Below are 72089 nucleotides of genomic sequence, written 5' to 3'. Positions count from 1 at the left end.
AGGTTCTTTACCACTAGAGCCACCTGGAAAGCTCCAAGAAATGGATGGTTGTATTTTAAAAAGTATGGTTAAAAGCAGGTGCTGACTGTTTATAATAGCCAGGACATGGAAGCAACCTAGATGCCCATCAGCAGACGAATGGATAAGGAAGCTGTGGTACATATACACCATGGAATATTACTCAGCCATTCAAAAGAATTCATTTGAATCAGTTCTAATGAGATGGATGAAACTGGAGCTCATTATACAAAGTGAAGTAAGCCAGAAAGATAAAGACCAATACAGTATACTAACACATATATATGGAATTTAGAAAGATGGTAACAATAACCCTATATGCAAAACAGAAAAAGAGACACAGATGTACAGAACAGACTTTTGGACTCTGTGGGAGAAGGCGAGGGTGGGATGTTTCGAGAGAACAGCATCAAAACATGTATATTATCTAGGGTGAAACAGATCACCAGCCCAGGTTGGATGCATGAGACAGGTGCTCAGGCCTGGTGCACTGGGAAGACCCAGAGGGATCGGGTGGAGAGGGAGGTGGGAGGGGGGATCGGAAAGGGGAATACATGTAAATCCATGGCTGATTCATGTCAATGTATGACAAAAACCACTACAACATTGCAAAGTAATTAGCCTCTAACTAATAAAAATAAATGGGAAAAAAAAAGAAAAAAAAAGTAGGTGCTGAAATGGAAGAACATCAGGGAAATTATCACCCCACCTTCCCCCTCAGTCTCTGGGATGAGTAACACAGGAAGGCTGTTATTGGTTCAGCCCTCCTCACCCACCATATTTTTGGCCAATTGCTTTGGCTCATGGGCTACCAGTCCCTCACTGGATGCTACTGTGGAGACTGTGGTTACATTCACTGTTACTGGACGATCCCATCATCCATGCAACATTGCAATTCAGTCAATATTTTTGTTAAAAAAAATAAAAAAGTTCTAGGCTGCAAACAAGCAAAAAACAGAGTCAAAGAAATCTGAATTGTGTAATTTCAGGAGATATGGTGCTTGATTCTAGAAATTTTAAATTATCTAATTTTACACTGCATTTGAGTCCTGCTTTATTCATTTAACTGAAATCAGATTGAAGGAATAGAATGGGTAAGCATGATTTTAATATCTGCTACTGCTGGTGCAGTGGTAAAGAATCCTCCTGCCAATGCAGGAGATGCAAGAGGTTCGGGTTCGATCCCCTGGGTCAGGACGATCCCCTGGAGTAGGAAATGGCAACCCACTCCAGTATTCTTGCTTGGAAAATTCCATGGACAGAGGAGCCTGGTGGGCTCCAGTCCATGGGGTCACAAAGAGTAGGACACAACTGAGCACACATACACACACACTGCTCTTTGTGTACTTGAATGCGTGCTAAGTTGCTTCAGTTGTATCCAACTCTTTGTGACCCTGTGGACTGGAGCCCACCAGGCTCCTCTGTCCATGAGATTCTCCAGGCAAGAATACTGGAGTGGGCTGCCATGCCCTCCTCCAGGGCATCTTCCTGACCTAGGAACTGAACCTGCCTCTCCTGAGACTCCTGCATCGCAGGTGGATTCTTTACTGCTGAGACACCTGGGAAGTCCACACTGCTCTTTACTGGTTGCTATATACCACATAAAAATTTCTGGATGATACTCCTATATCTAGGTGGGATAATGAACATGAAAAAGGCCAATGAAACCTTTGTGGAAAGAATTGTGACCATAAAGATACCTAAAATGGCTGACTGAGAAACCACGAATATAAATGACCATTTGGGAAAATGACAAGTTGCAATATGTTAAGAAAAGTGCACAATTTTCCATCGAACAAATGACACAACCAAAACATATTGAAGACACGTTGATGAGGTTTTCAATGTTTTCTCAGGGTAGAAATGTTTTAAAAATGGAAAGAGTGGATGTGGCTCTCCATCCCTACAGTCTTTTCCCTCCAAGTGAGTGGCTCTGAAGAGTCTTTGGTTTGCAATGTTCCAGTGGTCCTGAAGCAGCTCATCTGCAGGTGTTATAGCTGATGACCGACTTTGCGTCCTCAGACTGCGTACTTGCAGATCACCCCAGGCAAGAGAAGACGCATGGCTGTCTGGATCTCCCTGCTGGTGATTTTGGAGCGGGTCAGGTGCCCAGTCTCTTCTAAGGGCCGCCGGCACTGCCACAGCCCCAACAACTTAGCGAGCTTCGCCATCTATTTCCCCAGGGTGATGAGGCAAGTCCCCAAGGGCCTGAGTCTCTCCCGCGATCCCATGAAACGTCATGGATTCATTAGTGAAGGATATGCTTGAGCGGATCGCTGAAGAGGCTCCAACACAGAACCTTATTTTTCCATTTCTGAGCCACCATGGCTAGAGCAGGAACTCTCTGACATGTCAAAATCATAGGAACATAACTGACCAGCTATTACCTACCATACTCATTAGAATCCCTAGTGAATCAGAAAAGTAGAAATAGCAAAACCAAATTCTCCAAAGATGTAACAAAAGCAGAAAAAAATAGTCATATAAAACATACATGGGCTTACCAGGTGGTGCTAGTGGTAAAGAACCTGCCTGCCAATGCAGGAGATGTAAGAGATGCAGGTTCAATCCCTGGGTCAGGAAGATCCCCTGGAGGAGGGCATGGCAACCCACTCCAGTATTCTTGCCTGAAGAATCCCATGGACAGAGGAGCCTGGCTGGCTACAGTCCATATTGTGACAGAGAGTTGGATGCAGTCACCATATGCAGTGATTTTGGAGCCCGGGAAAATAATATCTGTCACTGTTCCCTCTAGCTAATATCCAGACTTGACTGAGCGACTGAACTGAACTGAATTGAACTCATGGAAAAGAGATTACAAAAGGGAATTATATGGACCATGATGACAGTGTTACTATGAACCTGAAAGCTACAGCTCTTATGATTACAAACTCTCAAAGAGACTTTTTCCCACCCACAGTCAAGGACATGAGACTGAATTTACTTTGGCATCTTTTTTTCATTAGGAAAAATCTAGGTTTTTTAAATTAAATTTGCAGTCATCCAATCAAATATATATTTAAGGTCTCAATGAATTATTAATTTCTGTCACTTTTCATACAGAGATGAACATTTTAAATAATGTATACAAGTAATTTTATCAAGTTACTTTTCATGTTGGGAATGGAAGGGTTTTTTTTTTTTTCAATTTATGTGACTTTGGTAACATCTTTCAAAGTTTTTATGCATAAATAGACATAACTCAGCTGAGTTGAATGGATGACTGTTTGCTACATGGGCCAGAGTTCAAAGATTTTCTGGTGAAGGTCATGAAAAGTTTAAAGATGCTCGCTGAGATTGGTTGACTGGGACTTAAATGGCGGGTGGGGAAGGAAACATACAGTGATATGTGACATGGGCTGCCATAGTAACAGGAGTCCCCACATTGCAATTTATCCAATCAGATATGGACAGTATTGGTGACGTCAGGGAAAGCAGAGCTTATAAACTCTGCCAACCACCTTCAGTTCAGTTAAGTTCAGTCTCTCAGTCATGTCCTAACTCTTTGCGACCCCATGGAATGCAGCACGCCAGGCTCCTCTGTCCATGGAATTTTCCAAGCAAGAATATTGGAGTGGGTTGTCATTTCCTATTCAGGGGATCTTCCTGACCCAGGGACTGAACCCACATCTCTTACATCTCCTACACTTGGAGGTGGATTCTTAACCACTATGCCACCTGGGAAACTCCAGATCTACCCTCAGTTGTTTACAAATACTCTTTGCAACCCTATGGATTGCAGCATGCCAGGCTTCCCTGTCCATCACCAACTCCTGGAGCTTACTCAAACTCATGTCCACAGAGTTGGTGATGCCATCCAACCATCTCATTTTCTGTCATCCCCTTCTCCTCCCACCTTCAATCCTTCCCAGCATCAGGGTCTTTTCCAATGAGTCAGTTCTTCGCATCAGGTGGCCAAAGTATTGGAGTTTCAGCTTCAGCATCAGTCCTTCCAATGAATATTCAGGACTGATTTCCTTTAGGATTGACTGGCTGGATCTCCTTGCAGTCCAAGGGACTCTCAAGAGTCTTCTCTAACACCACAGTTCAAAAGCATCAGTTCTTCGGCACTCAGCTTTCTTTATAGTCCAACTCTCACATCCATACATGACTACTGGAAAAACCATAGCTTTGACTAGATGGACCTTTGTTGGCAAAGTAATGTCTCTGCTTTTTAATATGCTGTCTAGGTTGGTCATAACTTTTCTTCCAAGAAGCAAGCATCTTTTAATTTCATGGCTGCAGTCACCATCTGCAGTGATTTTGGAGACCCCCAAAATAAAATCTGTGACTGTTTCCACTGTTTCCCCATTTATTTCCCTTGAAGTGATGGGACCAGATATCATGATCTTAGTTTTCTGAATTTTGAGCTTTAAGCCAACTTTTTCACTCTCCTCTTTCACTTTCATCAAGAGGCTTTTCAGTTCCTCTTCACTTTCTGCCATAAGGGTGCTGTCATCTGCATGTCTGAGGTTATTGACGTTTCTCCTGGCGATCTTGATTCCAGCTTGTGCTTCATCCAGTCCAGCATTTCTCATGATGTACTCTGCATATAAGTTAAATAAGCAAGGTGACAATATACAGCCTTAATGTACTCCTTTCTCAATTTGGAACCAGTCTGTTGTTTTGAATTATCATAAATTATCATCATTTTACATTTACTAGTAATAAAAATTAGCCTTTTTCTCTTTATGATAATAACAGTTTTATCAGCTCATGGGCTATCTGTCCCTCATTAGCTGCTACTGTGGAGACTGTGGTTACTCTCATATCCATACATGACTACTGGAAAAACCAAAGGTTTGACTAGACAAACCTTTGTTGGCAAAGTAATATCTCTACCTGGAGGGCTACAGTCCATAGGGTCACAAAGAGTTGGATACAACTGAAGAGACTTAGTATGCATTCAAGCACACAAACAGCAGTGTATGTCCATGTGTGCTCAGTTGTGTTGGACTATTTGTGACCTCATGGGGATCTTTCTGACCAAGCGGTCAAGTCTGCATCTCTTGCATCTCCCGCATTTTCAGGAGGATTCTTTACCACAGCACCAGCAGGAGCAGATATAAAATCACACTTATCCATTGTATTTCTTCAATCTGATGTCAGTTAAATGCTGCTTCTTAAATGTCTTACAGTAAATATTAATACATTTGCTGTCACTGGGATATCCCCATCATCCATGCAAACAAACAAAAAACAGAATCAGTTCGTTGAGGAACCAACAAACTAAGATGGACTGGAATGGGTGAATTTAACTCAGATGACCATTATATCTACTACTGTGGGCAAGAATCCCTTAGAAGAAATGGAGTAACCATCATAGTCAACAAAAGAGTCTGAAATGCAGTACTTGGATGCAATCTCAAAAATGACAGAATGATCTCTGTTCATTTCCAAGGCAAACCATTCAATATCACAGTAATCCAAGTCTATGCCCCAACCAGTAATGCTGAAGAAGCTGAAGTTGAACAGTTCTATGAAGACCTACAAGACCTTCTAGAATTAACACCCAAAAAAGATGTCCTTTTCATTATAGGGGACTGGAATGCAAAAGTAGGAAGTCAAGAAACACCTGGAGTAACAGGCAAATTTGGCCTTGGGCTACAGAATGAAACAGGGAAAAGTTTAATATAATTTTGCTACAGTCACTCAGCACTGGTCATAGCAAACACCCTCTTCCAACAACACAAGAGAAGACTCTACACATGGACATCACCAGATGGTCAACACCGAAATCAGATTGATTATATTCTTTGCAGCCAAAGATGGAGAAGCTCTATACAGTCAGCAAAAACAAGACTGGGAGCTGACTGTGGCTCAGATCATGAACTCCTTATTGCCAAATTCAGACTGAAATTGAAGAAAGTGGAGAAAACCACTAGACCATTCAGGTATGATCTAAATCAAATCCCTTATGACTATACAGTGGAAGTGAGAAATAGATTTAAGGGACTAGATCTGATAGACAGAGTGCCTGATGAACTATGGATGGAAGTTCATGACATTGTACAGGAGACAGGAATCAAGAACATCCCCAAGAAAAAGAAAGGCAAAAAGCAAATGGCTGTCTGAGGAGGCCTTACAAATAGCTGTGAAAAGAAAGGAAGCGAAAAGCAAAGTAGAAAAGGAAAGATACACCCATTTGAATACAGAGTTCCAAAGAATAGCAAGGAGCGATAAGAAAGCCTTCCTCAGAGATCAGTGCAAAGAAATAGAGGAAAACAATAGAATGGGAAAGACTAGAGATCCCTTCAAGAAAATTAGAGATACCAAGGGAATATTTCATGCAAAAAATGGGCTCAACAAAGGACAGAAATGGTGGGGACCTAACAGAATCAGAAGATATTAAGAAGAGGTGGCAAGAATACACAGAAGAACTGTACAAAAAAGATCTTCATGACCCAGATAAATCACGATGGTGTGATCACTCACCTAGAGCCAGACATCCTGGAATGTGAAGTCAAATGGGCCTTAGAAAGCATCACTATGAACAAAAGCTAGTGGAGGTGATGGAATTCCAGTTGAGCTATTTCAAATCCTGAAAGATGATGCTGTGAAAGTGCTGCACTCAATATGCCAGCAAATTTGGAAAACTCAGCAGTGGCCACAAGACTGGAAAATGTCAGTTTTCATTCCAATCCCAAAGAAAGGCAATGCCAAAAAATGCTCAAACTACCACACAATTGCACTCATCTCACATGCTAGTAAAGTAATGCTTAAAATTCTCCAAGCCAGGCTTCAGCAATATGTGAACCATGAACTTCCAGATGTTCAAGCTGGTTTTAGGAAAAGCAAAGGAACCAGAGATCAAATTGCCAACATCCGATGGATTATCAAAAAAGCAAGAGAGTTCCAGAAAAACATCTATTTCTGCTTTATTGACTATGCCAAAACCTTCGACTGTGTGGATCACAATAAACTGTGGAAAATTCTGGAAGAGATGGGAATACCAGACCACCTGACTCGCCCTCGAGAACTATGACCTGCCCTGACCTGTATGCAGGTCAGGAGGCAACAGTTAGAACTGGACATGGAACAACAGACTGGTTCCAAATAAGAAAAGGAGTATGTCAAGGCTGTATACTGTCACCCTTCTTATTTAACTTATATGCAGAGTACATCATGAGAAACACTGGGCTGGAGGAAGTACAAGCTGGAATCAAGATTGCTGGGAGAAATATCAATAACCTCAGATATGCAGATGACACCACCCTTATGGCAGAAAGCGAAAAAGAACTAAAGAGCCTCTTGATGAAAGTGAAAGAGGAGAGTGAAAAAGTTGGCCTAAAGCTCAACATTCAGAAAACTAAGATCATGGCATCTGGTCCCATCACTTCATGGCAAATAGATGGGGAAACAGTGGAAACCATGGCTGACTTTATTTTGGGGAGCTCCTAAATCACTGCAGATGATGATTGCAGCAATGAAATGAAAAGACGCTTACTCCTTGGAAGGAAAGGATAGCATATTAAACCTAGACAGCATATTAACCAACTTAGACAGCATATTAAAAAGCAGAGACATTACTTTGTCAACAAAGGTCCGTCTAGTCAAGGCTATGGTTTTTCCAGTGGTCATGTATGGATGTGAGAGTTGGACTATAAAGAAAGCTGAGCACCGAAGAACTGATGCTTTTGAACTGTGGTGTTGGAGAAGACTCTTGAGAGTCCCTTGGACTGCAAGGAGATCCAACCAGTCCATCCTAAAGGAAATCAGTCCTGAATATTCATTGGAAGGACTGATGCTGAAGCTGAAACTCCAATACTTTGGCCACCTGATGGGAAGAGCTGACTCATTTGAAAAGACCCTGATGCTGGGAAAGATTGAGGGCAGGAGGAGAAGGGGACAACAGAGAATGAGATGGTTGGATGGCATCACCGACTCAATGGACATGGGTTTGGGTGGACTCCAGGAGTTGGTGATGGACAGGGAGGCCTGGCGTGCTGCGGTTCATGGGGTTGCAAAGAGTCGGACACGACTGAGTGACTGAACTGAACTGAACTGAACTGTCACTGGGAAATCCCATCATCCATACAAACAAACAAAAAACATAATCAGAAGCTATGGTGATTCATTCTAGGTTAATCCAGGAGCAAGTGATTTACCACAGAAGATAAGTTACACAAGCTGAGCCAAAGCATCTTTCTGACCTAGGGATGGAACTTGCCTCTCCTGAATTGCAGGCAGATTCTTTACTGCCTAGCCACCTGGGAAGCCCACACTGCTCTTTACTTGTTGCTATATCCCACATAAAAACCTCTGGATGATACTCCTGTATCTATGTGGGAGAATGAAAATGAGAGAGGCTGAGTGACCTCCATAACTCAAGCACTTGCTGCCATCAGTATGTTTCTACTTTAATAATATTTCCCATTTATTGATTCTTTCCCTTCACCATGGGAGCTTCTGAGGGAACTAGAGTAATAACCATTTCAATTAGAAGCTCTAATATTTGTTCACCAATTCAAGCATTTAGTGTATTTGGGGGACCAAAGGAAGTTAAGAAAATAATTTAGTCTGATAACTATTTCACATTTTTAGTAATTTTGCAAATATTTCAGAGCCATTCACTTGGAGGGAAAAGACCTGTAGCAATGAAGAGCCACATCCATTCTGAGTTCTCTACATATGGCCTACTTTCAATTTTTAAAACATTTCTATCCCAAGAAAAACATTAAAAACTTCATCAACTTGGCTTGAATATGTGTTGGTTGTGTCATTTATTCGATGGAAAATCGTGCACTTTTCTTAACACTTTTTTTTGCAACTCGTCACTTTCCTAAATGGTTATTTCTATTCATGGTTTCTCAGTCAGCCATTTTAGGGATCTTTATGGTCAAAATTCTTTCACATTTTCTATCCCATTTATTGTCCAAAATAGAATCATAAGTGACCCTTAAAATATAATCCAGGCAAGGGTCACTAAATGGTATTCAGCTGATGTCTAAGCTACTCTGCAATGTAAGTGACAACTGACATTCATACTGGTGTCATGGAGGTACCTCTCCATCAGATTGTCCAACAGCGTAGACAGAGATTTTACTTGTCAGTTCAGAATTCACAAACAGCAAGGCAAAAGCCACGTGTCCTCTTAAAGATTAGCTCTATCATGGGCATAACATCACTTCTTCCATATTCCATTGGGGGTTCTCAAGGCAAGAATACTGAAGTGGTTTGCCAATCCTTTCTCCAGTGGACACAAAGGGAGTTCAAATGCTACACAGCCATAAAAATATTGGCAAGTATTCACCATAAGACATCACTTGTGAAAATCTTGATTAAGCTGTTGAAGAAAAGGGTTCCCAGGTTGGGTGGCCTCACTGCTGAGCCATTTTGAGGTCAGTTACTATCAGTACTTTGAGATCAGTTTCTGCTTCTATGTTCTCATTTTCTTCTCGTACCTCCTGGATATATAGTTCCTCTTCTGTACTGTGTTGCTTCCCTGCCCACTCCTTGATTCTTTCACTTTCCCATATACTACCGATAGCTGTGTTTTCACAGATTTTACTGAAGGACCAAGTATTTACAGTATAATAGCAAACAACTTAAAATTAGATGTTAAATACCTTTCACATTAAAAGTTCCTTAGCCATTCTAACAGGGCTGAGTTTTCTCAATTCTCTTTCTCTCTCTTTCACTCTCCCCTACTTTCCCTCAGATGCGAAACTATGCCAATGCTAATAGTTTCTCAAGCAGAAATGTTTTGCTCAGGTTTATTCCAACCATTCCCCAAGGGTAATCTTTGAGCAATCAAAATGATCCATCAAAATGTTTGCTAAAACAAACACAAATCTCTTCCCCTAAGAGGAAATTTGTAGTTACTTAGCACTTAAACTGACACTTTTATTTTCTCCCCATTAGTTATTTCATTTGTTTTTCGTGCATGAGTTGATGAGCACCTGGTCTGATAGAGTGATAAGAGGGTTGAAAACAAAAGAACAGATGTGAGGTACATTAGATGGGAAACATAAATCAATAGACCATGATGACTAAGTAGATATGGATGAGAGCTTAAGAGAGGGAAGAGGGCCACCTTAACAACGGGGTTTGCAGTCTGGGTGACTAAGAATCTTGATGTTTTGAGATTTAGCTTTGCTGGACCTGCCAAGAGCCATGCCATCATTTTCTCCAGCAAAATAATTAATTTGGTCACCATAAAATGTTGGGTTCTCTGTGTGTGTGTATATGTGTGTGCTTGTGCATGTGTGTGTGTATGTGTAAACTCAGTGGAACTCGGTGGATTTATGGTGAAATGAGGAAATTTTGGTCAGGCAATCCTTAACAGAAAGAACTGCTGTTAAATGTCAAAGACCTTTGCCTTGCTGAAACATGTACTTTGCTCATGCTCTATTCTTGTGGGAAGGACTTTATATCAGGATGATTTCTGTTGTCTCACAAAGAGAGATGGGAGCTCTATGGCCTCATCTTTTTCATCTATTGAGAGTAAGGTAGTTTCTATTCCAGGCTAGGCCTCTCACTTTGGTCTCCTTTGCAACTTTCCCATTTTTCCTTGTTGCCACTGTTCTGTCTGCCAGTTTAATCACCTCCAGAAGCCAGAGAAGGGAGTCTTGTCCACAGCTATAGCTGCTTTAACCCACATCCCATCACCCATAAATCACTCACACTGAACTATATTCCTTCTGTGTTGAAAAATTATTTTCTTACAGTTGACCCTGAAGCACTGCAGGAGACATAACTAATGTGCCCTTTTAAACAGTAGCAATTTATTGAGACATAATTTACATACTATAAAATTCAACATTTGAAAGTATGTAATTCAGTTGTTTATAGTATATTCCTTGAGTTGTTCAATGACCACTGCTATTTAATTTCAGAATATTTTAACCACCCGAAAAAGAAAGCATGTACCCATTAGCAGTCATTCCAGACCTCCCCTCCTTACAGTCTCTGGCAACCATTAATCTACTTTACATCTCTACATATTTACCTATTCTGTACATTTCATATAAATGGGATCATTTTGTGTCTGTCTTCTTTCATTTAGCATTATTTCTCAATGTTTATCCATACTGCAATATGTGTGGTACTTCATTCCTTTTTGTAACTGATTACTATTCCACTGTATGGATATATTACATTTTGTTTATTTACTCACCAATTAATGTGCACTTGAGTGGTTCCCACATTTTGGCTATTGTTAATAACCCTGCTATGAATATTCATGTACAAGTTTCTGTGTGGATATATGTTTTCATTTCTCTTGGCCATATATCTAAGGATGGCGTTGCTAGGTCACATTTCAAGGAATACTCAAATTATTTTCCAAAGTAGCTGAACCATTTACAATTCTATCAGCAATGCCTGAGTGTTCTGATTTCTCCACATCCCTGTCAACACTTGTTATTGTCTGGGTTTTTTTAAGCCATCCTGTGGGAAGTAAGATGGTATCTCATTATGGTTTTGATTTGTATTTTCTTGATGACTAATAAGGTTGAATGTATTTTTATATGCTTGTTATCTATTTGTATATCTTCCTTAGAGAAATCTATTTAGATCCTTGACTTTTAAAAAATTAGGTCATTTGTCTTTTTATTGCTCAGTTGTAAAAGTTCTTTATATACAAGTTATTAATGAGATATATGATTTGCAAAAATTTTCTGCCATTTTGCAGGTTATCTTTTCATTTTCTTGATGGTATCCTTTGAAGCACAAAAGTTTTAAATTTTGATGACTGATGAGGTCCCATTTAACTACTTCTTTTTCTGTTTGCACTTTGGGTGTTACATCTAAGAAACCATTGCTTAATCCAAAGTAAACAAAGATTAACTCTTTTGTTTTCTTTAACAGCTTTAAAATTTTAGTTCTTACATGTATTATCTGTTTTGAGTTCATTTTTATGTATAGTGTGGGGGAGAGGTTCCCAACAAGTGACTGCAAGCCAGTTGACCCTACCTCTGAGTTTCAGGATTATTTTGCTGGTAACTAGCTATTCTCATTTATGCCTTACAAATTCTTGCTGCACACAATGGGCAAACTCTCACTAACTGAAACTAAATCCCTCTTTCACCACTTTGTCAAAATATGTTTTTGTCCAGTCCCTAAGTCACGTCCAACTCTTTGAAGCCCCATGGACTGCAGCATGGCAGGGTTCCTTGTCCTTTCACTATCTCCCAAAGTTTGCTCAAACTCTTGCCCATTGAGTTGGTGATGCCATCCACCCATCTTATCCTCTATTGCCCCCTTCTCCTTCTGCTCTCAACCTTTCCAAGCATGAGGGTCTTTTCCAATGAGTCAAAATATGGTTCACCTAAAATATATTGTGACCTTGGGAATTTTTTAAGAAGAAAAAAGAAAAGCCTCTTAAGTCATTTATTGCTACAGTTGGCACCAAATCCCTTTCTCGTCACTTTGTCAAAATTTGGTTTAGCTAAAACCTAGTGACTGCAGGTTACTTTTCATTTTGTTTTGAGGAAAAAAGAAAAGCTTCTGAAGTCGATTTTTTCTACTGTCCGGCTTTCCTATAAGAGGGGACAAGGAAGTTGCATAGTTCATTGCTGCCATCTGCTGTCAGGAACAGTTTGGAAAATAATTGGTAGCCCCAGAAATTACTGAACAGAGTTAGAAGACTTAAATGCTCCAGGGGTTGGGTAGACAATAGGAATGTGTGCAAGGTACTGGTTAGCAATGAAGTGAACTGCCAGCACCAGTCCATCAAAACTTGGCAGCAGCCCCTCACCTCCAGAGACTTATTGCCACAAGGGAATATTGGTCCAGTAAGGCCAGATTTGGGGTTTGTTTGTTTGTTTTTTAAGAGAATCTAGAAATCTAGATATGTGAACTCTCCCAATTTTTTAACTAATAATTTAAAAAAATGTAAGCACTGTAGATCAAACAAAACATGGCTCTAGGACAATGGTACACAACCTCTCTTTTTCCTGCCACAGTCCCAAGGATTGTCTTGATAACTACAGAAATCAAAATTAAAAGCAATTTTCTCTAATTGAGTTCAAGTGCTTTTAGCAGTGGCCCAGCATCTTTAGGTTCCCTGACTTTAAATTCAGAGTCTGAAGACCTGGGCTTCGTTGAGGTCAGGGACTAAGTCTTCTGCATCTTTGTATTCCCATCAGCAGTACATTGACCTGGATAAAGTAAGTGCTCAATCAACATAGAATAGATTAACAGGTTCATGCTTTGACTCTCTTACTAGACAGCTCTATGGTCTTGGGTGAATCAAATAGCTTTTCTGAGTGTCCATTTCCTGATCTGGAAAGTATGAGTTTTGAGGCTCAGTTTGTAGGAAAGTGATCTTTATACAAAGATGACTTAATCATGGTTTAAAAAAAGCTAAATAAAGGTATGTTTAAATTTTTTTCAAGAAGAAATTCCTGAGCATAAATTGGGTAAACAACAACTTAAAAGTTCTCAGATTAGGGGAAACCGATGTCATACTAAAAAAAAAAAGTGATGAAAATCAGCTACAGAACAATTTGACACAGGTTGAGAAGATGGAATATTTCAGCTTGAACATAAATTAAATTGAATGATTAAGGCTAAATTCACAAATTTTCCTTCATACACTATTCAAAATAATCTTATTTTTGTTGTTTAGTTGCTAAGTTGTGTCTGTTTTGTGACACAGTGGAGACTCCCAGGCTCCTCTGTCCGTGGGATTTCCCAGGCAAGAATACTGGAGTGGGTTGCCATTTCCTTCTCCAGGGGGTCTTCCTGACCCAGGGATTGAACCAGCATCTCCTGCATTGACAAGTACCACTGAGCTACCAGAGAAGCCTGTGTATGTATGTAGAGATAGTCTTTTCCTCAAAAATAGAAAACATTCTGCACTTTGATTTTTTTGCTTAACGATATATTTTACCCTCTGTTTCTTACAGTCCCATTTATTTTACCAGCTACCTAGCATCCATTGTGTATGGACCTACTGTGGTTTCTGTACATTGTTATTTTAAAAGTCCAGGCTGCTTTAATTGAGCACCAAATGTAAAATTAGACTCATGAATGATAATCACAATATTTTATCTGTTTTGTGTCCAGTTAGTTTCTGTTGTCTGTTGGAGTGGAACAGTGTTAAGCACATCCTGATACTAAATAACTAAGGGGGGATGTCCTGTCCTCCCTTGTGTAATTTCATGGATGTGGATATGCTCAAGCCTAACTTAAAAAAAGAAAGACCCTAAGCTATTGTTTTCTGAATTGATGACCCCATTTATACAAAGTTCAAAAGCATGGAGATTGAATTTTTGAAGTATACACCAAAATGAGTTAATTTGGAGGCAACACCTTGAGTGGGTCATCTCAAGTTCATTCAAAGTAGATGCATACCACACTGAGATGATGTATGTATTTATTATATTTTTATTTATTTATTTAGACTGGCCATTCATCTTGTAGCATCTTAGTTCCTTGACCAGGGATCAAACCGCAGTACCTTGGAAGTGAAAGCGCTGATTCCTAACCACTGGACAACCAGGGAATTCTGTACCATATTTTTAAATAATTGAAATGTACATAATTTCTAAACCATGAGCCATTTCTGTGGAAACTGGAGTTCTGGGGGCCTAGTTTGAAGACCTATGAACCAGAGGACCTAATGTTAACATTCCCAGTATATAGAGCACTTGGGGTAGCAACCTAAGGAGGAGGAGGAAGGCAGAAAGGAGAGGAGGGAAGTGTGGAGAGGGTGCAGCTCACTTCTGAGGGGGAACATGTCTCTGAACACACAGGGTGACAGAGTCTTCTTTAGTCACCTTTATTTAGGCACCTCTGAATTCTCAACTAGGCCTTGTCTTTTAGACTTTAATGGCCATCTCTGTATTGTCTAATTTAGCAAAAATCCTTCCAAGTCAGTTTAGCCTGAATTTCCCATCTTCCCTCATGTGCAATACCTATACATAATAGGGCTCCTCACTAGTACCACCCCCAGGTCATGTCTGACCATGCTGGCCTGCTTTCATCAAGAATCTCGTCAGGTTCCTTTTGCCAGAATCCCCCTCACCCCTGATGTTTCCTATTAGTAATTTTCCATCCACTGACCCCTATCCTGCTATTTGGCTATGAATTCCCACTTTCTTGTTATAAAATAATCTACCTAATTAATTTTGTTAAATACAAGCATTTCTAATCATTAAAATGTCACAAATTGTGGTTGTGAGAGTAAAGTGTTAAGATGGACTGATGAATTACAATCTAGACATAATGCTTCCCAAAATTACTTGATCATAACACTCACCCTGCAGTGGGCGTTTATTAAAATAAAGATTCCCCGGCTCCCCCACCCCCTTAAGATTGTGAGTCAGTAGGTCAGCATGGATAGAATCTGTTTTATCTGCATTTTACAAAGCCCCCAAGTGACTCATATGATCCAACAAATTGGAGAAACTCTAAAGAGGATTTGTTTTCTGATCTTGAGTTTTTGAATCAGTTTTCCCTCCACTCATACTTTATTATCTTTGTCAGTGACATGATAAGTCTGATCCATCAATCTCAGACCAGTGAAGAGTCCTGACAGAATTGAGTCAGACAAAGGGATGTGCTGATGACATCAGCATCATTGTGATACTGGCACAGGTCTGGTCAGAATCTAAGATTAGGCAGGAAACAGCCACCTGTTCAATGTGGGTCATGAGGGCAGAGCATGACCAGGTAGGATTTGAAACATATTATATAATGTCTAAAAGGAACCCCAAAGCCATGGAAGGCTCAGACAGGTCTTATCATAGCTCCAGGAAAAACTCTAAGGAAATATTGCTTCAACTATGTTTTGTAGTTACATTTTAATTAGAGCAGTTCAGAACAGTTATCCCAGAGAAAGACAATTCAGTGAGTGATTCTTAACCTTTTCTGCATCATGAACTCCTTTAAGAATCTGATCAAAGTTGTAGGATTTTTCCCTAGAAAAATACACAGGTTAACATTTCATAAAATACTATATACAAGTTCAAAGATTTCATAAACCACCTGATCCTATTCATAGACCCCAGGCTAAGAATCTCTGCACAGACCTTAAAGGACCTTGGCTAAAGAGAGCCATGCTGAATCTCTTTAGGGGTGAAGTGGATCAGGGAAGGACTACCCCTTGTTCAAAATGCTGAATTCACTATCAGAGGTTCCTGTGTCTTTCCTGTTCTTTCTCTCAATGGATTCCATTAGGTCGGACTGCTAAAATCTATGAAAGGAAGATGCTTTTTTTAAAATTTTAAATTAAATGCATGCTTGCTATTTTAAAATTTTTGATTCAACAAGTATCTATTGAGAGTTTATTTTATTCCAGGTACAAGGCTAGGACCTATGAAATCGGTACTGAACAAGATGGACAAAAATGGAGCTCCTGGGCTAGTGGGAAATATTGACATTAAACAAATTAAAATACATCAGTAAAAGTATTGCAAGTTGTAAATATTAACAAAAGAAACAAAGAGTTGAGATAGAGTAAGAGGAGGCAAAGATGGAAGGAATTATTTCTTATAAGAAGATGAGAAAAGATCTGCTGAGGAAAAGATTCATGCTGAGGTCTAGGGAATTTGCCTTGAGAAAAGTTAGTAAAGAGCATTAAATGGAAGGAATAGTACATATAGTGACTTTGAAATAGGAAAGGAGTTGTCTTATTTAAGACAGTGAAAAAAAGACCAGTGTGCCTGAAGGAGAGTACATGATGGGAAGAAAGGCAGAAGATGAAGGTGTTGAAATAGAAAGAGGTCCAATCATGCAGGGCCTTAACGGGTCATGATACCTGACTCTGAATTTTATTCAAAGTGTAGTAGAAAGTCACTGAACAGATCTAAGTAATAAAGCAACAAGATTCAATTAACATTTTTAAAAATCACTTTGCTGAGTGGGGAATGAATTAGACGAGGCAAGAATGGAACCAGAGAGACCAGTTTGGATTCTGTTGCAGTGAGTCAGGTGTGGCTTGACTAAGAAGTCAGAGGTGGATTCCAGATACATGTTGACACTACAATTGGTGTGAATAGCAACTGTTTCAGGGAGGGGTAAGGCAATAAGAAAGCAAGTCAAGATTTCAGAGCAAGGAATCATGGAATTCATAGGTTTCTGGCTAGAAAAACTGTAGATGGATACTGATGCTATTAACTGGAATGGGAAAGATTGTGGGTGGGAAGAAAGTTTAGCATAAAAAAGTCTCATTTTCAACACGTTGTTTGATACTACTGCGAGATATCAAAGTGGAGATTTCAAGAAGACATCTGGACATGAAAATCCGAAGTATAAATTTGAAAATCATCTGCATCGGATGGTATTTGAATCCACAAGAACTGATGAACATTGCTAGGGAGAGAATGTAGCAAGAGAAGAGGGTCAGCATATGGAAGAATGCCAACATTTTTAGAATCGGTTATAGGATGAGAAGCCAACAAAGGAACCAGAGGTAGAGCAATAAGCGAGGCAGGAACAAGAAACAGGAAAGACTAGTGTTACCGAAGCTACTATGGATTGAATTGTGTTCCTACAAAATTGAAGCCTTAACCCCTAATGTCATTGTATTTGAAGACAATTTCACAGACTGTATTTTGGTCTTAAGGAAATAATTAAGGTTTAATGAGGTCAAAAGGATTGGGCCCTAATATAATAGGATTAACGTCCTTATAAGATAGAGGAAGAGATACTAGGTGTCTCTCTCTCTCTATGCACAAGCACATGCTAAGTTGCTTCTGTCGTGTCCGACTATTTGTGACCCTTTGGACTGTAGCTTGCCAGGCTCCACCTGTAGCTTGCCAGCTTGCCAAGGGATTCTCCAGGCAAGAATACTGGAGTGGGTTGCCATGCCCTCCTCCAGGGTCTTTCTGACCCAGGGATCTAACTTGAGTCTCTATGCCTCCTGCATTGACAGGTGGGTTCTTTGCCACTAGCACAACCTAGGAAGACCCTCTCCCTCCATATGTGTGCACAGTGAGGACACAGTGAGGAAGTGCCCATCAGCAAGTCTGGAAGAGAGTCCTTAGTCAGTTCAGTCGCTCAGTCATGTCCTACTCTTTGCAACCTCATGGACTGCAGCATGCCAGGCCCTCCCTGTCCATCACCAACTCCCAGAGTTTACTCAAACTCATGTCCATCGAGTCAGTGATGCCATCCAACCATCTCATCCTCTGTTGTCCCCTTCTCCTCCCACCTTCAATCTTTCCCAGCATCAGGGTCTTTTCAAATGAGTCAGCTCTTTGCATTAGGTGGCCAAAGTATTGGAGTTTCAGCTTCAACATCAGTCCTTCTAATGAACATTCAGGACTGATTTCCTTTAGGATGGACTGGTTGGATCTCCTTGCAGTCCAAGGGACTCTCAAGAGTCTTCTCCAACACCACAGTTCAAAAGCATCAATTTTTCAGCATTCAGCTTTCTTCACAGTCCAATTCTCACATCCATACATGACCACTGGAAAAACCATAGCCTTGACTAGATGGACCTTTGTTGGCAAAGTAATGTCTCTGCTTTTTAATGTCTAGGTTGGTCATAACTTTTCTTCCAAGGAGTAAGCGTCTTTTTATTTCATGGCTGCAGTCACCATCTGCAGTGATTTTGGAGCCCAAAAAAATAAAGTCTGCCACTGTTTCCCCATCTATTTGCCATGAAGTGATGGGACCAGATGCCATGATCTTTGTTTTCTGAATGTTGAGCTTTAAGCCAACTTTTTCACTCTCCTCTTTCACCTTCATCAAGAGGCTCTTTAGTTCTTCTTTGCTTTCTGCCATAAGGGTGGTGTCATCTACATATCTGAGGTTATTGATATTTCTCCCAACAATCTTGATTCCAGCTTGTGCTTCATCCAGCCCAGTGTTTCTCATGATGTACTCTGCATATAAGTTAAATAAGCAGGGTGACAATATACAACCTTGACGTACTCCTTTCCCTATTTGGAACCAGTCTGTTGTTTCATGTCCAGTTCTAACTGTTGCTTCCTGACCTGCATACAGATTTCTCAAGAGGCAGGTGAGGTAGTCTGGTATTCCCATCTCTTTCAGAATTTTCCAGTTTATTGTGATCCACACAGTCAAAGGCTTTGACATAACGTCTCCTGTAGAGGCTGGCAGTGGTCTGCTGCAGGGACAGGGGCTCTGGGTGTGGGTATGCCATAAGTCCTCTTGGAGGAGGTCACCATTAACCCCACCATAGAGCTGCCAGAACCTACGGTGGACTGGGAAATAGACTCTTGGAGGGCACAAAAGAACCTTGTGCACCAGGACCCAGGAGAAAGGAACAGTGACCCCACAGGAGACTGTCCCAGACTTGCCTGTGGGTGTCTGGGAGTCTCCGGTGAAGGCGTGGGTCAGTGGTGGCCTGCTGCAGGGTTGGGGGCACAGACTGTAGCAGTACATGCATGGGATCTTTTGAGGGAGGTCACCATTATCTTCATTACCTCCACCATAGTTTGACCCCAGGTAAATAGCAGGGACGGAGAAGGCAATGGCACCCCACTCCAGTACTCTTGCCTGGAAAATCCCATGGATGGAGAAGCCTGGTAGGCTACAGTCCATGGGGTCGCTAAGAGTTGGACACGACTGAGCGACTTCACTTTCCGCTTTCACTTTTCATTTTCATGCATTGGAGAAGGAAAGGGCAACCCACTCCAGTGTTCTTGCCTGGAGAATCCCAGGGACAGGGGAGCCTGGTAGGCTTCCGCCTATGGGGTCACATAGAGTGGGACACGACTAAAGTGACTTAGCAGCAGCGGGCAAATAGCAGGGAAGGAACCCAGCTCCACCCATCAACAGAAAATTGGATTAAAGATTTACTGAGCATGGCCCCGCCCCACCCAGTTTCCCCCTCAGTCAGTCTCTCCCATCAGGAAGCTTCCATAAGCCTCTTATCCTTCTCCATCAGAGGGCAGACAGACTGAAAACCACAGTCACAGAAAACTAACCAATCTAATCACATGGACCACAGCCTTGTCTAACTCAATGAAACTATGAGCCATGCCATGTAGGGCCACCCAAGACACAGGCCATGGTGGAGAGTTCGACAAAATGTGGTCCACTGGAGAAGGCAATGGCAAACTTCAGTATTCCTGCCAGTATTCAGATGACCATTATACCTACACTGTGGGCAAGAATCCCTTAGAAGAAATGGAGTAGCCATCATAGTCAACAAAAGAGTCTGAAATGCAGTACTTGGATGCAATCTCAAAAACGACAGAATGATCTCTGTTCATTTCCAAGGCAAACCATTCAATATCACAGTAATCCAAGTCTATGCCCCGACCAGTAATGCTGAAGAAGCTGAAGTTGAACAGTTCTATGAAGACCTACAAGACCTTCTAGAATTAACACCCAAAAAAGATGTCCTTTTCATTATAGGGAACTGGAATGCAAAAGTAGGAAGTCAAGAAACACCTGGAGTAACAGGCAAATTTGGCCTTGGAGTACAGAATGAAGCAGGGCAAAGGCTAACAGAGTTCTGCCAAGAGAACACACTGGTCATAGCAAACACCCTCTTCCAACAACACAAGAGAAGACTCTACACATGGACATCATCAGATGGTCAACACCGAAATCAGATTGATTATATTCTTTGCAACCAAAGATGGAGAAGCTCTATACAGTCAGCAAGAACAAGACTGGCAGCTGACTGTGGCTCAAATGAACTCAGATGAACTCCTTATTCCCAAATTCATACTTAAATTGAAAAAAGTAGGTAAAACCACTAGACCATTCAGGTATGATCTAAATCATATCCCTAATGATTATACAGTATAAGTGAGAAATAAATTTCAGGGGCTAGATCTGATAGACAGAGTGCCTGATGAACTATGGACGGAGGTTTGTGACACTGTACAGGAGGCAGGGATCAAGACCATCCCCAAGAAAAAGAAATGCAAAAAAGCAAAATGGCTCTCTGAGGAGGCCTTACAAATAGCTGTGAAAAGAAGAGAAGCAAAAGCAAAGGAGAAAAGGAAAGATATACCCATTTGAATGCAGAGTTCCAAATAGCAAGGAGAGATAAGAAAGCCTTCCTCAGTGATCAGTGCAAAGAAATAGAGGAAAACAATAGAATGGGAAAGACTAGAGATCTCTTCAGGAAAATTAGAGATACCAAGGGAATATTTCATGCAAAGAGAGCCCTCACCAGAAATCAAACCTTGTTGGACCTCGATCTTGGACTTCCCAGCCTCCAGATCTCTGAGAAATAAATTTCTATTGTTAAAGCCACCCCATCTACTAGTTATTAGTTAGATATTAGTTATGGCAGCCTGATCTGACTAACACAGAACCCATGAGGAGAATATTTCAAGAAAAGGAGTGTTGTTGAGGAGTCAAGTAAAATGGAAACAAAACATTGACCTGAACTTGGCAATACTGAGGTGATTATTGACCTTGACAAGAATAGTATCCTCAAGAACCTGATGGAGGTGGAAGCTGAAAAAGAGTGGGCTGGGGAGAAATAAAGAGGTGAGGATATGCAGACATCAACTACAGACAACTCGGTTGGGAAATTTTATCGTAAAGGGAATCAGAGAAACAGAACAATGGGTGAAGGATGACCTAGATTCAAAACTTCTTTTCTTTAAAAGAATTGGACTTGTAGAAGATGTTTTATGCTGATGGAAATGATTGTATAGAAACAGAGAAACTGACACAAAAGAGAGAGGGACTAACCAATTCAAAGAGCAAGTGTCCTGAGAGGTAAGAAGGATAACCTTCAAAGCATATGTTGAGACACTGGTCTTTGGTAGGAGGAGGGATGTAACAGAAAGTAAAAGGAAAATATGGCTGAAGGTACAGATAGGATTTTAGACCTGATGGTGGAAAGAAGTGGGAGTTTTCTGTAATGGTTTCTATTTTCTCAATAAAATACAAATCAAATCCAGATTAAAACATGGCCCCAAAAGATACATATACTGCATGTACTGCAACACTGTTTACAATGACCAAGACATGGAAAAGATCTAAATGTCCATTGACAGAAGAATGGATAAAGAAGATGTCATGTGTGTGTGTGTGTGTGTGTGTGTGTGTAGAAGTATTATTCAGCCATTAAAAAGAATGAAATAAAGCCATTTGCAGCAACATGGATGGACCTAGAGAGTGTCATACTGAGTGAAGTAAGTCAGACAGAGAAGGAGAAATATCGTATGACATCCCTTATATGTGGAATCTAAAAAGAAATGATACAAATGAACTTACTTACAAAACAGAAAGAGACTCACAGACTTAGAAAATGAACTCATGGAAGGGATAGTTTGGAAGGGGAAGGGATAGTTAAGGGGAATGGATAGTTGAGGACTTTGGGAAGGTCATGTACACACTGCTATATTTAAAATGAATAACCAACAAAAACCTATTGTATAGCACATGGAACTCTACTCAATGTTATGTGCCAGCCTGGATGGGAGGGGAGTTTGGGGGAGAATGGATACATGTATATGTATGGCTGAGTCCCTTCACTGTTCACCTGAAACTATCACAACATTGTTAATTGACTATACCCCAATACAAAATGTTTTTGGTGTTAAAAAATAATTTAAAAATACACATCAAGGTCAACACATGGGACCGAAAATAAAGGAAGAGATATGAGAGACTCTGTGAGGGAGAAAAAGGTTTGCAATAGTGTCAATGGAAAGAGACGAATTGAAGCCTCCTAAAGAAACATTCCATGGTGACTCAGATGGTAAATAATCTGCCTGCAATGCAGAAGACCTGGGTTCAATCCCTGGGTTGGGAAGATCCCCTGGAGAAGGAAATGGCTACCCACTCCAGTATTCTTGCTTGGAGAATTCCATGGACAGAGGAGCCTGGAGGGCTACAGTCCATGGGGTCGCAAAGAGTCAGACATGACTAAGCAACTAACACTTTCACAGAGAAACATAGTGGCATCACCAGACAGAATTAGGCCTGGCCACATTCTGGTTTTTGATCTGGGGCCTGGTTACAGAATATGCTCACTTTGTGAAAATTTGTCAGTTTGTATACAGAATAGTTTTTGTATTTTTTGTATATATGTTATAGTTTAGTAAAATTTTATGAAAGATAAAACACCCTTCTACCTGAAAACTAGAAGAAAAAATAAACCCTTCTTTCCTATCCATCTCCTAGCTTCACTTGTCTCCTCTAGCTTCCATGGTCAAAAAGCATAACTAGAACTTCCCTGGTCCAGTGGTTAAGAATCTGCCTGCCAATGCAGGGGACACAGGTTTGATCCCTGGTCCAGGAAGATCCCACATGCCACGGGGCAACTAAGCCCATGCATCACAACTACTGAGCCTGCACTCTAGACCCCATGCTCTGCAACAAGAGAAGCTACCTCCATGAGAAGCCCATATACTGCAACTAGAAAGTAGCTCCAGTTCGCTGCAACTAGAGAAAGCCCTCGGGCAGCAACAAAGACCCAGTGCAACCAAAAGTAAGTAAATAAATAAAGTTTTTTTTTTAAAAAAGTAACCACTGTTTTGCATACACATAATTGTACTTGTCCTTCTCTCTCATCATCAAAACGCTGGCTAAAACCTATCATTCACCTTCTCTGTGCCTGACTTCAAGCAAGCAAAGTTTGCTAGAGAAAAATCTCACAACTGAATCAACTTTCTCAAATCCATAATCTCAAACTTTAAACGCACACCTAACTGCCTGATGATGTGTTCGTGCCACACTGTCTTGATTACTGTGGTTTCATAGTGCGTTTTGAAATCAGAATGTATGAGTTTCCAACTCTGTTTTCTTTTTTTCAGAAGTGTTTTAACTATTTTGGGTCCCTTGCATTTCCATATCCATTTTAGCATCCACTTGTCAATTTCTGTTTTAAAGAAATAGACGGCTATGATTTTGAAAGGGATTGTGTTGGTTTTTCAGGTCAATTTGGGGAGTATTGCCATCTTAACAATACTATATCTCCTAGTCCGTGAATATGGAATGTCATTCCATGTATTTAGATCTTCAATTTCCTTTAATGGTGTTTTGCTGTTTTCTATATGTATGTCTTGAACTTGGTTAAATTTATTTCTAAGTATTCATTTAGATGCTGTTGTAAAGGGAATTGTTTTATTAATTTCCTTTTTGGACTATTCTTTGCTAATGTATAGAAATGCATTTGTTTTTTATATATTGACTTTATATTCTGTAATTACTGGTGGCTCAGCAGCAAAGAATCTGCCTGCAATACAGGAGATGTGGGTTCAATCCCTGGGTTGGGAAGATCCCCTGGAGAAGGAAATGGCAATCCACTCCAGTACTCTTGCCTGGGAAATTCCCATGGACAGAGGAGGCTGGCGTGACTACAGTTCATGGGGTTGCAAAGAGTTGGACGTGAATTAGAGACTAAAAAACAACAATGAAATCTAGCTAAACTCGTTAATTAGTTCTAGTGATTTTTAATGGATTTCTTAGGATTTTATACATTCAAGATCATGTCATCTGTCAAAAGAGATAAATTTACTTCTTCCTTTCCAATCTGGATAAATTTATTTCATTTTCTGGCCTATTTGTCCTGGCTGGAACCTCAAATACAGTGTTAAGTAGAAGTGACAAGAGTGGACTCCCTTGTCTTTTTCCTGAACTTAGGTGGAAAGCTTCCAGTCTTTTACCATTAAGTATGATTCTGGTTGTGGGTTTTTTGTAAATGCTTTTTTATCACATCGAGGAATTTTCCTTCTACTCCTAGTTTAAGTGTTTTCTATCAATGAAATGTGACAATCTGCCTCTTAACTGGGGATACTTAGACCAAGGGTCAGGAAATTACGGCCTGTAGGCCAACTCCCACCCAACCCACTGCCTAATTTTGTAAATAAAATGTTATTAGAATAAAACAAGTTTTGTTCCTTTATATATTATCTATGAGTATTTCCATATTACAACAGTATAGTTGACAAATTCAGATACTCAAAAGCCCTCAAAATCTAAACTATTGGTTATCTGATCCTTTACAGAAAAAGTTCACTGACCACTGATTTAGACAATTTACATTTAATGTCATTATGGATATGGTTGGTTTTAAATCTTGCAATTTGTATTAATATTATACTTATTCTATCTGTTCTCTTTTCCTTTTTTCTTTCTTTTCTTTCCTTCTATATTAATTGGATTTTTCTCAATGGTTTATTTTATCTTCACAATTGGCCTATTAACTATATTTCTTTGTTGTATACTTTTTAGTGGTTGCTCTGACACTTATAATCTGGTTCTTATTACAATTCAACTTATCTAAATCAATTTTCAAGTAAATTTATACCACTTAATACATAGTGGAAGAACTTTACAACAGTATGTTTTCTTCTCCCTATTCCAGTCCTCTCTATTATTGTCATATATTTTACTTCTACAATATATTGGGGAGGTAGGCATTGTTTGCTTTAAACAATTTTATTTTTATGGTGTTCACATTTTAAAATTTATTTTAAATTTCACATATGGTAATATTTCTTTATTTTTTTTCTCTTTCTTTCTCTGTACAGTTTCTATGAATTCTGACTAAAAAGCATAGAGCTGTGTAACCTACACCACAGTCAAGGTTCAGAACATACCATGGATACTGCTCTGTCATACTCGATCCTTATAAAAATGATTTTTTTTACATTCAGACTTACACTAATTATTTTCTTACCAAATTAGTGGTTGGACAGTGCAATGATTCACAAGTTTCTTGAGAGCTAAAAGACAGTGCTGTAAAACTGAGAGAACAGAGTATTTCTCTTCTGAAGACCCATAGGTATCTCCTGATCACAGTTCACTAATTCATTTATCCTCAATAGCAGACCAGGGAGACATCACAGATCCTTGTCTCCAGGATAGCTCAGACTATCTGTTCTCAAACTTTAATGTACATCAGAATAAAGTGGAAGGCTTGTAAGTATGCATATTGTTGAATACCACGCCCAGAGTTCAGTAGATCTCAAGTAAAGCAGAGAATTTATATTTCTAACAAGTTTCCAGGTGAGGCTAATGTTTACATATAGTGTAACCACGTGTCAATAATCATCAATTCATATTATATATTCATATTCATATTCATATATTCTTATGAATATATTAATATTCATCACAAAAAATTCTGCATCACTTGTTCTTGCATGATTATTTCAAGCTCTTCTATTTTGTGGTAGCAATGAGGAGGGAGTGTGAGGCGTAGAAAATGATTGCACCTGAAGTAGATTTCAGACCTCTAGTACCATTGGCAGCACTCATACCATATAATGCACAAGGTGAAAAACATGCATGTGATATTTGCTGGTGTTTGATCCTGTTTGTTTCTATCATTTATTGTGCCCATCTTTGCATGAAATGCTCCCTCAGTATGTCTAATTTTCCTGAAGAGGTCTCTTGTCTTTCCCATTATACTGTTTTCCTCTTCTTTGCACTGATCACTGAGGAAGGCTTTCTTATCTCTCCTTGCTATTTTTGGAACTCTGCATTCAAATGGGTCTATCTTTCCTTGTCTCCTTTGCTTTACACTTCTCTTCTTTTCTCATCAATTTGTAAGGCCTCCTCAGACGATCATTTTGCCTTTTTGTGTTTCTTTTTCTTGGGGATGCTCTTGATCACTGCCTCCTGCACAATGTCATAAACTTCCATCCATAGTTCTTCAGTCACTCTATCAGGTCTAATACTTTGATGGGCACAATAAAGGACAGAAACAGTATGGACCTAACAGAAGCAGAAGATATTAAGAAGAGGTGGCAAGAATACACAGAAGAACTATACAAAAAAATCTTAATGACCCAGATAACCACAATGGTGTGATCACTCACCTAGAGCCAGACATCCTGGATGCCAAGTCAAGTGGGCCTTAGAAAGCATCACTACAAATAAAGCTAGTACAGTTGATGGAATTTCAGCTGAGCTATTTCAAATTCTAAAAGATGATGCTTTGAAAGTGCTACTCTCAATATGCCAGCAAATTGGGAAAACTCAGGAGTGGCCACAGGACTGGAAAAGGTCAGTTTTCATTGCAACCCAAAAAAAAAGGCAATGCCAAAGAATGCTCAAACTACTGCACAATTGCATTCATCTCACACACTAGCAAAGTAATGCTCAAAATTCTCCAAGCCAGGCTTCAACAGTACATGAACCATGAATTTCCAGATGTTCAAGCTGGATTTTAGAAAAGGCAGAGGAACCAGAGATCAAATTGCCAACATCCGCTGGATCATCAAAAAAGCAAGAGTTCCAGAAAAACATCTACTGCTTTATTGACTATGCCAAAGCCTTTGACAGTGTGGATCACAATAAACTGTGGAAAATTCTGAAGGATATGGGGATACCAGACCAGCTGACCTGCCTCTTGAGAAACCTGTATGCAGGTCAAGAAGGAACAGTTAGAACTGGACATGGAATAACAGACTGGTTCCAAATTGGGAAAGGAGTACATCAAGGCTGTATACAGTCACCCTGCTTATTTAACTTATATGCAGAGTACATCATGCAAAATGTTGGGCTGGATGAAGCACAAGCTGGAATCAAGATTGCTGGGAGAAATGTCAATAACCTCAGATATGCAGATGACACCACCCTTATGGCAGAAAGTGAGAGTCTGTCTAAACAGACTGTTGATGAAAGTGAAAGAGGAGAGTGAAAAAGTTGGCTTAAAACTCAACATCCAGAAAACTAAGATCATGGCATCTGGTCCCATCACTTCATGGTAAATAGGTGGGGAAACAGTGGAAACAGAGAGAGACTTTATTTTGGGGGGCTCCAAAATCACTGCAGGCAGTGACTGCAACCATGAAATTAAAAGATGCTTACACCTTGAAAGAAAAGCTATGACAAACACAGACAGCGTATTAAAAAGCAGATACATTACTTTACCAACAAAGGTCCGTCTAGTCAAAGCTATGGTTTTTCCAGTGATCATGTATGGATGTGAGTTGAACTATAAAGAAAACTGAGCACCAAAGAATTGATGCTTCCGAACTGTGGTGTTGAAGGAGATTCTTGAGAGTCCCTTGGACTGCAAGGATATCCAACTAGTCCCATCCTAAAGGAAATTAGTCCTGAATATTCATTGGAAGGACTGATGCTGAAGCTGAAACTCCAATACTTTGGCCACCTGATTCGAAGAACTGACTCATTGGAAAAGACCCTGATGCTGGGAAAGATTGAAGAGTGGGAGGAGAAGGGGATGACAGAGGATGAGATAGTTGGATGGCATCACTGACTCTATGGACATGAATTTGAGTAAGCTTTGGGAGTTGTTGGTGGGCAGGGAAGCCTGGCTTGCTGCCGTCCATGTGGTTGCAAAGAGTGTTTGTAAACAACTGAGGGTAGATCTGGAGTTTCACAGGTGACATAGTGGTTAAGAATCCACCTGCCAATTTAGGAAATGCAAAAAATGTGGGTTTGACCCCTTGGTCAGGAAGATCCCATGGAATATGAAATGACAACCCACTCCAATATTCTTGCTTGGAAAATTCCATGGACAGAGGAGCCTGGCGTGCTGCCAGGGGGTCGTAATGAGTTGGACACAACTGAGCGACTGAACTGAACTGATGCTGTTTGTTGTCTGATACTTTGTAAGTGAACAGGAAGAACACAGAGATCATAACTCTGAATACTAAAAATAAATAATCATGAAGATAAATGTAGTTGAGTTGTTTATTATCCCCTCTAAATATTGATACTTTGCTTTTTTTAAATGACTGAGTTGTTCCATTAACTGACTTACCTGCAGTACTTTCTGTATTACCCGGATGTCCACCCATAATTAGTGATATTGTTTCAACTTTGTTTTTAATTTAAAAAATACTTATGTGATCTTTCTCTTCATGTAGGCCCTAAAAATGCTTCAAAGAAATGCACTGAAATTCAACAGCAATGTGAAATAATAGTAAGAAGATAATGACATAAACCTTTTCTACAAATTCCTTTAGTTGCAGTTAGAGTTGTTTCTGGCTTCCCAGGTAGCGCTAGAGGTAAAGAACTTGCTTGCCAATACAGGAGACATAAGAGACTAGGGTCAGATACCTGGGTTGGGAAGATACCCTGGAGGAGGGCATGGCAACCCAATCCAGTATTCTTGCCTAGAGAATCCCATGGACAGAGGAGCCTGGCAGGCTACAGTCCATGGGGTTGCAAAGACTTTGACACATTTGATGCTACTTAGCAGCAATGAGAGCTATTTCAAGAGGTGAGGTCTTTCCTCAGTTTCCCTTGACTGAAATTCATATAAAAAAAAACAAAAACTCTATTCTTCTTCTCATCATATGGTGGCATGATTTTTTTTCAGGAGGCAAGATTTTTTTTAAAAAATAGCTTCTGAAAATTTAAAGCAATATACAAACTGTAGTTATCAATGCTCTAAAATTCTCTTATGAAAGAATTACAGAACTGTAGAGAGGATAACCTCTTCCTACCCTGTCCAGGTTAAAACTCAATAACATGTACACCCATGGCTGATTCATGTCAATGTATGGCAAAAACCACTACAATATTGTAAAGTAATTAACCTCCAATTAAAATAAATTAATTTTTTAAAACCTCAATAACTAATTAATGTATGAAATTTATATATTTGGATATTGCTCAGTCGTGTCTGACTCTTCATCACCCCATGGACTGCATGGTCTACCAGGCTCCTCCATCCATAGGATTTTTCAGGCAAGAGTACTGGAGTGGGCTGCCATTTCCTTCTCCAGGGGATCTTCCAGACCCAGGGATCGAACCCAGGTCTCCGGCATTGTAGACAGACACTTTACTGTCTGAGCCACCAGGGAAGTCCAAAATAAATAAATTAATTTTTTTAAAACCTCAATAACTAATTAATGTATGAAATTTATATATTTGGATACTGCTTTTCATTTTCCAAAATGCTTCATGGACATTATCTCATTTAGCAACTTTATGATGATGGCAGGGTAGGTAATGTCACCCTTGTTTTATAAATGGAGAAACTGAGGATTGAGAGGTTAGCAGAGGTCACCTACATCCTATAAGAGTCAGCCAGGATCAAAACCCAGGCATGCTAAAACTGGTCTCATGCTTTTTCCATGATGTCAACTGCTTCCTCCAAATAATTATAGAAACATATTTCACCCAAACTACTCTAGCTTCCGTTATATATCGACACGTACTGCACAGTGGGTGAGAAAGACCTGAAACAGGGATGAGCACATAATGAAAAGACAAGCGCATATAATTTGGCAAGCGGGGAGTCAGGGGGCCCTCCTGCTCTCCATGGCAGGAAGACAAAATGGCTCCTTTCAGCCCACACTTTTATTGGCAGAAGTCACATGAGATCATTCAGTTCAGTTTGGTTCGGTCAGTCAGTAGTGTCCGACTCTTTGTGACCCCATGAATCGCAGCACTCCAGGCCTCCCTGTCCATCACCAGCTCCCAGAGTTTACACAAACTCATGTCCATCGAGTCAATGATGCCATCCAGCCATCTAATCCCCTGTCTCCTCCTACTCTCAATCTTTCCCAGCATCAGGGTCTTTTCAAATGAGTCAGCTCTTCGAATGAGGTGGCCAAAGTACTGGAGTTTCAGCTTCAGCACCAGTCCTTCCAATGAACACCCAGGACTGATCTCCTTTAGGATGGACTGGTTGGATCTCCTTGCAGTCCAAGGGACTCTCAAGAGCCTTCTCCAACACCACAGTTCAAAAGCATCAATTTTTCGGCACTCAGCTTTCTTCACAGTCCAACTCTCACATCCATACATGACTACTGGAAAAACCATAGCCTTGACTAGACGGACCTTTGTTGGCAAAGTAATGTCTCTGCTTTTTAATATGCTATCTAGGTTGGTCATAACTTTCCTTCCAAGGAGTAAACGTCTTTTAATTTCATGGCTGCAATCACCGTCTGCAGTGATTTTGGAGCCCCCAAAAAATAAAGTCTGACACTGTTTCCACTGTTTCCCCATCTATTTCCCATGAAGTGATGGGACCAGATGCCATGATCTTAGTTTTCTGAATGTTGAGCTTTAAGCTAACTTTTTCACTCTCCTCTTTCACTTTCATCAAGAGGCTTTTTAGTTCCTCTTCACTTTCTGCCATAAGGGTGGTGTCATCTGCATATCTGAGGTTATTGATATTTCTCCTGGTGATCTTAATTCCAGCTTGTGTTTCTTCCAGCCCAGCGTTTCTCATGATGTACTCTGCATATAAGTTAAATAATCAGGGTGACAATATACAACCTTGACATACTCCTTTCCCTATTTGGAGCCAGTCTGTTGTTCCATGTCCAGTTCTAACTGTTGCTTCCTGACCTGCATACAGGTTTCTCAAGAGGCAGGTCAGCTGGTCTGGTATTCCCATACCCTTCAGAATTTTCCACAGTTTGCTGTGATCCACACAGTTGAAGGCTTTGGCATAGTCAATAAAGCAGAAGTAGATGTTTTTCTGGAACTCTCTTGCTTTTTCGATGATCCAGCAGATATTGGCAATTTGATCTCTGGTTCCTCTGCCTTTTCTAAAACCAGCTTGAACATCTGGAAGTTCATGGTTCAGGTATTGCTGAAGCCTGGCTTGGAGAATTTTGAGCATTACTTTACTAGCGTGTGAGATGAGTGCAACTGTGCAGTAGTTTGAGCATTATTTGGCATTACCTTTCTTTTGGATTGGAATGAATACTGACCTTTTCAAGTCCTGTGACCACTGCTGAGTTTCCAAATTTGTTGGCATATTGAGTGCAGCACTTTCACAGCATCATCTTTCAGGATTTGAAATAGCTCAACTGGAATTCCATCACATCCACTAGCTTTGTTCATAGTGATGCTTTCTAAGGCCCATTTGACTTCACATTCCAGGATGTCTGGCTCTAGGTGAGTGATCACACCATCGTGATTATCTGGGTCATGAAGATCTTTTTTGTACAGCTCTTCTGTGTATTCTTGCCACCTCTTCTTAATATCTTCTGCTTCTGTTAGGTCCCTACCATTTCTGTCCTTTATTGTGCCCATCTTTGCATGAAACGTTCCCTTGGTATCACTAATTTTCTTGAAGAGATCTCTAGTCTTTCCCATTCTGTTGTTTTCCTCTATTTCTTTGCATTGATCGCTGAGGAAGGCTTTCTTATCTCTCCTTGCTATTCTTTGGAACTCTGCATTCAAATGGGAATATCTTTCCTTTTCTCCTTTGCTTTTCACTTCTCTTCTTTTCACAGCTCTATTTGTAAGGCCTCTTCAGACAACCATTTTGCCTTTTTGCATTTCTTTTCCATGGGGATGGTCTTGATCCCTGTCTCCTGTACAATGTCACGAACCTCCATCCATAGTTCATCAGGCACTCTGTCTATCAGATCTAGTCCCTTAAATCTATTTCTCACTTCCACTGTATAGTCATAAGGGATTTGATTTAGGTCATACCTGAATGGTCTAGTGGTTTTTTCCACTTTCTTCAATTTAAGTCTGAATTTGGCAATAAGGAGTTCATGATCTGAGCCACAGTCAGCTCCCAGTCTTGTTTTTGCTGACTGTATAGAGCTTCTCCATCTTTGGCTGAAAAGAATATAATCAATCTGATTTCGGTGTCAATCTGATGTCGGACATCTGTTGATGTCCATGTGTAGAGTCTTCTCTTGTGTTGTTGGAAGAGGGTGTTTGCTATGACCAGTGTGTTCTCTTGGCAGAACTCTATTAACCTTTGCCCTGCTTCATTCTGTATTCCAAGGCCAAATTTGCCTGTTACTCCAGGTGTTTCTTGACTTCCTACTTTGATCATTGGGGAATATCTATACTGGGGAGTTTGATTAGCTAGGCTCTGCTGTTGATCAGAAATATCTTTGTTTTGTTTCCATGGAGACGGTAGGCAGTGAAGCGAAGCAGAGAGCACATCCCGCCCCAAGAATGTCCGTTTGGCATGCTTACTAGGACAATCACGAGGGTGCAGTTTGCCGCACCCTCGAGTCATGGGGCAGGTTCTGGTCTCTGCTCTGCCAGGCTGCAACAATATGTAGCCATGAATCCCTTAACATTCTTTGCAGTCTGTGCTTTAATGTAACATACCTTTAAATTCAATTTATTGAGGTATAGTTGATTTACAATGTTGTGTTAGTTTCAGGTGTAAAGCAAAGTGAATACCTTATATATATACATATATCCACTTTTTTTTAAGATTATTTTCCCATATAGGCACTTCCCCCGATAACTCAGTTGGTAAAGAATCCACCAGCAATGCAGGAGATCCTGGTTCGATTCCTGGGTCAGGAAGATCTGCTGGAAAAGGGATAGGCTACCCACCCCAGTATTCTTGGGCTTCCCTTGTGGCTCAGCTGGTAAAGAATCCACCTGCAATGCAGGAGACCTGGATTTGATTCCTGGGTTGGGAAGATTCGGAAAGGCTACCTACTCCAGTATTCTGGCCTGGAGAATTAAACTCTTTGGCCTGGGTTGCAAACTCTCTGGCCTGACACAACTGAGTGACTTTCACTTTCTTTTCCCATATAAGCCATTACAGAGTGCCAAGTGAAGTTCCCTGTGCTACAAAGTAAGTTTTTATTGGTTATCTTATATTATAGTAGTGTGTGTGTCAATATCAGTCTTCCTTCCCCCTCTTACCCACCCCAGTAACCATAAGTTTATTTTCTACATCTGTAACTTTATTTCTGTTTTGTAGATAAGTTCATTTGTAGATTTTTTTTTTTTTTGGCCCACATATAAGTGATAGTATGCGATATTTCTCCTTCTCTGACTTACTTCACTCAGTATGACAATCTCTAGGTCCATTCATGTTGCTGCAAATGGCATTATTTCATCCTTTTATGGCTGAATAATATTTCGTTTTGTATATGTGCCATATCTTTATCCACTCCTCTCTTGATGTACTATAGATATTGATTTTATCTACAGTGAAGGATCTACACATAGTATTTTTACTGTAGGAATTGAATGTTTGAGTGTTTGGATTATTGTACTGACAGAAGATGGAAGATATTTTCCTTGATGGGGAATTAAAACTTTGCTTTTTCCAGAAAATGGCAAATTTTTATACTGAATCATATGCCAGTCCAAATACTTTCCATGTAAACAGAACCTGTTCTCCTCTAGAGCATTTCCATAACTGTCCAAGATATGACAGTCCTAGCTTTCTCTCTGTAATAATGGATGTTGTTGATGCTGTTGATATCTTATTCATATCATAGCATTTAGATATTTAAACTTTTTAATTAAGATTTTATTTTTAAGTAGTTCAGAGTTGACAAAAAAAAAAACTAGGGAAGGCACAGAGGTATACCCTCTCTCCCACATGCATAGCCTTCCCCATTATAAACATCTCACAACAGAGAAGTACATTTGTTACAATTGATTAACATACTTTGACACATCATAATCATCCAAAGTCCATAGTTTACCTTAGGGTTCACTCTTGGTGTTGTACATTCTATCAGTTAAGACAATTGTATAATGGCATTTATCCATCATTATGGTATCATACAAAGTATTTTCACTGCCCCCCCAAAATCCTGGCATCCAGTGATCCTTTTAATGTTCTCCATAGTTTTCTTTTTCCAGAATATCATATAGTTAGAACCATACAGTATTTAGCCTTTCAGATTGACTACTTTCACATAGTAATGCATATTTAAGGTTCCTCCATGTTTTTCATGGTTTGATAGCCCATTTCTTTTTATTGCTAAATAATATTACATTGTTTAAGTGTACAGTTTATTTATCCATTCATGCACTGAAGGACATCTTGGTTGCTTCTAAGTCTTAGGAATTGTAAATAAAGCTGCTATAAACATCTGTGTTTAGGTTTTTGTGTGGACATAAGTTTTCCACCCCTTTGGATAAATGTCAAGGAGCATAATTACTGGGTAAGATGGTAAAGATATGTTTAGTTTTGTAGGAAACCGCCAGCATGTCTTTCAACATGCATATAGCATTTAGATTTTTATCTACTACATTGTAATTCATGATACCAGATGTTATGACTGTTTTTGCTCACTGCCAGACTCCTACATTCTAGAGCAAGGCTAGATACAGAGTAGGCAAGTATATTTGCAGAATATATGGATGAATTAATTACCTGAATTATGGAATCAAGAACATGTTCACACAATTTGCAAATGAAACCAAATTAGATGAGGCTAGCCTCTTAAAATACATAGAAAGAATTTTCTGTGACTCTGACAAATGGGAGAAATGTCCAAAAACAAAACATAATAAACCTTGACACAACAAAAAAGATCAACCATTTTCAGAAATGATTGTTAACATTACAAATGTAGTCAAAGCATATTTGCATTGATTTCCTGTCTAGTCACCATACTTTAATAGGAATGTCTGCATCTGCATTGGTGCCTTGTAGATAGGTTCATCAGTACTATCTTTCTAGATTACATACATATGCATTAATATACAGTATTGACTTTCTCTTTCTGACTTACTTCACTCTATATAATAGGCTCTAGGTTCATCCACATTATTAGAACCTACTCAAATACATTCCTTTTAATAGGTGAGTAATAGTCCATTGTGTATATGTACCACAACTTCTTTATCCATTCATCTGACAATGGACAGCTAGGCTGCTTCCATGTCCAAGCTTTTGTAAATAGTGCTGCAATGAACAATGGGGTACATATGTCTTTTTAAATTATGGTTTCCTCAGAGTACACGCGGATAGTGGGATTGTTGGGCCATAAGGCAGTTTTGGGCCTTTTATACAGTTCATGAGGTTCTCATGGCAAGTATACTGGGGTGGTTTGCCATTCCCATACAGTTCAGTTGCTCAGTCGTGTCCGCCTCTTTGCAACCCCATGGACTGCAGCATGGCAGGCCTCCCTGTCCATCACCAACTCTTGGAGCTTGCTCAAACTCATGCCCATAGAGTCAGTGATGCCACACAACCATCTCATCCTCTGTCATCCCCTTCTCCTCCCACCTTCAATCTTTCCCAGAATCAGGGTCTTTTCAAATGAGTCAGTTCTTCCCATCAGGTGGCCAAAGTATTGGAGCTTCAGTTTCAGCATCAGTCCTTCCAACGAATATTCAAGACTGATTTCCTTTAGGATGGACTGGTTGGAAATCCTTGCAGTCCAAGGGACTCTCGAGAGTCTTCTCCAACACCACAGTTCAAAAGTATCAATTCTTCTGCACTTAGCTTTCTTTATAGTCGAAATCTCACATCCATGCGTGACAAGTGGAAAAACCATAGCTTTGACTAGATGGGCCTTTGCTGGCAAAGTAATATCTCTGCTTTTTAATATGCTGTTCAGGTTGATCATAGCTTTTCTTCCAAGGAGCAAGCATCTTATTTTCATGGCTGCAGTCACCGATCTGCAGTGATTTTGGAGACCCCAAAAATAAAGTCTCTCACTGTTTCCACTGTTTCCCCATCTATTTCCCATGAAGTAATGGGACCAGATGCCATGATCTTAGTTTTCTGAATGTTGAGCTTTAAGCCAACTTTTTCACTCTCCTCTTTCACTTTCATCAAGAGGCTTTTTAGTTCCTCTTCACTTTCTGCCATAAGGATGGTGTCATCTGCATATCTGAGGTTATTGATATTTCTCCTGGCAATCTTAATTCCAGCTTGTGCTTCTTCCAGCCCAGCGTTTCTCATGATGTACTCTGCATATAAGTTAAATAAGCAGGGTGACAATATACAGCCTTGACATACTCCTTTTCCTATTTGGAACCAGTCTGTTGCTCCATGTCCAGATTCTAACTGTTGCTTCCTGACCTGCATACAGGTTTCTCAAGAGGCAGGTCAGGTGGTCTGGTATCCCCATATCCTTCAGAATTTTCCACAGTTTATTGTGATCCACACAGTCGAAGGCTTTAGCATAGTCAATAAAGCAGAAGTAGATGTTTTTCTGAAACTCTCTTGCTTTTTCGATGATCCAGCAGATATTGGCAATTTGATCTCTGGTTCCTCTGCCTTTTCTAAAACCAGCTTGAACATCTGGAAGTTCTCGGTTCATGTATTGCTGAAGCCTGTCTTGGAGAATTTTGAGCATTACTTTACTAGCATGTGAGATGAGTGCAACTGTGCAGTAGTTTGAGCATTCTTTGGGATTGCTTTCTTAGGGATTGGAATGAAAACGGACCTTTTCCAGTCCTGTGGCCCCTGCTGAGTTTTCCAAATTTGCTGGCATATTGAGTGCAGCACTTTCACAGCATCATCTTTCAGGATTTGAAATAGCTCAACTGGAATTCCATCACATCCACTAGCTTTGTTTGTAGTGATGCTTTCTAAGGCCCACTTGACTTCACATTCCAGGATGTCTGGCTCTAGGTGAGTGATCACACCATTGTGATTATCTGGGGCATGAAGTTCTTTTACATTCAGTTCTTCTGTGTATTCTTGCCACCTCTTCTTAATATCTTATGCTTCTGTTATGTCCCAACCATTTCTGTCCTTTTTGAGCCCATTTTTGCATGAAATGTTCCCTTGGTATCTCTAATTTTCTTGAAGAGATCTCTAGTCTTTCCCATTCTGTTGTTTTCCTCTATTTCTTTGCATTGATCGCTGAGGAAGGCTTTCTTATCTCTCCTTGCTATTCTTTGGAACTCTGCATTCAAATGGGAATATCTTTCCTTTTCTCCTTTGCTTTTCACTTCCCTTCTTTTCACAGCTATTTGTAAGGCCTCTTCAGACAACCATTTTGCCTTTTTGCATTTCTTTTCCATGGGGATGGTCTTGATCCCTGTCTCCTGTACAATGTCACGAACCTCCATCCATAGTTCATCAGGCACTCTGTCTATCAGATCTAGTCCCTTAAATCTATTTCTCACTTCCACTGTATAGTCATAAGGGATTTGACTTAGGTCATACCTGAATGGTCTAGTGGTTTTCTCCACTTTCTTCAATTTAAGTCTGAATTTGGCAATAAGGAGTTCATGATCTGAGCCACAGTCAGCTCCCAGTCTTGTTTTTGCTGACTGTATAGAGCTTCTCCATCTTTGGCTGCAAAGAATATAATCAATCTGATTTCGGTGTCAATCTGATGTTGGACATCTGGTGATGTCCATGTGTAGAGTCTTCTCTTGTGTTGTTGGAAGAGGGTGTTTGCTATGACCAGTGTGTTCTCTTGGCAGAACTCTATTAACCTTTGCCCTGCTTCATTCTGTACTCCAAGGCCAAATTTGCCTGTTACTCCAGGTGTTTCTTGACTTCCTACTTTTGCATTCCAGTCCCCTATAATGAAAAGGACAACTTTCTTGGGGGTGTTAGTTCTAAAAGATCTTGTAGGTCTTCATAGAACCATTCAACTTCAGCTTCTTCAGCATTACTGGTTGGGGCATAGGCTTGGATTACCGTAATATTGAATGGTTTGCCTTGGAAACGAACAGAGATCATTCTGTCATTTTTGAGATTGCATCCAAGTACTGCATTTCAGACTTTTGTTGACCATGATGTCTACTCCATTTCTTCTAAGGGATCCCTGCCCACAGTAGTTTATATAATGGTCATCTGAGTTAAATTCACCCATTCCAGTCCATTTTAGTTTGCTGATTTCTAAAATGTTGACATTCACTCTTGCCATCTTCTGTTTGACCACTTCCAATTTGCCTTGATTCATGGACCTAACATTCCAGATTCCTATGCAATATTGCTCTTTACAGCATCGGACCTTGCTTCTATCACCAGTCACATCCACAACTGGGTATTGTTTTTGCTTTGGCTCCATCCCTTCATTCTTTCTGGAGTTATTTCTCCACTGATCTCCAGTAGCATATTGGGCACCTACTGACCTGGGGAGTTTCTCTTTCAGTATCCTATCATTTTGCCTTCTCATACTGTTCATGGGATTCTCAAGGCAAGAATACTGAAGTGGTTTGCCATTCCCTTCTCCAGTGGACCACATTCTGTCAGACCTCTCCACCATGACCCGACCATCTTGGGTGGCCCCACACAGCATGGCTTAGTTTCATTGAGTTAGACAAGACTGTGGTCCTGTGATCAAGTTGGCTAGTTTTCTGTGATTATGGTTTTAGTGTGTCTGCCCTCTGATGCCCTCTCACAACACCTACCTTCTTATGTGGGTTTCTCTTACCTTGGACGTGGGGTATCTCTTCATGGCTGCTTAAACTGTGGGATAGCGAGAGAGAGAATTAACCTGGGGAAGCCCTAAACTTAGGAACTACCCAGCCATTCACAGAACAAAGGACTGAGTGAATACCAGAGAAGAGCTAGCCAGCTGTGGACCGGCCCATCCCCCACTGGAGGCAGGAGGCAGGAGGGAGGGGAAAGGGGCAAACTCGGCCCCAGAGACGGCATCCCCTACCAAACTGCAAACAGGCCTCCAGTCTCTAACCAAAGACTTCCTGAGATTCTGGATGGTTGACATCCACCGGGAGGGTTGCAGCCAGAAATCAGCTCCCCAGAAGATACACAAGGTGCACCCAATCGGCGTGCCCAGAAACTGAGGCTGGGACCGCGGAGGGAATAAGGCGCATTGCACCTGGGGAGAGTGCGCTCATCAAGCTCCTGGTTGCCTGAGCTGCTCGGACGGGGAAGGCACAAAACGCAGGCCCAACCGAGTCTGGGCATTTGTGGAGTACCCAAAAACCTGAACCTGAGTGGCTTAGGCCTGGGAAGTGCACGCAACTCAGGACCCGCTCCCTGTAGAGCAACCTGGAGCCTGAGCAGTGTAGACGGGGAAAGCACACACTCCATGAGTGGGGGCAAACCCAGTGTGGTCCAGAACACTGCAAGTACTCCCCACACACACCAGTGATATTTGTCTGCAGTGTCCCTCCCTCCCCACAGCACAACTGAACAAGTGAGCCTAAACAAGTGACCACCTTTGCCACCTTGTGTCAGGGCAGAAATTAGACACTGAAGAGACCTGCAAACAGAAGCCAAATAAACAAAGGGAACCGCTTTAGAAGTGACAGGTGCAACAGATTAAAATCCCTGTAGTTAACACCGACTACACCAGAAGGGGCCTATAGATATTGAGAAGTGTAAGCTGGAACAAGGAGCTATCTGAAACTGAACCGAACCCACACTGCCCGCAACAGCTCCAGAGAAATTCCTAGATATATTTTTACTATTATTATTTTTTTTTAATTAAAAAAATTTTTTTTCTCTTTCTTTTTTTTAAGTCCTCTATTACTCCTCTATTACTCCTTAATTTTCATTTTTATAACCCACTATAACCTGGGGAAAAAAAGGACCCTATTTTTAAAGCAAACTTCATATATATTTCTTAAATTTTTTTTATTTTAATATTGTATTTTTAAGAGTCTAACCTCTACTCTAGATTTTTAATCTTTGTTTTTCAGTATTTGATATCAATTTTGGACATTTAAGAATCCAACCTTCAGTACCCATTTTTACTCAGGAGTGTGATTACTGGTTTGATCACTCTCTCCCCCTTTTCACTCTCCTTTTTCTCCCCCAGATCACCTCTATTTCCTCCCTCCCCCTTCTCTTCTCAATCCAATTCTGTGAATCTCTGTGGGTGTTCTGGGCTGCGGAGAACACTTAGGAACAGAGTACTGCCTAGATCTGTCTCTCTTCTCTTGAATCCCCTTTTCTCCTCCTGCTCACCAGCAAGTGGGGGCTGAACAGAGAGGAGTGGGCAGCGTTGCTTAGGGCAAGGACTGGACCTGAATGCCCTGAGGGCAATCTGAGGGAGCTAATGCAAGATAGCAACTTAAACTGTGGGATAGCAAGAGAGAGAGAGAATTAACCCTGTGAAAAGCCCTAACCAAAGGCACTGCTGGCCCATTTGCAGAACAAAGGAAGGACTGAGCAATTCCAGAGAAGAGCTAGCTGCCTGCAGATCAGCCCATCCCCCACTGGAGTCAGGAGGCAGGGGGGAGGGGAAAGGGGCAAACTCGTCCCCAGAGACGGCATCCCCTACCAAACTGCAAACAGGCTTCCAGTTTCTAGCCAATGACTTCTTGAGATTCTGGATGGTTGATATCTGCCAGGAGGGTCACAGCTAGTGATCAGCTCCCCAAGAAGAGACACAAGGTGAACTGGACCAGTGCGCCTGGAAACTGAGGCTGGGACCACGGAGGGGATAAGGCGCACTGCACCTGGGGAGAGTGCGCTCGTCAAGCTCCTGGCTGCCTGAGCTGCTCCGACAGGGGAAGGCACAAAACGCAGGCCCAACCGAGTCTGCGCCTTTGTGGAGTACCCAAAAACCTGAACCTGAGCAGCTTAGGCCTGGGAAGTGCACACAACTCAGGGCCTGCTCCCTGTAGAGCAGCCTGGAGCCTGAGCAGTGTAGACGGGGAAAGCACACATGCCATGAGCGGGGGCAAACCCAGTGTGGCTGGAACACTGCGAGTGCTCCCCACACACACCAGTGATATTTGTCTGCAGTGCCCCTCCTTCACCATAACACGACTGAACAAGCAAACCTAAACAAGAAACCACCTCCGCCCCCCTTGTGTCAGGGTGGAAATTACACACTGAAGAGACCTGCAAACAGAAGTCAAATAAACAAAGTGAGCTACTTTATAAGTGACAGGGGCAACAGATTAAAATCCCTGTAGTTAACACCGACTACATTGGAAGGGGCCTATAGATATTGAGAAGTATAAGCTGGAACAAGGAACTATCTGAAACTGAACTGAACCCACACTGCCCGCAACAGCTCCAGAGAAATTCCTAGATATATTTTTACTATTATTATTTTTTAATTAATTATTTTTTCTTTTTAAATTTTTTTCTTTTATTTTTTGAAAGTCCTCTATACTCCTCTATTACTCCTTAATTTTCATTTTCATAACCCACTATAACCTTGCAAAAAAAAGACCCTATTTTTAAAGTGAACTTCATATATATTTCTTAAATTTTTTGTGTTTTGGGTTTTTTTTAATATTGTATTTTTAAGAGTCTAACCTCTACTCTAGATTTTTAATCTTTGCTTTTCAGTACTTAATATCAATTTTGGACATTTAGGAATCCAATATTCAGTACCCATTTTTACTCAGGAGTGTGATGATTACTCTCTCCCCCTTTTGACACTCCTTTTCCTCCCCCATATCACCTCTATTTCCTCCCTCCTCCTTCTCTTCTCAATACAATTCTGTGAATATCTGTGGGTGTTCTGGACTGTGGAGAACACTTTGGGGACAGAGTACTGCCTAGATCTGTCTCTCTCCTCTTGAGTCCCCCTTTTTTTCCTCCTGCTCACCTCTATCTCTTTCCTCCCTCTCCTCTTCTTCATGTAACTCTGTGAACCTCTCTGGGTGTATCTCACTGTGGAAAATCTTTTCACCATTAACCTAGAAGCTTTTTGATCAGTGCTGTATGGATGGAGAACTCTTGAGGCTACTGGAAGAATAAGACTGAAATTCAGAGGCAGGAGATTTAAGTCCAAAACCTGAGAACACCAGAGAACTCCTGCCTATAGAGAACATTAAGTAATGAGAGATCATCCAAAAACCTCCATACCTACACTGAAACCAACCACCACCCAAGACCCAATAAGATCCAGGGCAAGAAATACCATGCAAATTCTCCAGCAACGCAGGAACATTGCCCTGATTATCAACATACAGGCTGCCCAAAGTCACACCAAACCCATAGATCCATCTCAGAACTCACTACTGGACACTCCAGTGCACTCCAGAGAGAAGAAATCCAGCTCCACCCATCAGAACACCGATGCAAGCTTCCCTAACCAGAAAATCTTGAAAAGCCAATCATCCAATCAAACCCACTGGGAGAAACCTCCACAATAAAAAGGAACCACAGACCACCAGAATAGAGAAAGGCCACCCCAAACACAGTAATCTAAACAAGAAGAAAAGGCAGAAAAATACCTAGCAGGTAAAGGAACATGAAAAATTCCCACCAAGCCAAACAAAAGAGAACGAGATAGGGAATTTACCTGAAAAAGAATTTAGAATAATGATAATAAAAATGATCCAAAATCTTAAAAACAAAATGGAGTTACAGATAAATAGCCTGGAGGCAAGGATTGAGAAGATGCAAGAAATGTTTAACAAGGACCTTAAAGAAATAAAAAAGAGTCAATAAGAAAGCATTTCCCCTAAAACTAGGAACAAGACAAGGGTGCCCACTCTCACCACTACTATTCAAAATAGTTTTGGAAGTTTTGGCCACAGCAATCAGAGCAGAAAAAGAAGTAAAAGGAATCCAGATAGGAAAAGAAGAAATGAAACTCTCTCTGTTTGCAGATGACATGATCCTCTACATAGAAAACCCTAAAGACTCCACCAGAAAATTACTAGAGCTAACCAACAAATATAGTAAAGTTGCTGGATATAAGATCAACACACAGAAATCCCTTGCATTCCTATACACTAACAATGAGAAAACAGAAAGAGAAATTAAGGAAACAATACCATTCCCCATTGCAACAAAAAGAATAAAATACTTAGGTGTACATCTACCTAAAGAAATGAAAGACCCATATATAGAGAAAACTATAAAACACTGATGAAAGAAATAAAAGAGGGCACAAATAGATGGAGAAATATACCATGTTCATGGATTGGAAGAATCAATATTGTGAAAATGAGTATACTACCCAAAGCAATCTATAGATTCAATGCAATTCCTATCAAGCTACCAACTGTATTCTTCACAGAACTAGAAAAAATAATTTCACAATTTGTATGGAAATACAAAAAAAACTCGAATAGCAAAGCAATCTTGAGAAAGAAGAATGGAACTGGAGGAATCAACCTGCCTGACTTCAGGCTCTACTACAAAGCCACACTCATCAAGAGAGTACGGTACTGGCACAAAGACAGAAATATAGATCAATGGAACAAAATAGAAAGATCAAAGATAAATCCATGTACCTATGGACAGCTTATCTTTGACAAAGGAGACAAGGATATACAATGGAACAAAGACAACCTCTTTAACAAGTGGTGCTGGGAAAACTGGTCAACCACTTGTAAAAGAATGAAACTGGAACACTTTCTAACACCATACACAAAAATAAACTCAAAATGGATTAAAGATCTAAATGTAAGACCAGAAATGATAAAACTCCTAGAGGAGAACATAGGCAAAACATCTCTGACATAAATCACAGCAGGATCCTCTGTGACCCACCTCCCAGAATATTGGAAATAAAAGCAAAAATAAACAAATGGGACCTAATGAAACTTAAAAGCTTTTGCACAACAAAGGAAACTATAAGCAAGGTGAAAAGACAGCCCTCAGAATGGAAGAAAATAATAGCAAACAAAGCAACAGACAAAGGATTAATCTAAAAGATATACAAGCAACTCCTGCAGCTCAATTCCAGAAAAATAAATGACCCAATTAAAAAATGGGCCAAAGAACTAAACAGACATTTCTCCAAAGAAGAAATACAGATGGCTAACAAACACATGAAAAGATGCTCAACATCACTCATTATCAGAGAAATGCAAATCAAAACTTCAATGAGGTACCATTACACACCAGTCAGAATGGCTGCTATCCAAAAGTCTACAAGGAATAAATGCTGGAGAGGGTGTGGAGAAATGGGAACCCTCTTACACTGTTGGTGGGAATGCAAACTAGTACACCCACTATGGAGAACAGTGTGGAGATTCCTTAAAAAACTGGAAATAGAACTGCCATATGACCCAGCAATCCCACTCCTGGGCATACACACCAAGGAAACCAGATCTGAAAGAGACACGTGTACCCCAATGTTCATCGCAACACTGTTTATAATAGCCAGGATATGGAAGCAACCTAGATGCCCATAAGCAGACGAATGGATAAGAAAGCTATGGTACATATACACAATGGAATATTACTCAGCCATTAAAAAGAATTCATTTGAATCAGTTCTAATGAGTGGATGAAACTGGGGCCCATTATACAGAGTGAAGTAAGCCAGAAAGAAAAACACCAATAACGCATATATATGGAATTTAGAAAGATGGTAATGATAGCCCTATATGCAAGACAGAAAAAGAGACAGAGATGTATGGAACAGACTTTTGGACTCTGTGGGAGAAGGCAAGGGTGGGATGATCTGAGAGAACAGCATCGAAACATGTATACTATCAAGTGTGAAACAGACCGCCAGTCCAGGTTGGATGCATGAGACAAGTGCTTGGGGCTGGTGCACTGGGATGACCCAGAGGGATGGGATGGGGAGGGAGGTGGGAGGGGGGTTCAGGATGGGGAACGCATGTAAATCCATGGCTGATTCATGTCAATGTATGGCAAAAACCACTACAATATTGTAAAGTAATTAGCCTCCAACTAATAAAAATAATTGGGGGAAAAAATGCTTTCTTCATTGCAAGATTTCAACAGCCTTTAGTGTTCTAATATGCATTGTGACTCTCCAGGAAGAGAAATAGTATGATTTGATCCCTTCATTAAACTCTTTTGTTCATAAGCACTTTATGAACACAACATCAGTCTCTTCTTTTACACTAATCACATTCAAATTATGTCTTCTTTAAGCCCATATCAATGTATTTAAAACCAAATCAGGATTGGGTGCTTTTGGATGAAATAGATTTCATACACTAAATGCTGATTTTTGCATATGTGTGTCACTCTCCAAAGGTAACCTTTTCTTCAGTATTTAGAGACAATTTTTCTTTAGTCTTCAATCTACCGACTACAGTATGATTGTAGTTTTGATAGAAAAGTTGTGTGTGTGTGGGTGTGTGTGTCACTATGCTACAAAGATAGGATTATATTATTTCATTATGCATGGAAGTATCACTGATGGAGGGCATAGTTTGGCAGATCTCAATGATGGATCATTTGGAATAGTCCAGTCTGAGAGTCCCAAAACCCACAGCTGGAACTTTGAAACTTTGAGCTATCTGCTTTGTGCTGTTCCCTCATGATTAGTGTTAATCATGTTTCTTCTAGTCTATGTGGATGGTAGTTGCTTTTGAAATAATCTCTAGAGACTCTTTTAATATCAGATTTGTTTAGGAAACTTTGGGTTAACATAGAATTTTGCTTAACCCTAAGGATTAATTAATTACCCTCTAAGGATTCCAACATTCTGCAAATATGTAATGTCTTCAGCAGTTATGAGCTCCTGACTACAGAACTGGGTGTCCAAGTCTAGAAATTAAAAGGCCCGTAAAACTTGCAAATAGGTTGGGGGGGGTTGATTTTCAGAGATAATCAAACTGTTGGAAAATAGCATCTGTGAGGAAAGAACAAAGATAAACTAGATTCCCATAAGGATGAGAGACTCAAATATGCTGCTGCTGCTGCTGCTGCTAAGTCACTTCAGTCATGTCCGACTCTGTGCGACCCCATAGACGGCAGCCCACCAGGCTCCCCCATCCCTGGGATTCTCCAGGCAAGAACACTGGAGTGGGTTGCCATTTCCTTCTCCAATGCATGAAAGTGAAAAGTGAAAGTGAAGTCACTCAGTCATGTCCGACTCTTAGCGACCCCATGGACTGCAGCCTACCAGGCTCCTCCATCCATGGGATTTTCCAGGCAAGAGTACTGGAGAAGATATCTCCATTGACATTGACACGAATCAGCCATGGATTTACATGTGTTCCCCATCCTGAACCCCCCTCCCACCTCCCTCCCCATCCCATCCCTCTGGGTCATCCCAGTGCACCAGCCCCAAACACTCGTCTCATGCATCCAACCTGGACTGGCAGTCTGTTTCACACTTGATAATATACATGTTTCGATGCTGTGCTCTCAGATCATCCCACCCTTGCCTTCTCCCACAGAGAGAGATATCACCTTCTCTGCTCAAATATGAAGGACTGCTATTTTGAGCAGTTCACCAAACAGTTCAATACAGTGCAGAAAGAAAGCATTGGAACACTAACAAGTTTTTGTTATGCTTTTCAATTTTCTGTGTTGGAATATTTTCAATGTATATGTATTATAATGAATATATAAAGTAGATATGCACAGTAGTACAAGTATAAAATCTATAAATACATATACATATATTGGGGCCCATGCTGAAAAGTTCTCTTTCATTAATATTACAGATAAGAATGTGTGAGTAAAGCAATTGCTTTAAAGGACTATGAGCACTTCTTCAACAGAAGAGTGTTTCAGTGTGTATAGGAAGCAGAAGTGATTTACATAGGAGCACAAGGAATTCAGTTAGATACATTCATTTTCTTTTTAACAATAACTATTGATGAAACAACATTCATATTCAGCAAATATTTTCTGAGCATGTCCTGTGTAACAAGCATTGCCCTAGGCTTTGTGGATATGCTGGTGAATCTACACATTCACAGTTCTTGACTTTATAATGCAGTATAGTTTAGTGGAGGAAGTACGTGTTAGTCGCTCAGTCGTGCCCAACTCTTTGCGACCCCATGGACTGCAGCCACCAGGCTCCTCTGTCCATGAGATTTTCCAGGCAAGGATACTGGAGTGGGTTGCCATTTCCTTCTCCAGGGGATCTTCCCAACCCAGGGATCAAACCTGGGTCTCCTGCACTGCAGGCAGATTCTTTACCGACTGAGCTACAAGGGAATCCCAGTGGAAGAAGGCAGGTATCAAACAAATAATTATACACTTAAATATCTCCTCATAAAGACAAACTACTGAATGGGAGAAAATATTTGCAAATGATATGACTGATAAGGGGTTAATATCCAAAATATATAAACAGCTCATACAACTCAACATAAAAAATTCACAAACTTCCCAATTTAAAAATGGCCAGAAGACCTGAATAAACATTTTTCCAAAGAGGACACTCAGGTGACCAACAAGCACATGAAAAGGTGCTCAACATCATTAATTATCAAAGAAATACAAATCAAAACCACAATGAGATATCACCTCACACCTGTCAGAATGGCTATCATTAAAAAGAACACAAATAACAAATGTTGGCAAAGATGTGGAGAAAAGGGAACCCTCATACACTGTTGGTGGGAATGTAAATTGGTGCAGCCACTGTGAAAAACAGTATGGAGGTTTCTCAAAAAACTAAAAATAGAACTATCATATGACCCAGCAATTCCACTTTATCCGAAAAAAATGAAAACACTAATTTGAAAAGATGCATGCACCCTTGGAGAAGGGCATGACAACCAAGTCTAGTATTCTTGCCTGGAAAATCCCATGGACCAAGGAACCTGGTGGGCTACAGTCCATAGGTTTGCAAAGAGTAGGACATGACTGAAGCAACTGAGCACCCACACATGGATGGACTTGGAGGGTATTATGCTAAGTGAAATGTCAGACAGAGAAAACAAATACTTGTATGACATCACTTATATGTGGAATATAAAAAATAAAACCAGTGAATATAATAAAAGAAACAGACACACAGATAAAGAGAACATACTATTGGTTACCAGTGGGGAGAGGGAAGGGGGAAGCGGCAAGATAGGGGTAAGGGACTAAGAGATGCAACTATTATGTATAAAATAAGCTACAAGAATATATTGTACAACATGGGAATATAGCCAATATTTTATAATGACTATAAATGGAGTATAAAATTGTGAATCATTATGTTGTACACCTGTAACTTATATAATATTGTATATCAACTATATGCCAATTAAAATTTTTAAATTAAAAAAATGTCTCATCATAAACTGCAAAGTATTACAAAGAAAAGTACAGCAGGCCATACAGAAGACTACAAGAGAATAAATTGGAGCACTTTCCCTACTCTGGGATTGAGAAAGGCTACCCTGAGGAAGTTATATTTAAGCTGGGACCTATGGGCTTGATTGAGTGGTTAACTTGGGAAGAGGTAGAGAGAGTGTGGCCTTCTTAGAGGGAGGATGCCTGAAGGCCCTGAGGGAGCACATGGAGCATGAGGCGTAGTGCCACATTAGGGACAGATTATCAGGCAACGGGGAAGCTTCAGAGATGAATCTGCTTGACAAAGATGGAATGCAGGCTAAATGACCCCAGAAGCTCCATCTTCCTTTGATTTCAGGTGAAAAAAAAATCACAGATTAGTTGGAGGTACCAGAGGGGCACGGGCATCCCTGGTGGCTCAGTCAATAAAGAATCCGCCTGCAATGCAGGAGACCTGGGTTGGATCCCTGAGTCAGGAAGATCCCCTGGAGGAGGGCATGGCAACTCACTCCAGTATTCCTGCCTGAAGAATCCTCATGGACAGAAGAGCCTGGCGGGCTATAGTCCATGGAGTCGCAAGGAGTCGGACACGACTAAGGGACAAAGCACAGTACATCACAACACCAGAGGGGCACAGGAGACAAAAAGAAGTGGTTGGGTGGGTGTATAGGCCCAACTGGAACATTTCATTCTACCCCAGTAACGTTTCTGGGAACCTCAGGTAATGCTCTCAGGGTGGCCCTCCAGAATGGTAACCTGTAAAGGTAAAGGGCAGTGTGCTTTCTATGCCTGAGCTACAGATGAGAACCTTTCCTCTCGGATTGCCTTGAGAATTTCATGAGAATTAGCCAGCTACAGGGCCTAGTAATGTGTCGTGATCATGTATTTCCCTGAATTATTTTAAACAAGAATAATTAAGTGTATGTGCTATCATCTTGAGAAAAGCAGCGGGTTTGAAGGTAGGGTAAATGAGGTAGGTGATGGTTTAGTCGCTAAGTTGTGCAGTAGGTCGAAGGTAATTGCCAGAAATGGGACTGCGGCTACGGAGGAGCTAATTGGGAGAGCAATGTTTGTGGATCCATTGTACCTGTGCCTACTGATCTGCGAGGGGAGGGGAGGAGGACAAAGGAAACCAGGGTTGGCCACTGAGCCTGAAAGAAGTGTGAGCGAGCCAGAGAGTGCTGCCTACCCGCGAGGGCGGGAGGCGGCTACCCCGGGTCCTCCGCGTCGGGAAAAGGGCGATGGGAGGCGGCGCGGGCCCCGCCCCCTCCTCTGGCGGGCGCGAGCGCGAGACGCTGCGCGGCGGCAGCGGCGGGCGCGAGCGGCAGCTGTCAGGCTACCGAGGTCCAAGCTGCACTTGCCACCCCGTTGAGGACGAGGAGGCGGCAGGAGCGGTGACGGTGTCGCCGCGGAACCGGATTGCCGGCACGGAGGGCTCACCGGCCTGGCCCCCACGGCCCTCTCCCGCCTCGCTCCCATTGTGTTGGGTAAGATGCCGGCGAGGGGCCAGCGAGAGGGGTTGAGCGGCTGGAGGACCCGGGAGGCGGGGAGATGGGGCCCCCAGGGGCAGAGGGAGGAGGGAGGTTTGGGTGATACCCGGGGGCACTTGCATCTTGTGAAAGGGGCCTGGGCACCGCGTGCGTCGGAGTTGCAGGGGCGGGGGTAGGTGATGGTGGAGGGGGGCGTTGCTGAGTAATCCAGAGCAGCTGCCAAAGCCAGGCAGAGGCGCAGGGCTCCGTGGGGAGCGGGTGTGGCTCAGTGCGCATGCGCCACAGCCGTGGGTTCTCAGAGCTAGGGGTAAAGTGAGATGACCTGGGTCCGAGGTAGATGGAACTATGCATGATATCTTCACTTTCTGGGTCTCCGATGCTAACAAGACTCCTATCACGGAGATGCCAGCATTCCCAGCCTCCTAAGGAAGCTTCTTTTCCCTGTATCCTGCTCACTTAATGTCACCCAAACCTTGCCTATTCTTCTCCAGGCTGTCTACTCAGGAAGAAGTGGCCTGGGGACAGTGCCAAATTGCTTTCTAGTTTGCCTTCAGGCTCATAGCCCCAGAGCCGTCGTTGTGAGGAGAGGTTAGAGGTGAGATTCCACCTTGGACCCTTCTAGTTGCATGTAAGATATAAATATGGGCATAAGTATAAAAATAGCATTTCAGTGGCAATGACAGCTGTAGCATTTGGACTCAGAGTATGGATGTAGGTGATAACTTGTTTAGCTCTGCAAAATGAATCCAGTGAGTCAGAGGGCTTCCCTGCTTCGGAACCATCCCCCATTCCCAACCCCAAGCATCAGGTTGTATTGGAAACAGTCTACACCATTTCAAGTAGAGGGTCTCAAAGATCCAGTCAGTTCCTATTTGCATTGATTTTTATGTAGATTAAGGAAAGCCCCACTCAATTCGCCAGTGTAGTATTTCCAAATATTGTGCCAGGAATCCACAGTGAGTTGAATAGTCTCAACCGATGTGTCACCATAAGGTGGGCATTCCCCGCAGCTCTAACTATGGCTCCTCCCCCTGGTGCAGATTGATACCAGAGCCACTCTCACCCACTGCCTAGCCCTCCTCGGCTTCTCTTCCCGCTACCCTCAGCCCTGCTGTACACATCTCTCTCAAAACTTGCTCCCAAACAATCTGCATTATGGATCTGAGCATCTTCCTACTCATGGCAGCCGAACTGATGTTTCCAATTTACTTTTCTGTTTTTCTCTCCATCATCACACTGAAATGTACTATTTTCAAAGGTTCAACCTCTTTCTTACCATTGTACTGCCTCCTCATGCACCTCCATCTCCACCCCCAAGCATCCTCAACTAAATACAATAATTTTAGTAAGCCTATGTGGGTGCAGGTACAACAGGTTCAGAAGGTAACAAAAGTGTGGGAGAACAAAGAAAGCTAGGGAGTATCACTTATGTCAATTCCTAATTCACCTTACTGTCCAAGACCGAGACCCTATTTGGGGTGAAAAAAAGTGAATAAACTATCCTTAGAAATATTTGTTAATCTGTTTTGGGGAGTGAAGTAGGAAAGGGGAATGGTATCTCTGGGATGTCTGAGTCATTTAAAGGCAGATCTTTCTCTGAATAGGGCCAAAATTAGAATAAACATTTTAGTCCAAATCCTAAACTAATAAGGGACACTTAAGGGATGTATAAGGGATTTGACTTTCCTACTAAATGCACTCAGGGTTATCCAAGAATTTCCTTGCCTACTTAATGCTACCCTCTTTTAAGATTTGATATAAATGTGGCATATCCTGAAGAAAAAAAATCATTTGATTTACTTTTATACTGTGCTAGTTCTTTTAAAGTATGTCCTAAAGAGTATCATACTCAAATGATGATGATGATGCTAGCACCCACTGGAAACATAAAGTGGGGATGATTATTCTGCTCTTGTTTTTGTTGAAAATTGAGAAATTTGTATATTTGAAATGTGAGGGGAAAGGGAGGAAAACTGGAGCATTTCCGCTGACTTTCAACAGGTGGAATTCCTGTTAAGTCCCGTCTATCTAGAAAGCGATCCAGGTAAGCCCATGACTTCTGCTCTTTAGTCACCTTATAACTAATAATATTTGGATGTCTTACAGAACTGTGAATCTATTGTATCTTTGCATCAATTCAGAGGCATTAGTTCTGGGTATTTACCTAAATAATAAACAAATACTTATCAATTATCCCTCTGCTGCCACATAAAGGGACTTCAAAGACATATACAAACAAGGGCCCTAGGATCCAGAAATTTAGAATTTGGTTGTGCATGAAAAAAAAATATTTTTTAACAATATAAGACAGTATAATATTATTTCAACTGTCAACTAGGAGGTCTGAAGCTTACATGTCAAATTATAAACTCCTTGAGGGTAAGACCTTGCCTCAAACATGTTTGATTTCCAACAGGGTCTACACCCAGTGGGTGCTCAAGTGATGGAAGCTTTGCAAAGTATATGGATTAGGTAAGGAGAAACTAGAGGCAGGGAGGCAAGAGCTAAGAAGCTAAGAAGCTTTCACAATAGATTAGATACAAAGAGATGTGGACCAAAATGAGGATAGTAGTAAAAGACTGAAAAAGGATATCACAAAGAAAAATGAGCAGGATCTAGTGACTGAAGGCAAAGAGACAAGCCTAAACTGTATCCATTTTTACCTCCAGCAAACAAAGGGGATTTGGAGACAACAGAGGAAAATGGAGGATCACCTTAGTAAGAACAGAGCACACAACAGGCATTCAAATGTTTTCTCAAGCATCAGTTGCAGTATTGGGCCAGAAGACCCGTAAGGTCCCTCCAGTGCTAATATTCTGTGGTATATGCAGATAATCCAAACTTTTGGGGAACAGGACATTCTCAGATATGGAAGAAAGAGAAAAGGAAGAAGTGTTATCCTCCCACTGGTAGGCCCTTTCTGAGAAGAGTTAATATGGAGTCTCAAGGCCCCCACCGGTGAATGAATGAAAGGAGGTGAAGAGCAAGAGGAACAAAAACCTCAAGCCAAAAATTTCAATAAATGCTTACAAATCTTTGCAAATTTCTTAAGTTATTCATTTCCTCCCAAATCCTGTGAGTTAAGTAGGGTAGGTATTATGAGCTCTATTTTTATATAGGAAGAAACACAGCAAGATTAAGTGACCTGCCCAAGTTCATAAAATAAATGAGTAGGAAAGTAGTGATGAAGACTCTTGTGTCCTGATTGCTGCCAGCCCAGTGCACTTGACACTGAACCACATTGCTCTTCCCTGCTGTAGAGCCTATGCACCCAGAAGTTATGTGTGCACACAGCCAAATAGGGGATGCACAAGCAACTGTAGCACTATCTCAGATAGTTATTAATACTTCTCATTATTCCTGGAACTGAGTATTTGGTTTCCATATTCACTCGGTCCTTGACCCGTCATTTGAGTTTATCTGCAGCAGCTGGGAAAGTAGAGTTAGTGAGTTGTTTAATGATGTGAACACCTGTTTGCTAGGAACTTAAGGACGCTCACTTGGCATGGGCCCCTTATACTGTCAGTATTGTGCCTAAGTACTTCCTTCAAGTGAGAGTTCCAGAGTTCTGCTCTGTAAAGTTATCCTACAGACCAATATAAAAATTAACATAAGATTGCTAATCTGTGGAGATTTCTTAAAAACTTCTTAATTCCTCAGTTAGAACACTCAACAAACTAGGAACTGTTTTTTTCTTTTTAGATCAGTACTCTTGATGTAGCTGAAATAAGATGTTTGCCATAATTAATTATAATTTTAAATGAAGTTGTATTTGAATTTAATAAAGCCAGTTAAATGCTAAAACCTGTGTTTAAGACAGATGACCAAAATTGAGTAAATTAGCCAAGACTACATAATGGTAAACAAGGAGTCCCCAAACATATTTTTTTCCTTTCTGATCTTGTGGAATCAATTGCAGAGACACCCTCCAGGCAGATTGATGAATACATTAATAACTTTCTTGGAGATCATTGGTAGGTAGAAAGGGAAGGAGTTTCATGTCTGACTTAGAATTTCAACATATCTTAAACTCCTCTGTGCTTTCCCTTTCCTTAATATCATCTACTTTCTTTAATTTACTTTTACTTTGAATAGAGAGCTCAATAGAGAGACAATGTAAAACATTTTTTTGTTGTTGTTCAGTCACTCAATCATGTCCGACTCTTGTGACCCCATGGACTGCAGCACGCCAGGCTTCCCTGTCCTTCACCATCTCCCAGGGCCTTGCTCAAACTCATGTCCATTGAGTCGATGATGCCATCCAACTATCTTGTCCTCTGTTGTCCCCTTCTCCTCCTGCCTTCAATCTTTCCCAGCATCAAGGTCTTTTCTAATGAGTCGGCTCTTCGATTCAGGTGGCCAAAGCATTGGAGCTTCAGCATCAGTCCTTCCAATGAATATTCAGGATTGATTTCCTTTAGGATTGAATGGTTTGATCTCCTTGCAGTCCATATAAAGTACATTCAAGTTAGGACAGAGTTAATGTTCATCCAGTAAAATTATTTTGTCCATGATAAACATTTTTAGCCATTTGAACTCTTAGGTATATTTGTGAAAAGCATCCTCTGTAGGTAAATTGAGATTGGTCTTTTTCCTGACTTGAGTGTATTTCTATATAGATAGCCTTAACTTTATTTTTATGTTGGAGAAGACTCTTGAGAGTCCCTTGGACTGCAAGGAGATCCAACCAGTCCATCCTAAAGGAGATCAGTCCTGGGTGTTCAATTGGAAGGACTGATGCTGAAGCTGAAACTCCAATACTTTGGCCACCTCATGGGAAGAGTTGACTCATTGGAAAAGACCCTGATGCTGGGAGGGATTGGGGGCAGGAGGAGAAGGGGACGACAGAGGATGAGATGGCTGGATGGCATCACTGACTTGATGGGCATGGGTTTGGGTAGACTCCAGGAGTTGGTGATGGACAGGGAGGCCTGGTGTGCTGCGATTCATGGGGTCACAAAGAGTCGGACACAACTGAGCGACTGAACTAAACTGAACTGAACTTTATTTTTAAATAAATTTTTAAAAATTATATTTCCCAATCTGTTTTTTAGAATCATAAAAAGAGAGAATATAACAACAAGAAAAAGACTAAAATTGTGACAAAGACCCAACTGGGTAGGTTTACATTTTATTCTCAATTGGGTAGGTATCTGTTTTATATGTTTTTATTGGATCTCTTAAAATGAATATTTAGAAAAATACATAGTACATCTACACAACAATGTAACTCTAAGGACTACTGAGGTTTTCAAGCTACATTTCAAATGTGTGTGCTCTTTTGCATGTGCTCTTTCTTAGTGTTGTTTTAAAATTTTTTGTATGCTAATTATTTTATTTGTCACTATAAATTCTATATGCGGTATATATACGCAGTATTATCATCACCTAAGTGTAAATGTGAGATATAACAAGTGCTCTTTTGATGAGTGATTAGTTTTCATCTATTTGGGTCATTTTTATAAATAACACCCAATAAACATCGTCATTGTTGAGTTTCCACAATGGACCTAATTTGAAAGAACCTAACAGACTCTAGTACAAGGTAGTTGTTCAGTAAACATTTGATCTTTTTAAGATGTGTTCTAGATAGTCCATGTATAGACATGTGGAGGTAACAATAAAGATACTGTATAATCATTAGCTCTTTAGAGTTTACAGTATATTTTCATTGGTGTCATTATGGAATTAGAACCTAAATCCAGAATTTAATAAGCTATCCAAGATTCTCTTCCTTAATGATAGCTGTTTATAATAATACCAGTCAACAATCATCAATTTGAGTGCCATTGTTCCATGAAGAAAAGATTATGAAAGATCCTTTACTTGTAAGGGTATCCATAACAATGCAAGTATTAATATAATGGGGCAAATGCCTGAAGAAAGCTAATCTTTTTCTCTTTCTCAAGTTCTGGGGTCCAATGTAATCCTAACCAAAACCTCTGCTAACAAACTCAAGATTCCAGCCTACACAGCTTTCTCTCCTCAGTTGTTCTTGGGTCCATCAGGAACAGACTTCAGACCCCTCTAATCAATTTCATACTCTTTGCCTCTTGTTTGGAATTGTCCAAACCAGAAGCTAAGATGTCACACATTTGAGTAGCATTCCTGTTCTAGGCTTTCTCCTGTAGAATAGGGTCAGAACTGAACCAGATTATACCACCATCTGCTAGTCCATTTATCCATGGCATTCAGCCATTTTTCCTGGCACAGGCAAGAGACTTCAGAAAAACAAGACCTATTTTCTCCCTTATGCAAAAAAGAATTTTATTCCTTCTGCTATATCATTTAATGAACATGAAATAGAGAGAAGGTAAATAAGAAGGCCTCATAATTCAGTAGAAGTTGGTTTACTATGAAGTTAATTTCAGTTTCAGGTTTAACTGTTTTCCCTCCTACTTTTTCTTTTATTTTCAGGATCTCTTGGTTATAAACTCTTCTCCATCTGGTGCTGCAACAATGAGTGGGAAATCCCTGCTCTTAAAGGTCATTCTCTTGGGTGACGGTGGAGTTGGGAAAAGTTCACTCATGAACCGTTATGTAACCAATAAATTTGACTCCCAGGCTTTTCACACCATAGGGGTAGAGTTCTTAAATCGAGATTTGGAGGTAGATGGACGTTTTGTAACTCTCCAGATCTGGGACACTGCAGGGCAGGAACGTTTCAAGAGCCTTAGGACACCCTTCTACAGGGGAGCAGACTGCTGCCTCTTGACCTTCAGCGTGGATGACCGGCAGAGCTTTGAGAACCTGGGTAATTGGCAGAAAGAATTCATCTACTACGCAGATGTGAAAGACCCTGAGCACTTCCCCTTTGTAGTTCTGGGGAACAAAGTAGACAAAGAGGATAGGCAAGTGACTACTGAGGAGGCGCAGTCCTGGTGCATGGAGAATGGAGATTACCCTTATCTAGAAACAAGTGCCAAAGATGATACTAATGTGACAGTGGCCTTTGAAGAAGCTGTCAGGCAGGTGTTGGCTGTAGAGGAACAACTGGAGCATTGCATGTTAGGTCACACTATTGACTTGAACAGTGGTTCCAAAGCAGGATCTTCATGCTGTTAAAAGTAGGAAGCCTTTTAAAAATGTGCCCCAAATTGATCAGTCAGTAGTGTGAGAATCACTGTACCCCTCTATTAGTGCACACATATACAAAAGGATGAGAGATAAGTTTCTGATGTGAACCAGAGCCTTTCAAGTTGAAGTTGTAGAGCAATTTAAAGAAAAAAAAGCTTTATCAAGCCAATTGTATTTTGTGTAATTTCTGCTATTTCCTTCTTGTGTGTATCAGGACATTTCAGAAAACTTTAGTCCTGAGAGATTTAAATATTTTTCAAATCACAGTTTAATCTTAGAACCCAGCCGCATGAGGGAGTTAAAGAGCTACAGCTATCCCTTAAAGCGTTTCATTAATCAACTAACAAATGTCACCATTGACTCTTACCAAGCAGTTTCTGACATGTCTGCCAAAGGGGAGAAAAATAAGGCTCTGAGATGTACTACAATAAAGATAATAATGCAAACTTGGATGTCCTAAGCTTGAATTATAAAGAGGTTGTAAAGATTAGGAGTGCTAAGTATAATGAATGATGTACACTGCCTTGTTTAAACACTTGTGTATGGTTTGCTCCCTTCTGAGCTTTAAAAAAATTCCATCTCAGTAAGAGATACACTAATGACTCTGGAAATTTATTATACTCATTGTATTTGAAGTAACAGGGTCCTAGTGAATGGATTATGCTTCATTATGCCAAGCACTCTTGCAAATAAATGGTTGGTATGATTTTACTTCGTAAGTCTACTTTTGCTGCACAGGGGTGTTGCTTCTCTGACAACCTCTTATCTAGCAATGCTGCTTAGTATATGGCTTTTAATCCAGTGCACTCTGCTCATAATTGTGATGGTCCTTTGGTCTACCATACTATGCTCTCAGAGAAGCCTTCAGAATAGATTGGAGGATACTGGGCTTTTCTCATAAGGTTCCTTAACTCAAATATTTATTGTAGAAGAAGGAACTGATTTATTGTATGTTGTACTGTATGTTCAGCTGGCCAAACTAGGATGTTGAAAGTAACAAGAGAACATGCTTTAACCCAGCATTAGCATGAACTCATAATTAGAGTTGTCCAGCAGTGGAATGGTCTGCTTTAATAGTGAACCCTCTTCCAGTGAAAATATTCAAGATGCTAGATGACCATCTGTTAAAATACCATAAAAAGAATTTCTATACTGGCTAGATGTTTGGTTTAAGGTCCTTTTCAGCTCTAAGTTCTAGGAATCTATGAGCTACAAGCTATGTTTAAGTGCCATGTTATAGTTAGATATATCTTAAGATAACAGCTATGACTATGGAAAGGGTCTTTAAAATTTCTCAAACTATTCTGGGATCAGCCTTTAACAGCAACTACATAGCTCTTTCTTTTGCTTTTGCACTGTGGCAGGAAAAATTATTGAACTCCAAGTAGTCATTACATGTCAAATATAAACATCCTGAAGATACCATATTAAAATACAAAAACAGTTTATCAAAGTTTGATTACCGTGACTGCCAGCTATATACTTTATTATGAATATGCAGTCTAGTTCTTGTCAGTTGATTTATTTGTCCTGCATAGCTTTTAATCTGTACTTTTACAACATCAATAATAAAATAGTGACCCAAGGTAATGAGGGACAGTTACAAATGACTGTAAAAAAGACCTAGGTCAGGAAGGGGGCAGGAGCTTTCACAGGAATATAGCCTAGAACTCTCCAATGTAGCCACATATGGAATCAGCCTTACAAGTGGGACCTTATGTACTTTAAGAGCTCTGGGACTTTTTGGCAACATTAAGTGAAAGATGATATTTTAATCCAGTCATACCCAATATTTCCAATTTAAATATGGTCCTGACCCCATTGTCCAACTAACTTTGATGCCAGAAGTCGAAGCCAGAACTGGGACCCCACAGCTCTTAAGTATTGGTCCCTATCCTGCCTATGCCTATAGCCAGCCACACTGGTTTCCAAGTACTATGATCATTTTGCTACAATCATGTTAGAGTGAAAATCTGTGTCAGAACTGTTAATTGCTAATTGTTTTTAAGTGCATGAGACCTGGGGCCTTCTCTTTCTACTTGCACTCAGCTTATAATAGTTTCTATTTGTAGATCTCAGGCCTTCATAAAGACCTCCATCCACTCACAGAAGTACTTGTCACTATGAGAATGGCACGTGATCATTTAAGCAAAAAAAAAAAAAAAGATTACTTGGGTATACCATTCATAGGCCTCCTGTCCATCCAAGACAAGTGTTAATTTTATTGGCAGGTCAGTTGAAGCCCCTTTTCTCTTAAGCATACCGGTTTTTTTCTACCAAATCACTACATAATATACTAACAAAAACACTTAATATTAAGTGACAGAAAGTGGCGGCATTTTGGTAAGTAACACTCAGTGGGGTGCTGACATAGAGTTTGGTTAAGATTAAAAGAAAAAACACCAAAGGCTGATATCTATGAGTATCAGGAACTGTGCATATAGAAAATTGTATACTCTAGAATGTGCAGTGCAATATTTTCAGTAGGTGTTTTTTTCATGAACACTGGATTTTTTGGAACAAGATGTTTCTAATTGGAACTATACTGTTTTTCAATGGTCCATTAAAACATCATACAGAATATCTATTAATTTATTTTCATGTATTAAGCTAACATTCAGGGGGCCTCAGTTTTCATATATCTTCAGTGGATTGATGAATTTCAGGTTAATTTGTGCCTGCCTCAGCCAGCTCAGTTGTACCCTGAGGTATTCCACAGTCCTCTTGTTGCCGGTGCTGCTAAAAACTGGAAATTGTGTATCAGATATTTTGTTTCAACTGTAAAAAAAATCATCTGTGTTAAAGTGAATAAAAAGTGCATTTTGAATAACCAGTATACAATGTGTGTGCTTCTTTTTTCCCTTTCCCTTTTCAAACAACTGGTGAGTGTGATAGAGCATATTCATCTATCAAGTCACTCATTCAGACTGTGCTACATGTGGCCCCTGAATCATTTTTTCACGTGGTACTTCAAGCAGCCACTACCTATTGATCAGACAGACACTATTCTACTGATTGGGAAGCAAACTCGAAAGGTTAAGATGGGAAATTTCCTTTTATTTTATGCCAATTTTTAATTCATGAAGAGTATTGGGACTAGAAATTGGATCTTGACTCTCCACTTTATTCCTTCATCATTTAAAACAAAGTAAGCCATCACAAAATAGAAACAGAGCTTACATGTTCCCTTTATTTTCTTGACTGGCCTACTGCCCAGATCTCAGGAAAACATGAAAATATAGACAAAACAAATCTGAAAGCAAAGGATAATTTTGTTAAATATTCTATTGCCTCCTACATATTGGACCTTAAAGAGACTTGGATTAGCATCAATCGAGTGATTTGAATATCCAGTACATCAGCACAAGTCTCTCCACAGCACATCATTTCTACATCATTCCATCTGTCACAGATTTAGTCCTCTTCCCTCCTGCCCTCTATTTTGCCTATTGGAACTTCCGGCAGTCAAAATCACAAAGGGAAAAAAAACAAATTTTTGCCACATGTACTGTTTCCCTCACTAAGGAAAACTATGTAATAAATTATCAGACCAACCTAAACTACAGGCATCTGAAATCCTTTTGATTGGGCTATAATGATGTCACTTTTAAGCTAGAAGATCATAGATCTCAGTTCAGTTCAGTTGCTCAGTCATGTCCACCTCTTTGTGACCCCATGGACTGTAGCATGCCAGGCTTCCCTGTCCATCACCAACTCCCAGAATCTACTCAAACTCATGTCCATCGAGTTGGTGATGCCATCCAACCATCTCATCTTCTGTTGTCCCCTTCTCCTCCCGCCTTCAATCTTTCCCAGCATCAGGGTCTTTTCCAGTGAGTTGGTTCTTCTCATCAGGTGGCCAAAGTATTGGAGTTTCAGCTTCAGCATCAGTCCTTCCAATGAATATTCAGAACTGATTTCCTTTATGATTGTCTGGTTGGATTTTCTTGCAGTCCAAGGGACCCTCAAGAGTCTTCTCCAACACCACCATTCAGAAAGCATTGAATCTTGTCATAGATCTCCAAGCTCTTAAAAAGGATTTGCTCATCAAAAATTGATAGTTTAAAAACTAGTTTTCTGTCTTTGCAGGTTTTCTTTTTTAATTTTTTATTATTTTATTTATTTATTTATAAATTTATTCATTTAATTTTTAATTATTTACTTTTGATCGCACTGGCTCTTCATTGCTGCACATGAGCGTGTGAGCGTTCTCCAGTTGTGGCAAGTGAGGGCTACTCTTCCTTATGATGAGTGAGTTTCTCATTACAGTGACTTCTTTTGTTGTGGAGCACAGCCTCCAGGCCCATGAGCTTCAGTAGTTATGACACACAGACTCAGTAGTTGCAGCTCATGGGCCCTAGAGGATGGGCTCAGAAGTTGCAGCACGTGGGCTTAGTTGCTCTGCAGCATGTGGAATCTTCTCTGACCAGGGATAGAACCCATGTCCCCTGCATTGGCAGGCATATTCTTATCCACTGTGGAAATAGTTTGGCTATAGTTATTCCAGGAAATGTGGAATAGACGATTTCCTCTCAATTCTATAACTGAATATTTAAAACAAACTGGGAAAATTGAAACACCAATGAGTAATTTCAGGCTGGAAGTGACATCTCTACTTTCTTTTTTTTTCATTTATTTTTATTAGTTGGAGGCTAATTACTTTACAATATTGTAGTGGTTTTTGTCATACATTGACATGAATCAGCCATGGATTTACATGTATTCCCCATCCCGATCCCCCCTCCCACCTCCCTCTCCACCTGATTCCTCTGGGTCTTCCCAGTGCACCAGGCCCGAGCACTTGTCTCATGCATCCAGCCTGGGCTGGTGATCTATTTCACCCTAGATAATATACATGTTTCGATGCAAGGATTCTTTAATATCCACAAATCAATCAATGTAATACACCACATTAACAAATTGAAAGATAAAAACCACATGATTATCTCAATAGATGCAGAAAAAGCCTTTGACAAAATTCAACATCTCTACTTTCATTTGAATTACCTGAAGTAGTTCTATTGTTGTTTAGTAGCTAAGTTGTGTCTGACTCTTTGCAACCCCATAGACTATAGCCCCAGGCTCCTCTGTCCATGGAATTCTCCAGGCAAGAATACTGGAGTGGGTTGCCATTTCCTACTCCAGGGAGATCTTCCTGACCCAGAGATTGAACCAGCGGCTCCAGTCCCATCTCCTGAATGGCAATGTATATATATATATATATTTTAAACTTAGTCATCCACATAATCATTTCACTTTTTTATCTCTTTGCTACAGAGATATAGGATTCATTACCACAGAGTGCTTTTCTTACATTTGATCTTTAGAGCAGGTAAACTGTGATACAATTTTTTTATTAAATATTCACATATGTGCATTTTTTTTGCAATCTGATCTCTCTTTCCTCCCAGCTTTATTGAGGTATAATTGACAAAAGTTGTATATACTTAAGGTGGTCAAATTGATGAGTCAATGTACATATACACTATGAAATAATCACCACAGTCAAGCTAATTAATATATCCATCACCTTTCAGAGTTATCTTTTTTTTGGCTGTCTTTTTAATTTCCTCAATTTAACATCACCAATAAAGCCCTCATTCTTTACTCCTTTCCCTTTAAGAAAAGGAAAGGATAATGATAGAAACTAGGTTTAAAGAATGAAAATAAGGCTATTAAGTTATTAAATGTCTCCTTAATGGTATGTTTGCAAAAACTGGTAAGCAAGGATCTAGCTTTTATTTTACTCATGGAGGTGGTGATGTTTGTAGGAGAGTTATTATGGTTTTCTTTTTTTTTAAGGGAGTTAAGGGTTATTTCATGCTTTCCCAGCTAGAACAAGTGTCTTCACAACTCAAGATTGTTGTGAAGGTGAAGGAACCATCACCTTTAGTTGTGTAGGAATTGCTACAGTGATCCATGTGTCTTCATAAATCACTCTGTCTTCTCCAAGGCGACACAGAGAATTTTGGTTCAGCCATATTTAAGTGCCCTTTTAAATGGTGGGTTTTGTGAGTGCAAGTATGTGTATTTTTGAGCAATCTGTCAATTCTTTTCATTGTTTATGAATTATGGGTCAATGTGTAATGAATTTCATTATAGCACTCCTGAATTTTAGCCAGACATGCCAAGCTGTGCTTCTTTTACTTAATGATTGATGAAAAGGAATTGAGAAACTCTGCCTTGATGAAAGAAATGCTAGCTATATTGATTAGAGTTAAAATACAAATCATGCCTTCCTGTGGTTCATTCATGAGGAAGCAAGAGGGAGGCTCATCTCTTCTCTTTTCTCTTTCATTGTTCCTGGCTGACTTAGAAACATCACGGCCAAGGGTGTATCCTGTAATATATTGTTCAGCATAGAGTTGGAAGAACAAGTGTTGGTATATCCTTTGAATTGTCTTTTTCATCTGTTCCCAACAGGAAAACAGTGTCACCAGCTGACGCTAAAATTTTATTTTTATTTTTTTTTCTGATTATGAAAGTCATACACACCCATGGTAAAAAACAAACAACAACCAAAAATACCTGAAGGAAAAAAAGAAACAGAAAAGCAAGATAAAGAAAATGAAAGTTTCCTTTAATCTTATTACTCTGAGGTAAGCAGATTTTTTAATATTACTTTTTAGTGAGTATGTGTGTGTTTTAATACATTTATGAAATAAAGAAAATTGATATCATACTGCACAAGCTGATTGTAATGTTTTTCACTTACCAAACATGACATTTTTCACTAGGTCATTATATATTCTTCTAGGGATTATATTTAATGCTTGCATAATAGTCTATTGAAGGATTTGCCATAATACATATAATCAGGGAAGAGTTGGTTCTCTAAACGTGGAGCTTATATCTCTCCATTAGTTGACTGAAGAATAAAGCTTTCCTTTGCTTCTGAAAAAAAAAAAAAAAAAAAAAAAAACCACGATATTTTCAGACACTTATTGCTAGACATTTAGGTTGTTTTCCAATGGTCTCCTTTTTACAAAGTAAAGCAGCAATGCATGTCCCTAATATTAATCAATTCACATTTCTATTATTTCCTATAAGTAAAATTCTAGGTCAATGAGAATGAATATTTTTACGATTTTTAATATACATTATCAAATTGTCATCTAGAAGAAAATTGTCCCAAATTACACCAATAACAATAAAATAAAAGAAGGCTTATTTCTATAAACACTCAAGTTTTAATGGAATATTATCTTCACGAACCACATATGCCTAATTTGATGAATGAAAAATAATCTCATGTTTTGATTTGCATTTCTTTCAATCTTTGAGAATAAATAGTTGTTCATGTATTTATTGACTATTTTTATTTTTTCTTGAGTGAATAGCCCATTCTAGTCCTTAGCACATTGGGGAACAGTCGTTTTTGTTTCTTATTGATTTCTAGAAACTCTTTTTATATATATATATATTATATGCATTAACCTTTCACCATATCTGTATTACTGGTTTTCTGCAGTCCTCTCCCATACATCTTCCTTCTCTTAATTTTGTTTATGATATTTTTTAAATGTTGGAAGATTATTGAAATGGTTAACAGGGTGGTGGAGGAGAGAGAAATGCCTACTTGATCTGTTCTTTGTTCCTGACCACATTTGAAACTATGCACTTATTTTTGTTTAGAAAGATTATGAGTCTAATCTTGTGTCATCATGACAAAAAAATGATAGCAAAATATTCAACTTCTTTATCTGCATGATGTCAAAGGCTGGTTCCATTTGTGTTTTTTGTTGTTATTTTAATGATTTTTCTGAAATCTTATACGAATACAGAAACAGTGACAGTTCAGCTTTCACCCACAAGGGGGCAATGAAGACCAGTATTCAGCGGTAGATGAAATAACAAGACTGCAGACTGTTAAGAGCTGAAGGGGCGCCTAGAAATCATCCAGCTAGTCCACTTCTCTTTATTTTATAGATGGGGAAAACTGGAACCTGGAGTGGTGAAATAACTTGCTCTTGGTCACAGAGCTGGCCAGTCAGAGCTGAGTCCTAAACATTTTCCAGTTGACCATATTGTGATTTAGTTACATTGATACAAACTATAAACATATACACTGTTTTCTGATTTTAAATTTATTTTTGTCTTTTCTGGTAAGAATCACATAAAATTAACCATGTTAAAGTGTAAAATTCAGTAGCGTTTAGTATATTCACAGTGTTGCAATCACATAGGTTTTAATCTTCTGAATTCAAATCCCAGTCCTGCCACTTCCTGTAAACTTGCTGGTCTTCATTTTCTTCAGTTTGTGTACTAAGAAAATGCGTTCCTTACCATGTTGTTTTGAGGATTACCAGAAATAATATTCACAAGGACCTAGCAATATTCTTGGCACAGAGTAGATGAGAAATTCTTTCTTTCCTTCAAGATATTAATCAACAATTCCGTCTATATTTATTTCACATTAAGAACAGAAACACATTCCAGAGTAGATTTTTTTCTCTTCTCATGACTGTTACTGAAGTATTTACAATGACTTTTAAATGTGCTCAGAGGTTAAAAATGATTTTTTAAAAACTTCACAACATGCGTTCTTGTGATGGAATTGACAAAGGATTGCAGTATTCAATAGACATAAAGACCCTCTTTAAGACAAACAAGTTTCCTGGAGGAACTTCAAAAACTGGAAGATGATTCCAGTGAGGCATATAAAGCATGGTAATGTGTGTGCTACTTAATTTTGTTGTTGTTTGTTTTTGTTTGTTTTTACAAGGCAAGAATTTATTGTCAAGAAGATGGAGGAAAACCAACAAAAGCTTGCATTTGACACTATCTTCACACCAAATAACATGGCAACCCACTCCAGTATTCTTGCCTGGAAAATTCCATGGACAGAGGAGCCTGGTAGGCTACAGCCCATGGGGTCACAAAGAGTTGGACACGACTGAGTGATTTCACTTCACTTCACACCAAATAACAATAAAGGAAGTTCCATTACAGTAGAAAGAGCCTAAAGACAATGAAGTACCCTTGATTTGCTGCACTGGAGAAGGGCTCCCTCAGAGAAGGAGTCTTGAGCATCCAGTCAGGGTCCTGACTTAGCTCTCCTCATGTGTGGCCAATGCAAAAGAAAGGCCTGAGGGAAAGTAATGTGTGTGCTACTTTAGATAAAATTTTGGAACTGATCCAATCCCATCTTTTTACAGATAGTAAAACTGAGGAACAGAGAAGTTAAGCAAATTCCTGAAGGCCACACAACTGGCCAGTAACAGATCAGCACCCTTCACTGTTTGGGGCCAGGATTTTTTTTTTCATTTTTTCCAGCTTTATTGAGATGTATTAATAATTGACATATAACATTGTATATGTTTAAGATATACATTATGACTTGATTCACTCAGATATTTTGAAAGATTTGCTACAATAAAGTTAGTGAATACATTCTTCACTTCATATAATTACCATTTTGTTTTTTTTGTTATGGTGAGAACATGAAGCTCTACCCTCTTAGCAACTTTCAAGTATATGACTCAGTATTGTTAAGTCAAGTTGCCACATTTACAATAGGGCTTCCCTGGTGGCTCAGCAGTGAAGAATCCACTTGTGATGCAGGAGATACAGGAACGGAGGATTTGATCCCTGGGTGGGAAAGATCCCCTGGAGTAGGAAATGGCAACCCACTCCAGTATTTTGCCTGGAAAATCCCATGGACAGAGGAGTCTGGCAGGCTACAGTCCATGGGGTCACAAAGAGTCGGACATGACTGAAGCGACTGAGCATGACCAGGACACACAATAGCTCCCCAGAACTTATTCATCTGATGTAGTTTAAAAGATGCAGAAGAGATAGAGACAGGGAGGAAATGAAGCCAGAGGGGCAAAGAAAGGAAAGGTAGGTAAGTTTCAAGTTAAGGAAGGTAAGTTTCTAAGCAGAGCAAGATTCAGTCTTCAGATAGTGGAAGAAGTCAAAAAATAGCAAGCAGCTCTTTTCTGGGACAAATATTGAGTCAGTCATGCCCTTACTATTCCTCCCAAGGAAGCAACCCTAGGAACTACTGAAAAGGTGTGCCTCCCCACAGCGTCTGCCTTACTGAACAAACAAAAGCTATAACTGACCCAATCAAAAAATGGGCAAAAGACTAAACAGACATTTCTCCAAAGAAGAAATATAGATGGCTAACAAACACATGAAAAGATGCTCAACATCACTCATTATCAGAGAAATCCAAATCAAAACCACAATGAGGTACCATTACATGCCAGTCAGGATGGCTGCTATCCAAAAGTCTACGAGCAACAAATGCTGGAGAGGATGTGGAGAAAAGGGAACCCTCTTACACTATTGGTGGGAATGCAAACTAGTACACCCACTATGGAGAAGAGTGTGGAGATTTCTTTAAAAATGAAATAGAACTGCCATATGACCCAGCAATCCCACTCCTGGGCATACACACCGAGAAAACCAGATCTGAAAGAGACATGTGTACCCCAATGTTCATCGCAGCACTGTTTATAATAGCCAGGACATGGAAGCAACCTAGATGTCCATCAGCAGACGAATGGATAAGAAAGCTATGGTACATATATACAATGGAATATTACTCAGCCATGAAAAAGAATTCATTTGAATCAGTTCTAATGAGATGGATGAAACTGGAGCCCATTATACAGAGTGAAGTAAGCCAGAAAGAAAAAACACCAATACAGTATACTAACGCATATATATGGAATTTAAAAAGATGGTAATGATAACCCTATATGCAAGACAGAAAAAGAGACACAGATGTACAGAACAGACTTTTGGACTCTGTGGGAGAAGGCGAGGGTGGGATGATCTGAGAGAATAGCATTGAAACATGTATATTATCAAGTGTGAAACAGATCGCCAGCCCAGGTTGGATGCATGAGACAAGTGCTCGGGGCTGGTGCACTGGGAAGACCCAGAGGGATGGGATGGGAGGAAGGCGGGAGGGGAGGGGATATCAGGGTGGGGAACACATGTAAATCCATGGCTGATTCATGTCAATGTATGGCAAAAACCACTACAGTATTGTAAAGTAATTAGCCTCCAACTAATAAAAATAAATGAAAAAAATAAAAAATAAAATAAATAAAATAAAATAAAAATGAAAATGAAAATTGTTGTTGAAATCAGAGCTGTCAGGTTTTGTTAGCATCCCAAGTCTTTTAAAGTCTGACTAAAAATTACCCAAATGACTAAAATCTAAGTTCCTAATAAACAGAGCAAGGAAAGAGATACCTGATGGAGAGTTTAAAAAGAAAATCCTAAAAATAAATAAATAAAATAAAAATAAATAAAAAAATAAAAAGAAAATCCTGTCCTTCGGTCCCACGTTCTCCTCCGTTATTGGCAATCAATCATGAAAATTGCTGTTAATTATTTACCAGTGTTAGCTTTTGTTATTAGCTATACCTGAGCCAAGTGAGCTTTCTGATCTAGCTTTCTGATTTATAGTGTTATTCTTCAGTTTGTCACAATAAAAAAAAATTGGAACATAATAAATTGAGCTGAAGAATTATTGTCTCTGCATGACGCATGTCTTTATTGTTTTTTCTAGAATACTTCTTTTGTTACAGTAACAACAGCTGAATATCTTACATTTTGGCAGAGATTTTTGTTACCTGGCATTTCCACACTTCAATATTATGAGAACTAATGTTTGTAATGGAGACCCATAGACATTGTAAGAGGCTAAGTTTTTTATGGAAACAACAAAGAAAAAATAAGGGATATTAATTTTGTTTGGTCTATTCTGTAGTATGAAAAACAGGTACTTCATGTATAATGTATATTGGTATGGTGTGTAGGTAATGTAAACCATAACGCTCTACTTACCTGAAACGGGGAGTTTATTTTCTTTCCTTCTCCCGTTTAGCTTTATTTCCCCATAGAATCCTGTTTCAAGTGTGGTAGGTTATTTCTTCCCAGTTTCACCAAATACCTGCCAAGTGGCTATAGAATCAATGCTGGAATACTGCAGAGGGCAAGAAATATAACCTTTTTACGATGCAGGTGATTAATCTTTGCAAAGATGGTGCAAGCTTCCTTACATGGAGTCAAATTCTGACTTCTTATGACTTCCAGTGATTGGTCCTAGGGCTATTCAAAACAAGTGTTTTACAGGTTGTGTATATATACAACATATATGCAGTTTACAGGAAGAGAATTAGAATTGCATATTCCAAATCTGAATTACAGTAGTCCAAAATAAAAATGTCTCTTCTCTAAATTAAAAAAAAAAAAAAAGGAAACAAGTGTTTTACATGGAATAGACTTCCAGTATTTGAAAACAGCTCTATTTTTCTGACTTGAAATATCCCCAGGTCCCTAAGCAAGATATGATATGTTTTAAATTCCTCATTTTCATGGTAATGAGTAAATTTTTGTCCTGTGTCTCTCCTGTGCCAGGCACTATTAAAGGTATGGGGATGAGGATGGTAAATGGGAAGCAGCAGGAGCAGAAGTTGAGGCAGAAGCAAAAACGCAAAAAGCCACTTAATCCTTACTAAGGAATGTGGATGTATTTTGAAAATAATAGGCAATAAATGAAAGATTTTTAAACAAATAGATGTGAAACTCAAATTTGTGTTATAGACATGCCAATTATGTCTATAGACATAGAATGGCCAAGAGTGGCCCACAGAGTAGCAGACCACCTATAACAGAACCACCTAGAGACCTTATTGAAAATGCAAATACTTGAACCCACCATGATCTGCTAAATTCAGGTCTCTGTGGGCTGTGCAGCCCAGGCACCTACCTATATCATGTTTTCTCTTGGACTCTGATGTCCACCGTCTGAGGGCTTGGGGTTGAGAAGCCTCGATGGTGGCAGTTGAAGAGTTTGTTTGTCAAGTGAAAGCCAGTAGGCATCCAGAACCCAGAGCCTGACCCACCGAGGCAAAGAGCTTGGAAACACCCTGGCCCAGGGCAGGGACACAACTCGGCCCTCCTGCATCCTCTCCCCTCAATCATTGCCTGCCTGGTGCCTTCTCTCCCTTGGGGTCAGGCCTAAGCATCACCTCTTTGGACTTCTTTCCCGGCTTCCTACTCTTACAGGCATTCAGAAAACCTCTATTTCTTTCTATTTCTCACAATCTGTAATCTCACATCCATGTGTGCGGCTCCTCATAAAGCCCCTCCCCTCCCCTGACTAGACTGTAAGTTCCCTGAGGTCCAGGCCTGTGTTGTTCTCATTGCTGAGTTCCCACAGCACCTGGTACAGGGCTAGGCACAAGATAAGTTGCAGCTAAATATTTGGAGATGGATGCATGGATGGATGGATAGATGAATGCATGGAAGGATGGGTGGATAGACGGGTGTATGGATAGGTGGATAGGTGGGTGGGTGGGCAGGTGGATGGAAGGATGGATGGGTACCTAGATGGATAGATGGGTGAATGGGTGGGTGGTTGAATGCATGGATCGGTGGATGGAAGGATGGATGGGTACATGGATGGGTGGTTGGGTGGATGGAAGGATAGGTAGATGAATGGGGAGGCACTGGTGGCAGCCCCAGCTTGGACAACAGTGCTGAGTGGCAAACCTCTGTGGGGCCAGTCCTGGCTGCTCTATTGGCCAGATTGCTCATGACACCATTAATGGCTTAAAGCACAGGCCCTTTCTCTGTAGGTTCCCAAATCTTGGCAGAATCATAGAAAGCAAATCACGGAAAGCAAACCAAAGCCAAGGCAGCCAGGTCTGGGGTTAGAGGCCAAGGTAAGCCTCACATTTCTGGTTGGTTGGCTGAGTACCCAGAAGCCAGGGGAGGAGAGGCCTGGATTTGCTGACCTCTTGCCCTGGCCCTGGCCTCCCCGGCTGTGGCTCCCTGGGGGAAGGCACAGAGCAGGGGCAGAATTCACTACCTCAAAATTTATCTCTTTGGCATAAGGATTATTTAGGCTGATTATTTTTAAGGAACAGCAGAGCTAGGAAATCTCTGGAAATCTAGCAGAAGTTACTATGTTGTAAGAAATATTTACATTTATAAGGGAAATCTCCATTTGTAAGGGAGTCTCCCTTGCTGGACCAGGAAGAGAAGGATGACTTAATCTCAAGAAACTCTTGAGTGGAGAAGAGAGCAATTGTTAAATATGCATGGCAATCTTACTCTTGTTCCCTGAGCTTTTCCTGAAAACCTCCCATTACTGGCTCTCCCTCACTCCCTCATCATTTTCTTTTGTTTTTAGCTGGTGATAGTATATAAGTTGGAGGCTTAGACCATTTTGGAGTGTCACTCAATTTTCCTAGGTCTCTCCCATGAATGCAGGAGGTACATAGGTTACTAAGATTCTGTATGTTTTTCTCCTGTTAATATGTCTTTTAATACAGGGCCAGAGGCCTCAGGGAACCTGATGTGAAGAACTGACTCATTAGAAAAGACCCTGATGCTGGGAAAGATTGAAGGCAGGAGGAGAAGGGGACAACAGAGGATGAGATGGTTGGATGGCATCACTGACTCAACAGACATGAGTTTGAGCAAGATCTGGGAGATGGTGAAGGACAGGGAAGCCTGGCGTGCTGCAGCCCATGGGATCACAAAGAGTCAGACATGACTGAGCAACTTAACTAAAGTGAATTGAGGGGCCTCAGTCAAGAACCTAGAAGGATAGAGAGGAAATTATTTTTCCTCCTTCACAGCCCTTACTCTATCCTATGCAGAGTCATGGGCAAATGTCCTGGAAGCCTGGGAGCACTGGTCTCCACTGGTTCCCCAGGATGCCTCAAAATAAGGAGAGCCACATGCAGGTTTGCAGAACACCACACATGACGTGCCTTCACCTTATTCTGAAGGGCTGGCCCAGGCCACCTTCAAACCATGTTTCCTCACCACTAGAATGATATGTTCCCTCTGGAATGAAGAGCCAGGTCCCAGTGACTTGAACAGATCAGACTCTGGAGAACGAGGATCTCTGATGAGATGCATGTAGCAACCATCTCTGAGTGTCTCTCAATGCTGTGTGCTGATTGCTGTATAGTTTGCAGCAATCTTTTGAGGCAGGCACTATTTGTTGTCCCCATTTTACAGATAAGAAGGCTGAGGCTTTGTCAGGCTAAATGGGTTTGTCACTGTCACATTCAGAGCTGAGATGTGAACCCTGGCAGACCGGCTCCAGAGCCTATGCCCTGAATCGCTGCACTGTGTGTGCTGCCTCCCTTGTACAAGTGAAAACTCAGACACAGAGAAGCCAAGAGGTGTGCCCAGTGTCACATAACTGGCTA

The 72089-nt window shown here is 40.3% G+C and overlaps 1 protein-coding gene across 8 annotated transcripts; it reads left to right on the top strand.

Moving 5' to 3' along the window:
- The first annotated feature begins 49443 nt into the window (after nt 1-49443).
- Nucleotides 49444-59736, top strand: RAB9B (RAB9B, member RAS oncogene family). 8 transcript variants are annotated; one of them, XM_070463039.1, is made up of 5 exons: nt 49444-49815; nt 50310-50413; nt 51820-51862; nt 54873-54936; nt 56236-56270. In XM_070463039.1, exons 1-2 carry the CDS (start codon nt 49570-49572, stop codon nt 50409-50411), a joined length of 348 nt encoding a protein of 115 aa, XP_070319140.1. In that variant the 5' UTR covers nt 49444-49569; the 3' UTR covers nt 50412-50413; nt 51820-51862; nt 54873-54936; nt 56236-56270. The 8 variants fall into 8 exon arrangements, with proteins under 8 accessions (XP_070319140.1, XP_070319141.1, XP_070319142.1 ...); XM_070463036.1 differs by having other exon boundaries at nt 49477-49815; nt 56236-59736; XM_070463040.1 differs by lacking the exon at nt 51820-51862.
- The last annotated feature ends 12353 nt before the right edge of the window (nt 59737-72089 follow it).

The sequence above is a fragment of the Odocoileus virginianus genome, unplaced genomic scaffold (genome assembly GCF_023699985.2).
Source record: "Odocoileus virginianus isolate 20LAN1187 ecotype Illinois unplaced genomic scaffold, Ovbor_1.2 Unplaced_Scaffold_22, whole genome shotgun sequence".
Classification (NCBI taxonomy): domain Eukaryota; kingdom Metazoa; phylum Chordata; class Mammalia; order Artiodactyla; family Cervidae; genus Odocoileus; species Odocoileus virginianus.
Note: the sequence above shows the minus strand (reverse complement) of the source record. Positions and strands in the feature narration are given on the sequence as shown.

Bases quoted from the DNA above. Each gene is read 5' to 3' on its own strand.
- RAB9B (XM_020912236.2), top strand. From the start codon at position 56,278: ATGAGTGGGAAATCCCTGCTCTTAAAGGTCATTCTCTTGGGTGACGGT.